This window comes from Ziziphus jujuba, chromosome 3 (assembly GCF_031755915.1).
Source record: "Ziziphus jujuba cultivar Dongzao chromosome 3, ASM3175591v1".
Classification (NCBI taxonomy): Eukaryota; Viridiplantae; Streptophyta; class Magnoliopsida; order Rosales; family Rhamnaceae; genus Ziziphus; species Ziziphus jujuba.
In genome coordinates this window covers 5,082,896-5,154,984 of record NC_083381.1, presented here as the reverse complement: position 1 = coordinate 5,154,984, position 72,089 = coordinate 5,082,896, and the positions used below count along the sequence as shown (strand labels likewise).

At 31.9% G+C, this 72,089-nt stretch overlaps 3 protein-coding genes across 4 annotated transcripts; 1 reads left to right on the top strand and 2 right to left on the bottom strand.

Annotated features, from left to right (window-relative positions):
- Positions 1 to 32,239: 32,239 nt before the first annotated feature.
- Positions 32,240 to 34,637, bottom strand: LOC107421984 (probable receptor-like protein kinase At1g33260). The gene is made up of 2 exons (XM_016031357.4): positions 33,811 to 34,637; positions 32,240 to 33,246 (listed from the first exon to the last, which is right to left on the bottom strand). Exons 1-2 carry the CDS (start codon positions 34,178 to 34,180, stop codon positions 32,528 to 32,530), a joined length of 1,089 nt encoding a protein of 362 aa, XP_015886843.3. The 5' UTR covers positions 34,181 to 34,637; the 3' UTR covers positions 32,240 to 32,527.
- Positions 34,638 to 40,724: 6,087 nt separating this feature from the next.
- LOC107421986 (nuclear pore complex protein NUP160) lies at positions 40,725 to 59,612 on the bottom strand. Its single transcript, XM_025075590.3, has 27 exons — positions 59,236 to 59,612; positions 58,994 to 59,126; positions 58,602 to 58,866; positions 58,300 to 58,360; positions 57,112 to 57,269; positions 56,587 to 56,669; positions 55,314 to 55,418; positions 55,116 to 55,213; positions 54,032 to 54,152; positions 52,003 to 52,185; positions 51,686 to 51,878; positions 50,991 to 51,562; positions 49,577 to 49,739; positions 49,008 to 49,282; positions 48,711 to 48,898; positions 47,653 to 47,729; positions 47,185 to 47,528; positions 46,704 to 46,772; positions 46,304 to 46,622; positions 46,002 to 46,130; positions 45,796 to 45,904; positions 45,588 to 45,659; positions 45,332 to 45,467; positions 44,042 to 44,149; positions 43,067 to 43,207; positions 41,677 to 41,850; positions 40,725 to 41,581 (listed from the first exon to the last, which is right to left on the bottom strand). Exons 1-27 carry the CDS (start codon positions 59,442 to 59,444, stop codon positions 41,537 to 41,539), a joined length of 4,530 nt encoding a protein of 1,509 aa, XP_024931358.3. The 5' UTR covers positions 59,445 to 59,612; the 3' UTR covers positions 40,725 to 41,536.
- Positions 59,613 to 62,718: 3,106 nt separating this feature from the next.
- On the top strand, positions 62,719 to 71,256 carry LOC107421985 (sphingoid long-chain bases kinase 1). 2 transcript variants are annotated; one of them, XM_048477162.2, is made up of 10 exons: positions 62,719 to 62,934; positions 63,283 to 63,353; positions 63,457 to 64,086; positions 64,215 to 64,586; positions 65,117 to 65,210; positions 65,346 to 65,383; positions 66,575 to 66,721; positions 68,558 to 68,657; positions 69,475 to 70,412; positions 70,711 to 71,256. In XM_048477162.2, the coding sequence occupies exons 3-10, from the start codon at positions 63,580 to 63,582 to the stop codon at positions 70,861 to 70,863; spliced, it is 2,349 nt and encodes a 782-aa protein (XP_048333119.1). In that variant the 5' UTR covers positions 62,719 to 62,934; positions 63,283 to 63,353; positions 63,457 to 63,579; the 3' UTR covers positions 70,864 to 71,256. The 2 variants fall into 2 exon arrangements, with proteins under 2 accessions (XP_048333119.1, XP_060671589.1); XM_060815606.1 differs by having other exon boundaries at positions 63,283 to 64,086.
- The last annotated feature ends 833 nt before the right edge of the window (positions 71,257 to 72,089 follow it).

Here is a 72,089-nt window from a genome sequence, read left to right as displayed (position 1 = left end):
CAAATAAGATATCTACAGAAAGCTAAGGGAACGAGGAATACGTTACCGATCTCCGTTGGACTCAACTCGACCAGAGGTGGCCGGAAAGTGGATGGAAGCTTTCGGCCAAACTTCAACTTGTTGTGTCTCCCAAACGGCAAGGAATTGAGCTGAATGGACCTCAAAATTGAGCTCAGGAGGTCCAAAATAGGGGGAATAGGGTATGAAATCGAACTGGATTGGTCAGAAAATAACGAAATCGCTGGAAAAACAAAATGAGCCACCGCCGGCTTAGTCGCAGATCTGGGCGGGTTGTCGATCGGTCGGCTGCCAAACTTTGTAGCTGAGCTCGCCAACGATTGGGATTCATCAATGGCCGGTGCGTGTGGCCGTCCGGTGGCCAGAAAAGATGCAGCAGGGAGAGACAGAGATTAACAAGAAGGAGAAATGAAGAGAGAATGAGAAGAAGGAAGAAGAAGCCCGTGAGGGCATTTTCCCACATGAGGGAAAAAGAAAAAGAAAATAAAAATAAATATATATATATATAAAATAATATTAAAATAATACAGTATTAAAAAAAAAAATTTGTAAACCCATAACTTTTAAACCACATATTCGTTTCGAGCATGCCACTAGTCTATGAACTCGTATCGATGAGTACTTCACAACCGTTCATGAGTCAAAACTTAATTTTGCACGAACAAAAGGTCAACTCCGGCACCCCTTGGACAGTTCAAATTTCAACTTGTTTTGTCTATAACTTTCAAACCGTAGATCCATTTTCAATGTGCTACTAGTCTATGGATTCGGATCGATGCATAATTTGCAATGGTACCCCAGTCAATGAGAAATTCCATCCGGATCAAAAAGTCAAATTTTGACCCCTCTCGATCAACGGCGGTCAAATCCGATCAACCTTGGTCAACATGAAGAAAATTCCAAAGTTGTTCGGGACGGGGTGTTATAGCTTATAGAACAATTTATGGCACAGAACTTTTGCTCTGGTAATGATATATCTTTTATTGGTTTCATCCCTCCACCACCTCCACCAGCTACTTGTTGGCATTATTTATTATTGTTTTAGTGTAGTAGATGTTATAAATTTTCTTAGTCATGTATCTTCACATTTATTATCAATGTTGTAGTATGAATTGTTTTAGTGTAGTAGCTTTTGTTTAATCATCTTTAAATAGTATGATTGTTTTCGTAATAATTATGTTAGAAAAAACAAAAACAAAAATTACAGGGAAATAAAGTTAAATAAAAATTACAAAAATAAAGTATTTGTAATATTTTGTACAAAATTTTAAAAAAAAAATGGAAAGACCTTTTTCGACCAAAAAAAAAAAAAAAAAACTTCATTGGCAAAAATAACATTATCATCAGGATATTTTACCGCTAAAACATAAGGTTTTTACTAATAAATATCTTCTTTCATCAGTAAAAAGGTAATTACAAACCATAAATTACCTCGGTAAAATCTTGGACATTTAACGACAGAATATAATTTTACTGCTAAAGCCATAACTTTTTTCCTAGAAATTTTCTTGGCCAAATACCAACAAAAAAAATTTCTTGCAAAAGGGATGACATTTGCTCAAAAATATTATTCTGCTCGAAAAAGACCAATTATCGACAAAAGCGATACCTTGCTAAAAGCAAGACCTTTGCGGACAAAATTAAAGTTTTGACAGCAAAATACTTACTGTCGACAAAACATTTTGGCGCTAATTTATTTTTAATTGGTTAAAATAAATATAAAACTGCTTTTCCAAATGATTTGTTTTGCCGCCGAAACTTTTTATCTATAACTTTATATTTGATGGCAATAAGTTTTGGCAAGAATATTTAAATTTTGTCAGCAAAAGTATTAACCAGAAAAAATTAAAAAGTCCTCAATAAATACAATCACTGAGGAAGTATAGGTGATGAAATTGCCAATGAAATTATATCCATCAGTAAAAGATTTTTCGACGAATTTTGTCGACAATATTTTTGGCTAGTAAAAGGTAAATCACTTATGGTGAATGCAATCAACAACTCGACTACCTTTCAGCTCAAATATTTCAAACATAATAGTTCACCTCCTAAATCATGAATTTTTGTTATAAAAGTTTTTACAAATCACAATCCTAGAAAACAAAAACATAAATATCTTACTCATCAAAAACATGGAAACAAACCGATGCCTCCAAAAACAAATTACCAATTTCATTCCAAAGACTTTCCATTCTAAAATAGTTCTAATAATATTTTCTTTTACAGTTAAATGAAGCCTTTCTTAACTTAATAAAATATTAAAGTTAAATGAATTCTTGTCATTACAAGAAACATAACTTTTGGTTGCTACGTGTAACTAAAAAGTCATTTAGTCACAAAAAAAGCACCATGACTACTTTTTTTATTAATAAATGCTGTGATTAAAATCTAATATATATATATATATATATATATGTATATAATTTGTGATATTTATTTTGCATTTTCACATAGCTTTTTATAATTTTATTTTTAGAAATAAAATACATTTCTCTCTCCTTGTGCCCTAATTTCTCACACTCGAAGGAGAAACTCCAATGGTCGATCATTCTTCCATCGTCGAATTGAACCGTGACCAAAATTTAGTTGTTATCGCTGTACATTGATGTGTACCAAAATATATAGAGAAAGAAAGATAAAGATATTAAAATAAAGAAAGACAGAAGGGAAGAGAAGGTAAAGAACAAGATAGGTTGGAAGTCAATTTCATTCATCCATAACCTTTTACAACTGCTAGATCAATGTATAAATATATATCTACAAGACCGAATTCCTTCTAATTAGTAACTCCCACTTTAGAACATGGAGATAATGCAACATAGAATTTCAATAGTTTCGGAAACTGAGGAAAACACAGGTTGAACAATTGATGCTGCACCATGGCACTTACCTAACAAGCTCACATGGAAGATATTGTGAATTAATGATCTAGGGGAAACTCCAAGAGATATACAAAAGGACCAATCTTCTCGATGATCCAATATGGTCCATAAAAATGCCAAAAAAGTTTGAGTAACCGATGAAAAACTATAGAGGTCAGTTGGTATGGCTGCAATTTGGATAGACTAAGTCCCTAACATCAAAGCTAAAATATCTTGATGCTTTCAGTCTACCATAACTTTCATACGTTCTCTAACTAAAATGAGGTTGTGGCGCCAATCTTAAGAATTTTAGTGCGATCACAAAGTAATTCATAACAGCTTAAACCTTTGTAGTGCCAAGAATATAAGTAGCGAATCAATCCATTTATTTGGTTATTCTCCAGCAAGGCAATGCAAATATTTTCTAGTATTCAATTCACCAACTCCGTCTGAATCTTAACTTTAGGGTGGTGCCATGTACTTGGAATAAAGTTTTCCAAAAGTTACTAATGAAAACTTGTGGGCATTCCATCAAGTCGAAATATTTGGTTAATAAAAACTTAAGCTACCGTAGAAGCCATATAAAGATGTTTAAGGGGTATAGTGGGCGTATTTTGATAATACGTCCACTACCACCATTACCACTATATGACCATGAGAATGGGGATTGCATCAATCAAATCTATTAAGATATCAAGCAATACTTAAGTTAGAATTGGTAAAGGCTGTATGAGCCCAATAAGTTTGGTACTATTAGCTTTGCAACATTGGTAGATGTCACATTCTTTTATGTAACTTTTAACGATGGCCTTCAAGTTTGGCCAGAAAAATCTCATTTAATTCGGGCAAAAGTTCTATGATAACCAAAATACCCTCTAACTAGAGAAAAGCGAGTCTCAGTTAATATTGCAAGAATTAATATTGAATTAGGACTCAAGCATATCTTTTCCACCTATAACAAACTCCATCTTGTAAATAATAAGCCTTCTGAGTGGATGATGTTGCATCAAGTATCTTGGCATAGTAGGGGTCTATAGAAACCTCTTGTTGTAGGGTGGCCCACAAATCTTGGTGAGAAAGAGATATTGCAAGACATTGAATCTTCATCCTTCGAGATAAGGCATCTGCACCAAAATTCTCTCGTCCTTTTTTATATTGAATAGAATAAGCATATCCCAATAATTTAGGCAACCAACAGGTTTGGGCTGGTGTCATAATTCGTTACTCCAGCAAGTACTTCAAGCTTCGATAATAAATTTAGACAGCGAAGGGCTTACCAAGTAAATATGATCTCCATTTGCAAATTGCTTTAACATTGGCTAGCATCACCTTTTTGTAAATGGATGAAGCCAGTGTCGACCCGGTAAGAGCTTCACTATAATAAGTGATTGGCTTATATTCTTATATCAAGATTGCATTTATTCCTTCTCCTCATACATCACTCTCTATAATAAATTTGGAAGAAATCTGGTAGTCACAGTACTAGAGCTGAAATGATAGCTTGCTTTAGTCGGTTGAAGGTTGCTTTTGCCTCTTGGCTCCATTAGAATTCACATTTAGTTAGAAGATGTGTGAGTGGGGTTGCCATTCCTCTGAATCCGCTTATGAATTTGCAATAGTAGCTTACCAATCCAAGGAATCCTTATTCCCCTTTTGATTTATAGGAGTAGGACGGTCTTGCACTATTCATATGTAGGCCAGGTTCACACTTTCCCCCTTCTTGGAGATGAGATATCATAAGTGATCAACCTGTATAACTCCAAACTGACAGTTAGACTTTTTACAAACAAATGGTTAGCAGATAAAAGCATGAGTGCTATCCGAAATTGGTTGAGATGATCAAACCATGTTTTGTTATATATATACTATATCACCAAAGAAAACCAATATAAACTTATGAAGGTGTGGCCTAAAAATATAATTCATAAGTCCTTAAAAGGTGGCCAGAGCATTAATGTGATCAAAAAGCATCACAACAAACTCATAGTCACCTTCATGGGTTCAGAAAGCCATTTGGTGAATGTCTTCTTCCCTAGCTCATATTTGGTGGTAACCAAAATGCAAATCCAATTTAATGAAGTATTGCCCCATGAAGTTCATCTAAAAGCTCATTAATGATGGGAAAGCAGTATTTTTCTTTGATTATAATCTTGTTGAGAGCCCTAAAATCCATACAAAACTTTCAACTTCCATCTACTTTCTTATCGAGTAATGCAGGAGAATAATCAGGACCGTTGCTTGTTTAAATTACTCTCGCTTCCAAAAACTCCTTAACTTGTCGTTCTATTTCAACTTTTTGAAAAAAGAGATATTGGTAAGGCTTTACATTGACTGGTGGTTGATTGGGCAGTATCGACATGCTATGATCATAGGAGTGATAAGGTGGTTGGTCAGTAATTCCTCAAAAACTATTTGGAATTTAGTAAGGCTCATAGATCTACTGGTGGCCCATCTTCATGCAACTCCTATTCCACACGCTTAATTTGGAGAAGAAAACCCATGCTATTCACACTTTTTATTTCCTTTTCAGCTAAAACTTCTAAAGAAGTGGCAATTCGCCTTTGTAGCTTATAATCCACGCCATTTTTAATGAAAGTCATGGTAAGGTTTCTGTAATCAGTTTCAATGGGACCTAAGGTGGCTGACCAGTGCATGCCTAAAACCATTTAGCATGTTACAGCAAGAAGTACATAAAAATCAATACGTACGAGGCATCCCTGAATAATCATAATGAGTCTAGTAAACTTCCCCAAGCAAGCCATCCTCTCTTGGTTCACAACCATCACAAGGAAATTCTCAATGCAATCTACTAGAAGCCCAAGTCAAGACAACACCATTTTGGTCAATAAAGTTGAGGGTATTGCCTCCATCGATCAGGACTACCACATCTCGGTTCTATATTTTTCCCATTATCCAAAATGTTTATGGATGTATGGAACCTATCTGGCATGGTTGTTTTTTTTTTTTTTTTTTTTGTTGCAACAATTGGCTCTCATTGCCTTTTTCTAGCACCTTGTCGTCAGTACTAAATTCATCAATCATGAATAGTTAGGGTCATTGACACCTATGACTAGGAACATACTTTTTCATCACAATAGAAGCACAACCCTTTAGTACATCTTCTCTCGCCTTTTGGCTTGTGATTCATCCAAAATTCAGTTGGGAATTATTCTGGCTAGAAGTTACAACTCATCTTGCGGGAGAGGTACCCTTAAGTTCTGTTGCGATATCCATTGTGGATCTTGAATTCTAGCCAATTCCCTACTATCGTTGAGTGATGTCCATCTCTTTTGTAATTGATTTAGTTGTTCGACCAACTGTGATATCTCAATGGCATTTGTTAAGGTTGTATTGGCTTTTCAAACTTAGTTTGGTAGAGTTCAACTTAAAAGACTTGCTTCACTCTAGTGAGAGCTTTAGAAGAATCCTTATACTCTACTAGTCCAAACCGTTGCAACACCATTTGTGTGAACGCTTACCATGTAAGTAAACCCTTAAATTTGCTCACCCACCAGTGCCATTGAAAGGCTATTCATTCCAAATGAAAGGATGCCAACTACATCTGCTGCTTTGGCTCCCTTAAATTCAAAGTATTGCTCCCACTTGTAAATCCACCCATTGAGTTCTTCACCTTCAAACCTTGGAAAGGAGAGTTTAAGTTTGGTTTGTGATCCATCTTGCTGATTTGATATAGGGACTGTCTTCCCTCTGGAGGTTTGAGGATGATGCAAGGACTTCCTTTATGAGAAAGGATAAATCTCCCACTCTTCTCGTAGTTATGATTGTGGAATTCGCAAGGCTTGTAGTTTTGTTAAAACAATTTGAATGGTAACATCATACAAAACTCTGCATTAGACTTCCCTCTCGTATCCATGCCTTTGATACCAAATAATACGTACCAAAATATTTAGATAAAGAGAGGCAAAGGGAAGAGAAGGCAGAGAAAAAGATAGGTTGGATGTTAATTTCATTCATTCATAACACTGTACAACCATTGGATTGATATATATATATATATATATCTGCAAGACCGAACTCCTTCTAATTAGTAACTCCCCCTACAGAACATGGAAATAATGTAACATCGAATAACCTACATAGTAACTGACAATAACAATCCCCTCTTATAACCCTGATCATGATCCCAATGTGCCAGGGTAGCTCACGTACATGCATGGGTTGCATGGGAAGAAAAATTCCCAAGAGAGGACCCCATCATACATCCAGTCCGAAGCAGAGCATGTTGTCGCTGCATCTCTTTCTTCTTTGGCATTCACAGTGGATTGAACATGGCATTATCTTGCCGGAATGGAGTTGTCATCGTGGTCGGTCTCTCATCGCTGATTTTCTATGATCCTTGGACCTAAGAGAGCTTCCATATAACATATCCAAGCAAAGCTTCCATGGCACCTTACCTTTTATCTCTTGGCACAGATTTTTTTGTTTGGATCAAGTTTTCTTTCTATCCTTGAATTTTGTTTCAATTTTGGTAAAAATTTCCTTTCTATCATTTGTCAAGTTTTTGTTCGCTTTTGATTTTTGAATCGAGATGAAATTTTTGCTTTTTCTAATTATGCATGACTCGATTATGGTATTATTGAATATTAATTGTAAAAAGTATGCATAGTTTGAATATTACTTTGCAGACTTCTAGAGGCCAATTCATGATTTATCCCCAAAAATGTAAAATTTGGTGATGAAGAATTGAACATTTAGTAGAAAATTCTGTAAAATTAAAACGTCTTAATTCCTTATGTAAACCTGTGTGACTGAATTGAAAGCTTCTTTCTGTAATTTATTTATTTTCAGTTTAAAGCCATAATTGCCTTGTACAAAATGTAATGGATTTAATAGATTTGTTATCTTAATTGCAAGAATGGTTTGCAAAATACTAGTAGAAAGACACAGACCATTCATGTGTCTGCAAAATACTAACATTTTCTATTAAAAAAAAAAAGAAAAGAAAGGAAAAAAACACTCTCAATGTGGAAAATCTTTTATTTGTGATATTTGGGGTTTGGTGTTCTATGGCTTAACTTGTTTTTGGTCTTCAATGGTAGCATGCATAAATTCCTCAATTCTTAGTATGGTGGCACCTGTCATGTATCTAACACTTATATTTAATACTGTTGAATTGACTCTTTACTTCTTGTAATTTGCACAAGGAGATGAAAATTCTCCGATTATTATATTATTGGCTTTAAAGGTTGTAGTTAGTGTTAGAGTTTGGGCCCATGTATATGTGAATGATTTGGGCCTCAAAAGATTTTGGGCTTTTGTTTGTTTCTGTTTTGGAAAAACATTATTTTTGAATAAAATAAAAAGATTTTTGAACGTGGGAAGTTGAGAGTTTGAAGGCTTTACAACTCTTTGTTGTTTAGAGTTGGTTACTTACACGTTCTTTGATAACGTTTCTACAGTTTTTTACAAAAAATAAGAAAGAAAAAAAAAAGGATTTTTTTTTTTTGGAGTTGAACGAGAGAGAACAAAAAACAGTGGTAAAGGGAAGGTACTCAGATAGTTCGAATAGAAAAGCTTCAGAGGTGCTGAATCTGAAAGCTTTTGCAGCCGTTGTATCCTCGGAGACGTTCGCTACAAAACTCTTGCACCGGTGGGCGTAAAACATTTTAAGGACACTGTGGTATCACATAGGCCTCGGTTAACCTTTCTAGAAAGCAGATCAATTTCAAGGACCTACATGAACTATAATGTTTTAATTATTTTGTATTTAATTTTATTTATTTTGTATTAAATTGTCCACATGTATTTACATATATTCACATATTATGTTTGCAACAATCTTAAGACGTTTTATAAATTTTATATATGTAAATATAATGTGGAAATTTAAGTTGTTTATTATGTTATTGATTGCTATGTATATATTGCATTTTTATGCGTATATATATTGATTATATATTTCCATGTGTGTTTCACTGTTGAAACAAGAGAAAACAAAAAAAATTTATGGGTAATTATTAATTTTTATGGTTTTAATCAAAAATTCTTTCCAAAATCGAATTGCCCATAAATTTCTAAACCTTTTGGTCTATTTTTGGCAATTTTTTTGCCACTGGAAGAGTGAAAAAGAGAAGAAAATTTGATTCTGGGTCGTATGACCCGTTTACCAGAGAAACCGGGTCAAAACGACCAAGTTGAAGCTTGAAGAAGAAAGGAAATTAGGGTTTGGGCTGTATCTCAAAGACTGGGCCGGTTTTTTTTAATTGTTATTGGGTCAGGCCGAGTTCTAAAGCCTAGACCAGGTTAGAACAGGCTACTGTTCAACCCAGGACCCAGGCCCGATTGAGATCAAGGCCCAAGAGAACCGGCCCAATGGCAATGGGCTAGCCACGTGTCGCAAGGAAAGATCGCCATGTGTCGAAACGATGTGCAGACAAATCACGCACCAAGACGAGGCCACATGTTGGAAAAGCAATGAGCCACGTGTCGACCAACGGGTGGAACACGTGTTGACCCGATACAGGTGACACATGTCTTCTTCTCGAACGGCCACGTGTCACGCTCTGGACAGTCCATGTGTCGACCTGCTACAAGTGACACGTGTCTGTCTCTAGCAGTGACACGTGTCGGAATTAGTACCAACAGGATCGCCACATGGGATATCCACGTCAGCAGAGTGATGACATGGGGTAATGCCACATCAGCACAGTGTTAATGTGGCATGATGCCACGTCAGTAGATTGATGACGTGGTGAGTGCCGCGTCAGACGTGTGATGATGTGGCGGTTGCCGCATCAACCCTAGTTGTCACGTGGCGTTGCCACATCAGCCTATGATGCCACATGGCTGACCTGCACGTCAGCATAATGACACACGGCATGAACAGTATCGATGAATAGTACCGATGAATATTGAGTGCGAATAATATTTTTGGGTGTATTTAGAAACCCTAAAATCACTTTTTTGTGTGTTAAATTGCTTATAATTAGTTTGTTAATATAGAAAATAACAACTAATTGATTTCTATTATGTGATGCTACAGAAATGGCAAGTGGAGACAATAGGACTGTGCCCACTCAGACTTTTGGAATTCAGATGCCTCCTTCTGCTAGTCATGCAGAAAAACCTGAGAAGTTTAATGGAGCAAATTTCGAAAGGTGGCAACAGAAGATGCTATTTTACTTGACCACCCTGGGACTTGCGCGGTACTTGACTGAAGATGCACCACCCAATAATGAAGAGAGTGATAAGGAGACTCTTATGGCGGTGGATGCATGGAATAATTCCGATTACTTATGTCAGAATTATGTCCTGAATGGCCTGTCTGATGCCCTGTATGGTGTATATTGTGGCACGAAATCAGCTAAGGAGCTGTGGGAAACACTGGACCGGAAGTACAAGACCGAGAATGCGGGTTCAGGAAAGTTTATTACAGGCCAATTCTTGGACTACATGATGGTGGATGCGAAGCCAATAATGAATCAAGTATATGAGTTGCAAGTGCTAATTCAGGAAATGCTTTGTAACACCCCGTCCCAAAGTACAACGGAAATTTTCCAACTTTGACCATTGACTGTTGATTTTGATCGTTGACCGTTGACCCAAGGGGTCAAAAGTTGACTTTTTGACTCGGATGGAATTCTAGGTTGACTAAGGTACCTTTATGAAGTACACGTTGGCACGAGTTCGTAGACTAGTAGCACATCGAAAACGGAGCTACGGTTTGAAAGTTATGAGCAAAACAAGTTGAGATCCAAACTGTCCAAAAGGTGCCGGGAGTTGACTTTTTATGGTTGTAAAATTTTGCTTTAACTTTTGTATGGTTGTAAAGTGCTCGTCGATACGAGTTCATAGACTAGCAACATGCTTAAAACAGACACCTGGTTAAAAAGTTATAAACATGTGAAGTTTTCTGAATATCGTGATATTTTATTATATCTGGCTTAAGTGAACAGTGATGCCACATGCCGACATCTGAGATGTCCACGTGGATGAACAGTGTCACTCATGGTGGCTTTTATTTTGGCAAAACGGTAGGGGAGGAGAGAGAAAGAGAGAGAGGAGAGAGAGAGGGAGAGAGAAAACCACCGGCCTCCAGAGTTTCGAAATTTTTCGGCCGAATCTTGCCACACGCACCGGCCAGGCAGGAGCACCTCTCCATTCCCAGCCAACCGATCGGCGACACGCCCGGATCGGAGCATTTTCAGGCGACGGTAATTTTTCCCCTCCACCACTGGCCACCGCTGTTTGACCCATTTTCGGCCATTTTCAGGCCACACGCGCCAACCACCCCTCACCACCTCCTCATTTTCGGCCAGCCCACCAAATTTCATGGCCACCGGACCTCCGACGCGCCGGGATTGGAGTATTTTCTGGCGAGAGGCCGAAAATCTTCAAACCCAGATCTTTTTGCCGTCCGGCCTCCGTTTGCCTCACCGCCGGTCCCGTTGGAACCCTCTCCCCTCGATCTACAAAAGCCACAAAAATCTTAGCCACCAGCCACCACACGCGCCGCTGTTGGCGACCGTTGCGGGTGACCGCGACGGCTCACCAGAGAAATCCCTGTTCCGGCGAGTACCCAATCCCGTCTCAGGTCCTTCCCCATTATTCCGACCCCCTGAACCTAGATCCGGTGTCCTTTTCCTCCAATTCGTGACGGTTTAGGAGAATCGAGGATCTAAAGGCCGAAAGCTTTTCGGGGAGATTCCGGCCACCTCGGGTCCGATCTCCAGGAAGCAAGACCGTAATTATTACTTTCAATTGTTTATTATTTATTTATTTATTTAATTGTTGGTATTAATTAAATCCCTTTATTTGTTATATTATTAATATTAAAAGTTTACAGTAGCTAGGGTCACTCACTGAGATGATTAGCATCTCATATTTTTAAATTCCGTTCTCCTAGGTCCAGGTTGGGAGACGTTGATCGTCCGAGGCAAGCCCGATGTCTCGGTTCATTGCCGGAAGTCCAAGGAGCATTTCTTCCCTTTTTCCTCTTCATCTTGTATTGCTTCTTTATCTGACATTGTATTAATTCCACATTTATTTTTATAATGCTCTGTATACTATATTGGACATTTAGTGGTTATTTATGCACTGATTTACTGTTATTCATTTGGAGTGTTGCAAATTTGTGGAATTATATTGTAGTAATGTGGAAGGAATAAGGGAATGAATATAGAAGTGTGTTTTCAGTGCAGGAAATTTGTGGTAAGTCCTACCCTTAGGGGAGGTGCTTCTGGATTTTCCATTGGAAGGTTCGGTGGTATTTCCCTGGGATCAGGGCTTGTCTAGGGTTCCGGTGAGGAATTTTGGACGGGTCCTTACATGCTTGCTGAAGGGATGATAATGAATGAAGCATTACAAGTGGTTTGTATGATTGAGAAGCTACCTCCGAGTTGGAGTGACTTCAGGAATTATCTGAAGCACAAGAGAAAGGAGATGGATATGGAGGCTCTTATTAGCAAGCTTCGCATAGAAGATGACAACATGAAGTCTGATAAGAGAACTTCGAAGGCTGTGTTGAAGGCGAATGTTGTGGAGCATGGTCAGGGCTCCAAGAATAAGAAGCAAATTGGAAAAGCTTCTAAGCTGGGGCCAAAAGGAGGAATCTCCAAGAAGGCTAAATTTCAAGACAGGTGCTTCAACTGTGACAAGATGGGTCACAGAGCTACTGAATGTAGGCTGCCAAAGAGAAAGAGGAACCAGGCACAGATGATGGAGGACATCACTAAAAAGGTTAACGATATTGACCTAAGTGTTGTGATATCTGAGGTGAACTTGGTGGGATCTAATCCTAGAGAGTGGTGGATAGATACTGGTGCGACCCGCCACGTGTGTTTGAATAGGAGTATGTTCACTTCCTTCGAACCAAAGAAGAATGGGGAGAAGCTGTTTATGGGTAACTCCGCTACCTCAGAAATCCAATGTGAGGGCAAAGTAATCCTGAAGATGACCTCGGGGAAAGAGCTGACTCTGAATAATGTATTGTATGTTCCAGACATTCGCAAGAATCTGGTATCTGGATCGCTGCTGAGCAAACATGGTTTTCGCTTAGTGTTTGAGTCAGATAAGGTTATTTTGTCCAAATTTGGGATGTTTGTGGGAAAGGGCTATGTAGTCAATGGTTTATTTAAACTGAATGTAATGACTGTAAAGCCTAAATAAATGAATAAAGCTAGTAGTTCTTCTGTTCACTTGCTTGAGTCTTCCATTTTATGGCATGGTAGACTAGGACATGTTAATTTTAATTCTCCACGGAGATTAATTAACTTAAATCATATTCCCACATTTGAAATTGATTCCAATCATAAGTGTGAAACTCGTGTGGAAGCAAAATTAACGAGGTCATCATATCAAACAATTGATAGAAATAACGAACCTTTAGATTTAATACATAGTGATATATGTGATTTAAAATTCGCACCGACTAGAGGTGGTAATAAGTATTTTATCATCTTTATTGATGATAGCACAAAATATTGCTATGTATACTTGCTTAAAAGCAAGGATGAGGCTATAGAGAAATTTATTCTCTATAAAACGGAAGTTGAGAATCAACTCAAGAGGAAAGTTAAAGTGATCAGAAGTGGTCGTAGTGGAGAGTATGTAACTCCTTTCGGAGAGTATTGTACTCAACACGGCATAATACATGAAGTTACTCCACCATATTCGCCACAATCAAATGGGGTGGCTGAACGGAAAAATAGAACCTTGAAAGAAATGATGAATACAATGTTGATAAGTTCTGGAGTACCTCAGAACTTGTGGGGGGAAGCCATTTTGTCGGCAAATGACTTTTTAAATAAGGTGCCCCGGAAAGATAAGGTAAAGACACCTTATGAGGTATGGAAGGGAAGACAACCCTCCTATAAATATTTACGAGTGTGGGGATGTCTAGCTAAAGTAGTAGTACCTACACCTAAGAAGGTGAAGATAGGTCCCAAAACTGTTGATTGCATCTTCATAGGATATGCATAGAATAGTAGTGCATATCAATTTCTCGTGTATAGGTCAGAAATTTATGATATATATAAGAACATAATAATGGAATCGAGAAATGCATCATTTTTCGAACACATTTTTCCATATAAAGTGGAAGAAGGACCGAGTACGTCTAAACGAACTTATGATACTATTTATGATGATAATCATGATAGTGATCAAGAATAAGAAACTGAAGTTGAGCTTAGACGTAGCAAGAGAGTAAGAACTGAAAATTTCTACGGTTCGGATTTTCTTACTTATATGCTAGAAAGTGAATCTCAAAGCTTCCAAGAGGCCATAAATTCCCTGAAGGGAATTTACGGAAATAAGCGGTTAAAAGTGAAATTGATTCCATCCTGCAGAATCACACTTGGGAGTTGGTAGATCTTCCTCTAGATTGTAAACTTTTGGGTTACAAATGGATTTTTAAAAGGAAGATGAAAGCAGATGGAACAATAGATAAATACAAGACAAGGCTTGTAATTAAGGGATATAAGCAAAAAGAAGGCCTTGATTATTTTGACACTTATTCTCCAGTAACGAGGATAAATTCCATAAGGATGGTACTGGCAATCGTAGCATTGCGGGATCTTGCAGTACATCAAATGGATGTGAAAACAGCTTTTCTTAATGGAGATCTAGAGAAAACGATCTACATGGAGCAACCTGAGGGTTTCAGTGCTCCAGGACAAGAAAAGAAAGTCTGTAAATTGGTAAAGTCCTTATATAGACTTAAACAAGTTCCAAAGCAATGGCATCAAAAATTTGATAATGCCATGCTAAAAGATGGGTTCAAAATAAATTAATGTGACAAGTGTATCTATGTAAAAGATACAGAGAATGGATATGTCATTCTATGTTTGTATGTAGATGACATACTCATAGTAGATAGTGACGAAAATATGGTCCGAACTATAAAAGCCATATTAAATTCTAAATTTGACATGAAAGATATGGGACTTGCAGATGTGATTTTAGGTATGAAAATCACGAGAACTTCGAATGGAATCATTCTTAGTCAAACTCATTATGTAGATAAAATACTAGCTAAGTTTAGTAATGATGATACTAGTATAGCCAGAATACCCATAGATATGAGTGTACACTTATCCAAAAATAAAGGAGAAGGTGTATCTCAAGTGGAATATGCTAGGGTGATTGGAAGTCTGATGTACTTGATGAGTTGTACCAGACCAGACTTAGCCTACGCAATAAATAGACTAAGTAGATACATGAGTAATCCAAATGAAGATCATTGGAAAGGGATCGTTAGAGTACTAAGATATCTACGATACACTCGTGAATACGGAACGCATTATACAAGATATCCTGCTATATTAGAAGGATACAGTGATGCAAATTGGATATCAGATATAAAGGATTCAAAATCCACTAGTGGCTATGTGTTCACATTAGCAAGTGCAGCTGTGACATGGAAGTCCTCAAAACAAACTGTGATAGCTTGATCCACTATGGAATCCGAGTTTATTGCTTTGGATAAATGTGGTGAAGAGGCAGAATGGCTACGCCAATTTTTAGAGGACATTCCGAGGTGGCCTAAACCTGTGTCAGCAATAAGTTTACATTGTGATAGTCAATCTGCCATTGGCAGGGCACAGAATATTATGTATGATGGAAAGTCTAGACACATTCGTCGTAGACACAATTTCATTAGACAATTAATCTCAACTGGAGTTATCTCAATAGACTATGTGAAGTCAAAAGATAACATTGCGGATCCGCTACCAAAGGGTTAAATAAAGAACTAGTTGAGAAGTCATCAAAGGGAATGGGATTGAAGCCCGTGAATAAAGTCAATACGATGGAAACCCAACCTAGTTGACTGTAGATCTCAAGATCTAGGTTCAATGGGACAACTCAATTGTAAAGACTAGTATGGATCACTATAGGGGGTTAATCCTCTGCCAATTCCTATGATTAAACAGTGATAGAAAAAGGTTAAGCATAAAAGTATGCTTTTAATGATTCCTATAAGTGTGTGTTTAGTAATATATGCATAGGTATGCTGATTACATAAGAAATAGAAATCACCTATGTGAGAAAGAAGAGTGGCCACTTCAAAGGAGAATTGTTTAGGGCACAATTCTTTAGAAACTCTCGCAGAACCAGGGAGGTGTTCAGGGCCAAAATGAACGCAACAGTGAGAACTGAAGTGTACCAGGAAGGAATCATGTGTGGGCTATGTTGTCATTTACACAAAGATGAAATGGTTCAAAGATATCGCTTCTACCATAAGTCAGTAAAGAAAATGTAGTCTCACAAGGGAAGGTTCAAAGAGTAACATCTACCTATCCTATGCAGGTTCCGACTGTAGAGCTTTACCACCAGAGTCATGGTTGTTTTAGAAGTCAAATCATTCATGTGGGGGATTGTTAGAGTTTGGGCCCATGTATATGTGAATGATTTGGGCCTCAAAAGGTTTTGGGCTTTTATTTGTTTCTGTTTTGGAAAAACATTATTTTTGAATAAAATAAAAAGATTTTTGAACGTAGAAAGTTGAGAGTTTGAAGGCTTTACAACTCTTTGTTGTTTAGAGTTGGTTACTTACACGCTCTTTGATAACGTTTCTACAGTTTTTTTACAAAAAATGAGAAAAAGAAAAAGAAAAAAAAAAGGGTTTTTTTTTGGAGTTGAACGAGAGAGAACAAAAAACAATGGTAAAGGAAAGGTACTGAGATAGTTTGAAGAGAAAAGCTTCAGAGGTGCTGAATCTGAAAGCTTTTGCAGCTGTTGTATCCTGGGAGACGTTCGCTACAAAACTCCTGCACCGGTGAGCGTAAAATGTCTTAAGGACACTGTGGTATCACACAGGCCTCGGTTAACCTTTCTAGAAAGCAGATCAATTTCAAGGACCTACAGGTTCTATAATGTTTTAATTATTTTGTATTTAATTTTATTTATTTTGTATTAAATTGTCCACATATATTTACATATATTCACATATTATGTTTGCAACAGTTAGCATTATCGAAGATGTGGATGCATATATAATTTTTATGAGAGTTACTTATCTTCTTTTCTTTCCCTCTTTCTTGGCTGTTTGAAATTTGCACTAATCTTGTTGTCTTAGTGAGTTTAGACCTGCCTGTGGAATAGCTGTAGGTTTGTCTGAGCAGCCATAGCTTTATACGGACCATCGCATATGAAGCTGCTTTGTAGAATTCATAAGGCACCATCTTATCTTTTGATAGGAATTATTAGCCATTCAGCAGCAAGGACCTAGAGCTATTGGCTTTTTTTGGAGATAGAATATGGGATTTATGCATGGATCACGAACGTATTGAGATTCCTTGCTATGAAATGGTTATAACTGTAAGAAATTGAACTTATTTTGTGTGATGTGAAACTGTGAATATATATGAATAAACTGTATGTAATTTGGCATTGTAATGTTTCTTATTCATGTTGAAGGTGAATTGCTTAGTTGCCTTTAATTTTCATGTTCCTTATATGTAATTGAATGATCATCGATTGCAGAAAAATCACATATACGTGTCTGGACATCTGGCACTAATGCAGCTGTTATCAGGGTGCTCTAAGAGCAGAAAAACCAGAGATTTTTACAGTAACCTTGCCACAGTGCTTGAAAAACCAACCTCCTAAGGGTCAGGAGTTATTGTCAAAAGTAAGAATTTTTTGCTAAAAAGTGCCTTCTTTTTAAATAAATCTATGATCTTTGCCATTACACACTTGGTTATTAATTACTTAGTGCCTTGATCTCATGCTTTGGGAATTTTAGTTCATCTGAGTTGTAGACTAATCTTTTGTTCTTTATTTCCCTTTTCGTCTCTTTAGGCATATTGCTGTTTCCCTTGTGGTTCTTTTTTGTTTAGTGTTGTGGTTGCTGGAAAGTTTCTTTTTCATATATATATATATATATATATACTTGTCTCCCTTCATGTGATGGTTCCTTAATTGGCAACCCAAAAGGCCTTATTTGTTACAATTTTTTATTATCTTCTGGAAAATTTGCAGGTGAAGGACGTATAGAATAGCATCACAATGATCATCTACCTCTTTTAGAAACCAGCAGGTTTTATCATAGAACAGAGCAGACACATTCCAAATTAGTCATCCCTCTCTTAGGAATAAGATCATAGTTGCTCACTGCCATATATATATATATATATATATATATGTGTGTATTACTTTTAAATTTTCAAATAATATTAGTGTTTGTTCGTAGCTTATTGTAGTTTTTTTATTGATTGTGTGGGAATTTAGATGCTTAAAAGAAGACATATTGCATAGTTCTGCTTGTGGCCTTTATTATTTCAGAGATTTAATATTGGAGGATAAGCCGGATTGTGCCTTCTCCATCTTAGTTTTGCTGCAATTTTCCTTTGCCCGACATGCTTGCTGGCAAAGAAGCATTTTATCTGGGGCATAATAATGATTTCTCTAGCTAGAAAAGAAGTAACTTAACATAATTATGCACAGGTGACTGTGAGAGAGGCTCTGACCTACGCACTTGATGAGGAAATGTCTGCTGATCCTTTAGTATTTTTTTGGGTGTAGAGATTGGAAGATATTATAGATTTTATTTTCTAATCTAGACCTTTGCTCTTGCTTTCTTTTATGCTTTGTTTTTTGTCAATGCAGGTTGAAATTGTAATCAGGGTGCATACAGGTTTAGACTAATTGACTTGTAATTTTCCACCTCCTTCAAAGGCACATATACATTTGTCTGAGAGTTTGCTTTTATCCTCCATTGAGTATAGATATTTAAGGGACCTTTGGGGAAATATGGATGCTCCAATTACAGAGGTTATTAGTTGAAATGATTATCTTCCAGTTCTTTTGTTTACATCTGATTGTCATGTATATGATTACCTTCGAATGAATTGATTAATGTTTTGTCATTATACTAAAACTTATTGGAGAGGAAGAAAATGAGTTTATTCTTGATTATTAAATTTGGTAACAGTTGTGCATAACCTCACATATTTTTGGTTCAGGAATCTTTCCTCCAACAGTCTTCGTGGCCCAATACCAATTAAGCTCTCTCGGATTGGTTTTTTGGATAATCTGTAAGTATTGAGTGTTTAGTTTTTCACTTTCTTGTATTGCTTGCTTGTCCTCATAGATAGTAGATCAACAATACAGTAAAAAAACGGCTGCCGTTATCAAAGAGGCTCTAATGGAGGCAGAGAGCTGAAATGCTTGTTTCTTTCTTTTTAATTTATGCTTGCAATATCTATGTGAATGTTTGTGTAAGTGTGTAAATATATTATATATTTCTATATATGTATATATTAGAGAGTTAATTATTTTCATATTATGGCACACTCAAGATAATTGAATATTTACATACTTTTTAATTATTTTCATGCTTGTTTTGTAGATTGTGAAGATAGACGTTATCATTGGACATGGAGAATTTATCATTTCTTGAAAAATGTATTAATTCATATCAAGGTCATGAAGTTTTAACTAAAGGAGATTCTTTTCACAATTGCATTTACACTCTATACACTCACATAAATTTTAATTACCAAAAATATCTTCTTCTTTTTTCTTTTTTTCTTTTTTTTTTTTTTTTTTTTGTTAACTGCGCTTTCGGTGTTGCCCTGTGGATGGTTTGATCTGGTGTTTGTTGATACTGTAACCAAAGGGAAATATTCTTTATAGTTCAAAACAAAAACCAAATAATTTTTTTTTTTTTAAACTTTCCGCCATTAAAGCAAAGAGACTGTTAGCACCGCTTATGGCATCACTCAATGGGTATCGCACATTTTCGACCACCATCCCTTTGTGCTTTTTTTTTTTTTTTTTTTTAAAATCCTAATGTGTTCTTTTATTTTCTTTTATAAAACTAGGAAAAAAAATAAAAAATAAAAAGCCACCGGCAAAGGTTTTTCAATCGGCGTCCAGTTTTTCGGTGCTATCAGTAGCCCTCTTCAACTCTTCAGGCAGTGGGTGGTTTTTGAAGTACAAACTAATATATAAATCAATTAAGAGAAAAAAAGAAAAAAAACAAGATTTATTTATTTATCTTTTGTGCGAGGGGAGTTGTAGGCGGTGACTATTTGTGACGTAAGATGCATAAATGCGAAAAATACAATATAAAAAAGAAAAATAGAAAAGAAAATTTAATAATTAAGATTTTAAAAGAATTAAAAGGTATTTTAGTACATTCAATGAATATGAAACTGTATAAAATTGTTTTGGTATTACAATTAGAAATTTTCTTTACATAATTAGTTCAGTTTATTGGACCATGAAGAATTGTAATTTTTTTTTTTTTCTTTTTAAGTTGTACAAATTTATTTCTTATATACTTAGACTGTCAATTTCATTCATATATTAAGAAACTTATGTTTGATTGACTGAGGATTTTGTTCATACGGTTATATAATTTATTTATGATTTAAATTTAAAATGCAATATATAATAAAAAAAAAACAATTGAGCTAAATAAATTTTAAAGTATAATAAACTTTTGACACTAGATAATGATAAATCATATTCAGTTACACATTTAGCTACACTAATATATCTAGAGTCATGAGGACGGCTTTTGACTAAGAGCATCTCTAATGGTTTTCTATTTATTTAAAAATTATTTGTCACATCAAATAAAATAATAAGATTTTAAAAAAAATTTCTCCAATGATTCTGTGCATTAATTCTGTCAAACTGATGTAGCAAAAAAATAAAATAAAAACTGTGAATGACACTGCCTATTTCTGGAAGTTCTGTTAGACATATTAAGTCAGCATTTTATTTATTTTTATTAAAAAAAAAATTCCTACATGAGTTTTTGATTTTTTTAATTAAATATAATTTTAAAATAAAAAATTACATATTATTTTAAACAGAATCCATTAAAAAAAATTATTTAAAATATTATTTATTAAATAAAAAAAATATCATATAAATATAAATATTTTTCAAAATTAATATCATATAAACTTTAATAGAAATAATAATTGGAGATGCCCTACTAACAATGAAGCAAGTTGTGACACATATTTTTTATCATGAAGTAAGCTGTAATCGTAAGATATTTTAATGGGTTATTTTATTTTGATTTTAACTTTTAGTCAGAGAGTTCGTTCCTGACCAAAAGTATAACTGGTCTCGAACAATATTTTAGTCGTGACTAAAGCTTTTCACAGTGATAACTGTTAATATCCATGATTAAAACCTTTAGCCTTTTCACTTTTAGTCAATGTGTAGTTTCAAAGCAAATTTAAATTAGTGATTTTTTTTTTCATTTCTGTTAGGATTAGAGACATTGCTTTTGATAATTCGAACACATATTAATCCGGAATATCTGGTCGAACGGTAAAAGAATCCTGTGGGTTCATTAGGAATCGATAGTCGTTGATCTTTCCTCTTCCCGGCTGGACCATCTTGTCTTTCGCGGAATCACCAGTGACTGCTGATGCCACAGCTGTAAGTTTTGTTAAATGCTTGCAAGTGACTGGATGTTCGTGGCATGTCCGCATTGCTTGCTTCAAGTAGAGATACTTTGTCTCCAAGGATGTGAAAAGTGCAAAGATGATAAATATCTAAACCAAATAACGTAAAAAATCCATATCCTGCATTAGGATTCTTGGTCCGTTTACTCATATCCCAACCCAATGACATGTATGTGCATGATACTCAAAAAACCTTGCTAGAAAATTTATTATTAGTTAGTTTGCGCAGGTAAAAGGGAGAAGACAATCAACCACATTATTGGCAGAGCTTTTTTTTTTTTTTTTCTTTTTTCTTCTATCCAAAAATTCTATTTGAAGGATAAAAGTTTTTTTATCAAAAAATAAAAATGTTTGACAAGAATTAATAAGTTCTTGATTATCAAAAAATAAACATTTTTAAGCTTAGAAATGTTTAAATTTTAAATTCATCTAAAAAAGCTCTATTTTAAACTTCTACCATAAGTTCAATGGATCATTTAATAATATTATTTAATTAACAATTATATTCTTTCTATTTTTTAAAATACCAAATCTTATCCGAATTAAACCCTATTTCAAAAACAATTTAGGTCCTCCGTCTCAGATCATTTTTCGTTTTCTTCCACAAAAATTTCTTGCATAACCACTTCTAAAGAAGAGCCAAAGAATAATCAGAGTATAAAGGTACTTTTTTTCCCCCTTTTTTTTTTTTTTTTTTTTTTTGGGTTGCTGTCTATTAATTGATTTTGCTTTGTGTTAACTTTTTTTCCCCTTCTTCCATTGCGTTAATCAGCCTCAAAAAGAAAAATCACTTTTTTTTTTTAAACAGATACATTCTTCTCTATTTTTGAAATAGATTTCTCTAAAAAATTTGTTTTATAGAATTGTTATTCGCTTAAATATATACATCATAATTTCTCAATTTATTGGGTTTGAAGCCATAGAAATAATAAGTTGTACTGTGGCTTATCATATATATATATATATATATTTTGGGTAATACTACAGCTTATCACATCCCACCAAATATTGAATTATTAGATTGATTTGACACTAGTTTATCACTTTTTTATAGTATGAGCATACACTATGAAGTGAATAATTTGGAAGAGTGATTTTGTTTTTAACTTATCCATATAGAATAGAAAAACATATATTTATGAAGTTCTATAAATTGTTTAATCGATCTTATGGATTAAACAATGGAAAAAATATATAATTCAATAGAAATAGTAGTTATCTTTTTAATAATTTTAGACCATGGACTTGGTAATAAAATGGTTTAGGAGAGATTTTCACATTCAGGTGAAACTATATCTAACTGGTTTGAAGTTGTGCTAGATGTTGTTTCACGTATGGTAGTTGATTCATAAGACCTAGTGATCTAAATTTAGAACAATTCCAAAAAAATTAAGGATCATAAAAAATACTGACCATATTTTAAAGATTATATTGAAGCAATTAATGGGACCTATATACCAGTTGTGGTTTCTAAAGCAAAGCAAATACCATATGTTGAAAGAAAAGACACCCTTACTCAAAATTTGATGGTCGTGTGTGATTTTAGCATGTGCTTTACATTTGCATGGGCTGAATGGAAGGGCACTGCTCGTAATATACGTATATTCTTGGAGGCTCTAGTCAAAGAAATGTTACATTTTCCTCATCCATCAAGAGGTCTGTGAATTAAAAAATTGTTATTTATAATATGATTTATGTTTTCATATTTAATTTATTTACTTATTTTTATGTTTTGAAAAAATTATTTAATTTGACTATTTTTCTTTGATGTAGATAAATGTCATATAGTAGATACAGGAAATCCTCATATGAAAGGTTATTTAGAACCATATAAAGGTAAGCAATATCATCTTTCTGATTGTAGACATGCTAGTCTTCCAAGGGGAAAGAAAGAAGTATTCAATCATGCACATTCATCGTTAAGATGCACAATTAAAAGAAATTTTGTTGTTTGGAAAAATAGATGGAGAATATTACGTCAAATGCTAAGTTTTCCTTTTGAAAAGCAAGTAAAAATTGTGATTGCTTCAATAGTTGGACATAACTTCATAAGGATTCATGCTAACAAAAATCAAAAACTTAGCCTTTATGATAATGACGAGGAACAACTGTCTATAGGAGAAGAAATGAATGGAGATGAAGAAGTTGTTGAAGCAAATAAATATGATATTCTATATGAACATGAGATAAATGATGAACCTGATCATATAACAAATTTTTTTATGTTTCGATAAATATAATATATATATATATATATATATTAGTTTGTATAACTTAAAAGAATCTATGAAAGACTAATATGTTATGCATTGATTTTGTTTTTGTTACTGCACTCTTTATATATGAAAGTGTTAAAATATGTTATATGATGACGAGTTAAAATATATTTTTCAAAACCATATAAAATAAAATCTAATCAATAAATTTAAAATAATACAAATCATAAACAAATTTTTTTACCAAATTAATTTTATTACTATTAATTTTTATGGATTTTCTAATGTATGTTGTTTACAAAAAAAAAAAAATTATGAGATTATTATAATAAAAAATAATGTTGTAAACTTTTAAATCAAAAGCACTTTTAAGTTTTACGAAACACTTAACATTTGCAACACCTTTTTAATTGACAATCAAACAATCAACATCTTCTTCAAAAAAGCTCTTTTGAAAAAATTTTACTGACAAAAGCTCCACTTCAAAAGCTTGATTCAAAACAGTTCTACCAAACGAACGCTAGCCCAAAAGATGTCTAACCATGGAAAATTGTTTTTATAATATCCTAAAGCACTTCAACGTTCCACTATATATATCTCTTTGTATATAAACTTATATTTCATAACACCAGTTAGAAACTCTTCACAAGCTAAATCCTATGTTTCCCAAATATAGCATGGTAATAGTAAAAAATTAGCATATTTAATAATGCTATAGACATCAAAAAGTTTATCAAATAATTTATCAAGTGATGTGGTAAATGATATCGCACTACCAAATCACATGGCAAATAATTCATCAAATATTATGTTATCTTATTGGATTGGATAGTTAGTGCACTTATCTTTTAAAAACTTCACTCATCCATATTTAGATTTTATATATTTGTCAACAATAAGATAATAATATGTGATATTTGCCACATTATTTAATAAACTATTTAGTGAACTTTTGATATCTGTGCCATTCGATTTTTTGTAAAATATATATATATATATATATATTAATAGTGTGTTTTATCTATAGATTATATGCTTTAAATAATTATGTATTACCCATTTATTTTCGTTTTACTATTTTAAGTTAATAATAATTATCATATTGTTTTATTCGTAGAGTTGGACATCGGTTAGAATACCCTGGTCTATTTATATGTATGTCTAGAGTAGGAATTGAATTTTTATCCTTAAGATATAAGTTATGTAAGTTTTCTCTTCTCCTCCTAGCAGCCCTCAAGGATTTATTAGGGTTTTATTTTTGAGACCTCTCTTTAATAGTTTAGATTAATTAAGTTTTTCCCTTGTTATTGGAGGTTCTCGTCGATTTTTAGGTGTTTTGGAGCATAGAGAAGAACATCTAGAAGTTTTGAAGGATTGGCAAGCTTTTTATTTTTATATTTATCAGTTTATTTGATGTTTTATAAGATTAATTTGGGTTATGGAATGAGTGTCTTAGAGTTAGATTAATGTTTAGATTATGGAATACTAGACTAAAATTTTTATGAGAATATATATAATGTGATTGTTCGGATTTATTTTAAATATTTAAAAATTTTAGTTGACTCCAAAATTTTTGTAATGATGCTAGACATCTTCATGTGTCTGTACAAAATTAATTGAGTCAATTTAGATCTATTTTTAATTTATTTTGCAATTTAGATCTATTAAACAAAAGGGGAGTGGAATTTCACCCACATCTGGTTGAAGGCAAGACTTGGAGGTGTTGTTGGGAGTTTTGAAGCAAATCTCACATTGCTTAAAAGGCTATTTCATAAGTGGTATATAATGAAAGGCCTTCGAAATTCAAATTGATGAGCTTAACACCATAGGCTCCCTTGGGAGTCTAAAACTATATATATATATATATAACTAATATTAAATCCATAAGATGTTTTAAAAGTGTAACCGTAATAGATGATTTTGATAATTATTTATAAAAGTTAATTAATTATAATTAAATCAAATACGAAAATATCATGTAAACAACATTCCACTAATTTTTTTATTTTTTTTTTTTTGTCAACAAGACTTTCTTTGAACCATCTTTTACAGGATAAGTACCACTTATTTTGATCAACCACAAGTGCAATAATAGTAGCAAGAACTAAACAACTACCAACCTAGGCTAAGAAAAAAATTATACATATAAGATCAAAACAATAATAGTAGAAATAATAATAAAAAATCTGAAATGGTTTTATTAAACAAAAAAGCACAAAACACAAATGCTAAATATATGTACACCAAAGCACATTATGTTTAAATAATATCCATATTGCTTATGGAAAATACCATAGTATTCTTTAAAGCAAGAATATGACTATTTTTTATGGAAAAGAACGTCAACGGTACCTATGATAACAATTTTTTTTTCTCTACACTTTTTTTTTTCTTTTTATTATTTTTTTTGGCTTTTTCTCTTATTTGTATGTTTTAGCCTCTTTCCACTATTTTTCCAACATCTTTTTCTCTTTGGCTTCTCCTTTTATTTATAGAGGTGGAGACTCCAAATAAAACATGATTTTTGAGTTTCAATTTTATTTTTTTAAATTCAATTTTTGATTTTTTAAATTTTAATTCTGGAAATTTTTATTTTGAAATATAAATTTCAAATATATCTTATCTCTCCATATAAAATGTTTAATTTGATTAGATAAAGAATTTGTTTTAAATGGGATAATTGTTTTCCTATAAATCAATTTGATTTAAAAGGTATAATTGTGTTCACATAAATCTCTTTCATTATTTGGTCTATTTTTCTTTTAATTTTCTTTTTTTTTTCCAATATATATATATATATATATTAGTGTAAATTTTGGACAGAAAACAGTTCACCACTGATTTGTGCTTAGCAAAATACTTTATTAAACTATCCTACTTTAATATATTAATAAGATTGTTAAAGATTTATTTGGGCTAGTTAAGAACAAATAATATTATTTTAATTTAATTTTATATAATATTTTATGTATTTTATTTTAGATAAATAAATATTCACTTTTATTAAATAAATAAATATTTAAATATTTATTTAAAAATTTTGAAAAATGCATACTGTTACTTTACAGTGTCCTTCAAAAAAGATATATTTTCCTGAAAAAGATGCGTTTTCTTGAAAAATTCATGGAGAGTTATAACTCCATGAAAAGATGTTTCATTTTCCTTAAACAAATAATTTGATTTTGATTTGAACTACTTGTTTTCTTTGTTACTATCATGTAGAATTTGGATTTCAACAAATAGTTTAATCTTGGAAGGCAGACTCTCATCGAACTTCGAGCACAAAGGGAAGAAATTATGTCTTTTAAGACATTGCAATATGGAAGACTACATATAAACCATTGATTTCAAGTCAATTCTTTATTTACTTGCTTTACAAGTTATTTTGCATTTTTCATCTATTCTTGTTTTTTTCTGTATGTCTGTCTTCTTCAATTTTGTTACTTGTATTACTAATTTTGGTGTCATTTCAGTGGTTTACCATTAAACCAAGCTTATGAAAACTTTACTAATTTTGTTGTAGTTTCAGTGGGCTTACTATTCAATCGACTCTACGTACAAAAAATTGTATATACAAATATGTAGATATACAATAATAATCTAATGAACTACATAGCTTACTTTATTATTGACTATCTAAAAGTAAGGTTTTAAATATCAAAATTTTTACTGAAATTTTTATTTTAAAAAAAAAAAAATTTAGGTCCCAAATGAAAACGGATATAATTTCTATAATATCTATCGAAATTTTTTAATTTACCAAAATTTACATGAAAGTTTCAGTCAAAATATTCACATCAAATATTTAATAATTTGGTTAAAATATTCAGAATATCTATTGAAATTTCAGAAATTTCATTGTAAATTTTTGAAATTTCTATAGAAATTTTAGAAATATCTATGAAATATTTTTTAAAAAAATTATTTTTTAAAAAAATTCAAAAAAATTCATAAATATTATTAGTGTTTAGTAAATTTTTTTACTAAATTAACTTTAATGATATTTTTTTATTTTTTTATTTTCTTTTAAATATTTGATGATTCAAATAAAATGAGTAATTGAATTGAATAACCTTAATAAATTCTATTCATTAATAAAGTATATATGTACTTGCCATATATTTTATATAAGATGGATTAATTAAAATCCCATGATTGCAAATTAATAATTGAGTATATAAAAATAGAAAGTAACAACATAAAATAATAATATGAAAGTACAATATTGCATAGAATTGGTATTGATAGAATATATTATATTAAATATCAGACACAACCACATTTAATATAAGATTTTTATGGTTGACATATTAATAATTATATGAAAATTATCAAGAAGATACATTTTTTAATAATTACTTTTTACATTTCATATCTTAAAATGAAAATGAAAAAAAAAATCAATAATTTTTAACCAGTTAAAAGTTCTATGAGTATTGAAATAATATTTATTAAATATAATGTAATTTTAATAATTGTTTAATCTTAATTAATAAAAATTTTTATCAAATATATACATTTTTTGCATATTTTTTAATAATAGTTTATTTATAATTATTACAACTTACTATAAATTAAATTAATTAAGAGAAATATAATATTTATTTAATATTTTTGCAATTTTTTTAATAAATTTAATAATTGATTGATTAAATAAGCTAATCATAAAATTTCAACAAAAATTTCCTTTTTTTTGAATAAATTTCAATCAATTTTTATCATTTTTATGAGTTTTTATCAATATTTTCATAGAAATTTTTATATTTTGAACCTTCAATATTTCTACCGATATCGAAATTTTGAACCTTGTCTAAAAATAATACCAGCATATAATATATGGCAATATTAATTTACAGTTTTTATTTTTATTTTTATATTTTAATACTAAAACTTATAAGGAAAAGTGAACTTTTAATGACAATTTATTAAACTGTCTTGTAGTATGTAAATAACATTGAACTTTCTAATTGCAATACCATTTAACTCTATACAGTTCTATTATTGATTTACAATTTTATCCTCATTTAAAATTACTATTAAGGACATTTGTTAACTAAACCTATTTAAATAATTTCTTTTTACAGTCTCATTCTTATCCTTAAATAATACATTACATATATCCATCTAACTTATACTCCATTAAAAATTAAAATTGCAGATACAACACTTATTCACAAATTATGGAAGCTCAAAAATATGAAACATTAAAATGTATTTAGTTTTTTCTTTATTTTTTTAATTTTATGATGATTACTTTAGTTTGGATTTTTTTTTTCTATCGCTACCAACGATTAGGTTAGAACAACACTCTTATATTTGATTTGGTATATTAAAATTCATCTTTTATTTGAAAGTTTAAAACTGAACATTTTTTAATTGTTCAGAAGCGTCTATCCAAATATTATTAATATGTTTAGCTTTTATATATCGAGCATTGTATGTATACATAGATATTAAATATCATACATTATATACAGATATTTAATGTGTTCAGAAACTTACAACCGAACATTTTCAGTTGTACAAAAGTTTACAACTGAACAATATCAAAGTTTAACAAAAGTTTATAGTCAAACCATCTAAAGATATACCTTACAAAAAAATTACAAAATTGATGGGTTAAACAAATTCAAATATTTCAAATACGTTCATAAGTTCATAATCGAACATCTTGAATATGTATAGAAATTTAGGACCAAACATTGCAAAATAATAAATTACAACTTTCAAGATGTTCAAAAATATAACTCAACAATTTTAAAGAAGTTCAAAAGTACAAGACTGAGAATTTTAAAGACGTTTAAAAGTTTACAACCAAATATTGTATGAGAAAAAAAAAAGTTCAGAAAATAGTACAGAATTAAACTACTTTAAAACGTTCAGTCGTATAAAACTGAACATTTCCAAAGTTGTTCAGAAATATACTACCAAGCACCCAATCAACATTACCCTTCATTGTTCGCTGGTTTTTTGTTTTCAGATAAATAACCTTTTCTATCATCAAAAAAGTGAGAAAAAGAAATCAAGCCTAATTCATAACGAGAAAAAAGAAAAGAAGAGTATTTTAGTGAGAGATTGTCTATAGTTATTTTAAAAATTATATTAAAAAATTTTATTTATAAGAGATATGTAATTTTAGAATGGAATGAATTAAGAATATTTTAGGAATAAATAATATTGTATTAAGTAATTTTATATTTTTTGTATATTTATGTGGTAATGTATAAAGAATGGAACTGTAAAAAATTATTTTAGAATTGTAAAAAGAACCACTCTTTATTATTATACTATATTAATATCATGCATTGTAAGTTGAACTGGCAGCCAATTAGATCATTATTATATATATATATATACACACATATACATACATATATAATTTATTATGTATACTTAAATATACTCTACTGTGTACTATTATAAAAAAAAATTATCGGGAAAAAAAAAGATTATCATCTAATTATCATTCATGATCAAAAATGAATAATGATAATATAATAAAATTCCAGTATTTTTTGTTAATTAATTTGCCCTCACCGCTACAAAATCCTAGCTCCGTCCTGATATCTTGATGTGAAATTGAGCTTTGTTCATATCTTATCCTTTTTCTTCATTTCAAATTCAATCAATACTCTTTGGCTTTTACGTACAAGTTTTATCCAATTCATTTAAGATGATGCATTATTGGAAAATAATTCTTTTTCTTCATTTTAGTCAATACGCTTTGGCCTTTACGTACAAGTTTTATCAAATCTAATTGATTTAAGATAATGCACGAGTGAAAAATAATTAATCATGTTAAGCATCATTCATATTTTATTTCCAATTTCTAACTAGTGTAGACTTATTGATTGTGTAATTTGATCTCTCACATACACTTTGAAAGTAATATATATGTATATATTGAAAGGGAAAAGTTTAAAACATGTATTAAACATATTGTTGTATTATAGAAATGAAAAAATGCATATTTTTGAAAAATAAATAATTTTAATTAATTTTTCTCTTGACAACAACATAAAAAAAAAAAGTATATAAAAAAGATTTTTTTGTCTTTGTAAATTTTTTATTGACAAAATGGTTTCACATTATCTATTGGATGAACAATCCATGGTCTAACAACAACCAAAAAAAAAAAAAAAAAATCCACCTTTGCCATTGAAAGTTAAATAAAAATAAAAATAAAAAAGAGGCAAGATGAATTATTATAGTTGAAGTACTCCTAACATTTGTTGGACTAGAATCTAGTCAAGTCACTAGCTATAGTCCTGATTGTCTTGAAATGTAATATTTGAATCATCAATGGACTTCAGCATCCTTATCCTTTGTTTGCTTTTTCCTTCTCTTTTCCATCTGAATCATTGTTAATTGAATTTCCTCTCATTCATAACATATTGTTAAAAGATATCTTTGCGTTATTTTGCCAATTATTTGCATCTCCTATTGCAAGGGCATATGAGTTTAAAACTAAAACCGCATGAAGAAAATAATTAAAACCGTGCAAAATAAATAAAATAAATATAAATATTGTATTAAATTTATGAAAAACAAATAATTTAAAATGTAAATAATGCATTAAACATCAAATGACTTTTACGAATGAAACATTAAGTCGGGAATCCACTTATGAATATGATCCCACCACTTAAAAAGTGATTCTTCTTCCAAAAGAAAGAACATCACTGATAAATATGAAGAATACAAAATAACAATAATAATAATAATAATAAATAAATAAATGCTTTTATTATCTAATTTAATATATGCTCATTAAAATAAGGCATTTTCTAAAATGTTAAAGAAAATGTGACCTAATTAAGATAATAAAGACAATATTATAGGACTAAACTGGATTATATTGAACTATTTTAAATTCAAACCAATAAAATTGGAGTATTTTAAATTTAGCTCAATATATTAGCCAGGGTATTTGTTTTTACATTTCTATTTTATCTCTACACAATCTCATTCAAAACGAAATATCAAAAATACCCTTATTTTATTTTATTTTTTTCAAACCCTATCAGTTCTTGTAATGTCGTCGCTTCTCCATTTCAACTGGCCACACCACGAGTTTGAAGAAGTTTGAAGACACCAAAACCAATAGAGACAATGGTAGAGTAATTTTCAATTGAAATTCAGCGTAATCATCACCAAACACCTTTACCTTCCCCAACGAAAAAAACCCTCGCCACCGTGTTGCTCTCTACCAAATCCATTCTCCTTCTCATTTCCATACTCTACCGTGTTGATCTTAATAATTAATATGCAAACTTGGGTTAAAGAAGGATTTGGTAGTCCACCGTCTTCAAAGCCTAATAATGAAGAATTCTTGTTTTTGTATGGGTCAAATTCTTTATTTTTCTTTTCTTTTAAAGTTTGAGGGTCAATATTATATGCAAGTAGATTAACAACTATAATTTATCAAAACTAACTCAGCAATACCAAGACTTTTTCTTCTAGCTCAATGGACATTGATGATTTTACAGAATAAAATAGTGAATTATGGAAACAACGATAAAATAATGTTTCTAATGATTTAGATATTTTTGATATTTCAAAATAATGGAATTGTATATATATTTTTTGATAATGCTACTAGAATTACATAAATCGGTCTTGGGTTTAGAAAATTATATTGGCATAATACAATTAGATTGGCATCCTCCACGTGGTTATATTAAAACAAATATATTAAAAATAAAATAATACAAATAGTTATAGCTGAAAAGCCCACAAAAGACAAGACAACAAAATGGGCGTCTCTGCTCATCTAGCTGTTTAAACTTTTTTTTTTTTTTTTTAATTGACATGTATATTACCCCATTGTTTTCCACAAATAAGATGAAACTCAAAAAAACAAAAAAACAAAAAATGTGTCGGCAAGTGACAGACAGACAGGCGGAGTGGCAAATTACCACTCTCTCCTCCAACCGAACCTAAATAATACATATTAAAAAACAATTCAGTAAAAAAAAAAAATAAGAAAAATGAAATAGAGGGATTTACAAATTACAATCATCAATTTATGTGAAGCTTAGCATTTATGGTGGGGTAGTGATGAGAAAAGGAATGAGATGGAAGAGATTTTGGAGTTGATGGTATTCAAGATCTGATTAGCACCAGGTCTAAGAGCAGCCGTCTCATTAAGGCACATGGCCGAGATTGAAAGCATGGTTTTCGCTTCTTCCACGTCAAAGTCTCCAGCCAAGCGTGGGTCCACCATTTCGGCCACCTTCCGATGTTCAAAATCGCGGACATCAATCAACGTGGGCCCCACAACCGACACCAACATCTGACCGCTGGTTGAGCAGAATGCCTCTTTGCCTGTAACAAGCTCAAGCAGCAGCACTCCATAGCTGTACACGTCATTCTTCTTGGAAGCTATACCAGTTCTTATATAGTGTGGGTCTGTGTAACCCGGAGATCCCATCATCATCACCCTCCTTCTGTTGTTGTTGTTGTTGTTGATGTTGTTGTTCCCAGTAGTAACCATTGATGAAAACCCCATCTTCGCAAACCCGAAATCGCAGAGCTTGCAGTTGAGATTTTCGTCCAGTAGGATGTTTGAAGCTTTTATATCTCCGTGAACGATTTGCAGAGCGCATTTCTCGTGAAGATATTCGATTGCTTCGGCTACCTGGAAGGCTATCGCCATTCGGTTTTTCCAAGGAAGGACATAATCATCATCATCACCATGGAGCTTCTCTTGCAAGTTCCCGTTCGATACGTACTCAAATACCAAGGCTCCTTCTTCTGTCACCACCCAATTCAAAAAAGAAAATTAATCTTCAATTTCAAATATATATATGTAATATAAGTTTTCTATGATCAATATTGATGTCCAAACTACAGTAGATGTGAGCGTCCTATTACCATTTATAGAATGCAAAAGTGGCATTATATTGCTATGTCCATGGTAATTTGGTCCCTAAAAAGTGACCTCTTACTGATAATAAAATAAATCCTTTGGTCCCTGAAAATTGACCAATTATTGATAATAAAATAAATTTTTGATAATTTTTGTAAAGAATTTCCTTAATATATAAGTTATATGTTGTACATCATTAAATAGTTTATGTTATATTTTATTGTGATTTATTAGTTTATTATTGATAATATTATTTTGACATTAAAAATATTAATTGAAATTAATTTAATTGATAAACCATTCAAATTTATATATAGAAAATCATTAGATTTAGGATATCGAATTAAAAAAAATATTGTAAATGTTCGAAAAAATAATTATGGTACTGTTAGATGATAAAACAATATGGATGAAAGAATATATCAATGTGACAGTAAATAATTACGTACCTCGATCAATATCATCGGAGTAGCCGACAAGCTTGACGATATTGTGATGATGAAGGTGAAGAAGGATGTCCAATTCCTGCTTGAAAACTCGAGTGCCACTCTGGATCTTAACAGCCAAATTAGATTGAGAAATATTAATATCGGAGTCGGCGGCCGCTAAGAAGACGGTGCTGAAGCCACCGGATCCGATCACCTTATCTTTAGAGAAGTTGGAAGTGGAGCTCTCTATCTCCTTCCAACTGAATTTCCTTACAACATCCATATCCATATCTTTCTTGGAATTCTCATCATCATCATAATCATCACTAAGAATATTTTGCTTGGGTTTCTTACTTGTGAATCGGAGGCACATGAACAAGTTCTTCATCATATATGGTAATTAATTTAACTAGTACTGATGGGAAATGAATGTATATAGCCAACAGGAAATTAAGAGATGGTAGCCAACAAGCCAAAGTCAAATGAAGAAGTCCTTGGCGTCTTTTAATGGATATATAAGTAAAGACGTGTTAGGTAGGAGTGGGGAAGAGACGCAGAAGAATAGGAAAGAGGAAGACAAAGAAGGCAGAGAGAATAAAGACAGAGAACACAGCAGACAGATTAATGGCATATAGACAAAGAACACAGCAGACAGATTAATGGCACCCGTGTGGAGCTTTAGATTTGTGAGCGGAGGTTGGAGGCAAAATCTGACACCCCCCAAGATTCTAAATCTGATATGAAGTTTCCAAGCATTAGCTTCTCCACCTTTCTCATTATTTTGTAAACATGTTCTATTTTTTCCTTAACAGTGTTTTGACTACTGCTCCCTATATATGTATATATATTTTATTATTGGAGGCCGGATTTGATTAATTTATTCCTTTCAAAGCCGGTTGCTTTTCTCACCGTGAGATGATCTAATTGTGCAAGTATTCAATTCTACCAGATTTTGACCCTATCGAATTCTTTATTTTATTTATTTATATATATATATATATATATATATTTTTGGCGCCTTTGGATACAATGTGCATATGAAAATTAATTTTAGAAAGAAAAAAAAAATTATCATTATCCGTTACAATTATTAATGAAATTAATAATAATTTACCAATAATTAAATTGTATTAAAGGTTAACGTTACTGGTTTTAAAATATCAAATAGATTTTAATATACTTAATTACTTACTTAAAATATAAATTTCATTAATAATGATTATAAATGATAATATATAGCAATAATACTCTTACCATTAACTTTAAATTCTGGACTGATCAAGTGGAGGTAAAGAATTATGCTCTCCCATTTCAACATATGTCCAAAAAAATAAACCTAAAAATAAACAAATAAGGTAAAAAAGCCCTTTTATTTGCCAATGCCAAACATACTTTTATATTGAATTCATTTTCATATGGAGGTGGAGATGGGTCCTCTGATTTTTTTTTTTTTTTTTTTTTGTGGCTCAAAGATGGGTCCTTTGATTTTAAGTTATGGTAGTAATGGCAATTTTATTGAGATCCTGCGTGCCTTTCGTGGGAAGGGACACCATATGCTATGCCGAAGCCTGTGTCAGCTTCTTTACGTGTCCACTTGTGATTTGATGTGGAGAAAGGTGGGCAAGAGCCATCAATACACCAACAGCAAGCTAATATATAAAATTATTTAATAGCAATGTAATAATGAGTAATGATTCTTTTATTCATATCATCAATATTTCGCTCTTTTTATTTTTTTATTTATATAATTTAATATTTAATACAGACCGCATATGCATATCCCAAATTAATAATTAACAAAATATTTCTAAGTCAAATCTTAAGATTGCTCTCCTCACTCTCCTTTTCAAGTGTTTAACACGAGGAATAGTTCCTACGACCCACTCCCCACAAACTTTATTGTTCCTGCTCTCTGAATATGACTTCAAAACCACTACTTTCTCCCCCACATTTAAAATTAATAAATAAAATTTCACAATTATCTTTGGTTTAAGTTCAAAAGGTTACTGTTTTGTATTTCTGATTTATTAAAAAAAAAAAGAAGTAAATTTAGACCGTATTTAAAATTATATAAAAATTTAAAAAAATAACTCTTCAAGATATAAATTCCTAATTTTTTTTAAACAATAATACTAGAGTATGAAGAAATTGTTTACTAATATTTAATTGGTTTGTTGTTTGGTTTGTTGTTTGGTTCACATATCCATATTATTCGAATAGAGTAATATTAGAAGTGTCAAAAAATTTACCAAGTCCTTTTCATAAGTGTATATGAATTACTATTTTATTGGTTGGACTATTAAAATAATATAAATATAAATAAATGAATAATTAAAAGATAAATATAATTAAATATTTATCAATCAAATAATGATAATATATTTTGTAAACATTTTAGTAAAATTTTGATAAATTATTTTACACTTTTAGTATTGTTCATTTGAATATATCAACTAATAATATATTAACATATTATATTATATCTCATCATCTGATAACAAGTTTTAATAAATAATTTTGTGTTTATAGCACTATTGGTTTTTTTTTTTTTCTTTGCTTATTGTGTCATCATATTATTAATGTTAACAATAATATTAGAATGGCCAATTTATTTATTAAATCATGTGCTGAAAGATGCCATAATATTTAATTATCTTATTTTTTTCATTTAGCCATTTAAGAGTTCAGTTACCTATATTTAAGTTATACGACAGTACTAACAAATAATATATTAAGACATTTTATTTGATATATATTTTGGTCCTATAGTAGTATAAATATGTTATAAGCACCATCTAATTTACCAAAATATCTACTAATGAAATATGTGTCGTTATTTAATTAGTTTAAATTTAGTAACACTTATTTTTCAAAAGTTATTTATCTAGTTTTAAGTTATATTAATATGTTAACCAATCAAAATAATGACAAATATTCTTGAACGTGTATTTTTAATAAATATGTTGATAAAATAGATGGTGTCTCTAATATTATTCGTAACATTGTTGTAATTTAAAATCTTTCTAAATGCTATAGGTACTAAAAATATGTTTACTAAGTAAGGAGATGTTATTATTTTATTGATTTATATTTAATTAATTAATCATTTTAAAGATTCATTTATTCATATTAAAGTTGTATTAATTTTTTAACCAATAAAATAAAAACATATCATCATGATAAAGATGTTAAATTTCTTGATACCCTAGCATTATTTCTTAAAAGATATGATACAATATTTAATTGGTTTATATTTAATAACATTTATTTTTTAAAAAATTCATAACTAAATTATATTAATATAAAATTCATAACTAAATTATATTAATATATTATCTAATAAATTATTGACATATAATAGAGTGCTTTTGGACAAGAATTATTACCCGCATTGCATAGGAACGTAAAATTACTTAAAAACCTTTTTTTGTTATATTTCTTTTTTCTTTTCGAAAATTTTGACCAAGTTTTCTTTTCCTTTTTTTGGGATTTTTAAATTAAGCTCTTATCTTCATCTACATACATTTTCTTCGACATTAGTTTTTAACCCGTGATTGAAACAAATTTTATTTCAATCGTACTTACAATTTTTCTTAACTTTTCCATTGGAATACAATCTCCTCCATATAACAACTCCTCCTCGTGGCCACCATTGACAATAATATAATCGCCATGCGATAAGATAGATAGGCACAAAATTCCTCTACCACAAACGCTAGTTAAAAATAAAAACTCAATAGTCATTGGTGGAGAAAAGCCGTAATTATATCTATTGGAGAGGTTAACTACTAGTCCTTCGCTGCAAGCCATCAGCGTTATACCTAATTGTTGTTGTTTTACTGCGATGGGCTATGAAGAAGAAGCCTAACCCCTAAAGAAAACTAGGCAACCAATCATATAAAAAATAAAAAAATAAAAAAGGTCAAAAGGAGTTTAGGTAATTACATATAAAAATGCAGTGGGGATGGCAAATTTGGTTTTGTATAAGCGCCACCAAGATATATATCTTGGTAATGATTCCATTAAAATATTGGTATTTTAAAAATAAGAATAATAATCAAATTTATGATAAATATTTTTTTATTATTATTATTATTCAAGTATTGATTCCGATATATAGAATCAAACATATTTGAATTATTTAATTTGTTCATTTCATTCTTTAACTATTTCCATTCTAACATTGGTTCCATTCCCATTCTCTTCCAACTACCAAATATTACTTTAATTTTATTTTTGGAATAAACCAAATATACGTACCTTTATTAGTGATCCATTTATAATAGAAAAAATATGGGGAAAAAAAAAAGAAAAAAGAAAAAAGAAAGAAAGAGATGAATGTCCCGCTCATAAGGGGGAATTAGTGGTGAAATGGCAAGCACCATAATTTTTTTTTTTTTTTTGTTTTTTTAACAGCAAGAGCCATAATTAAGCGAAATATAATTTCATGTCATTATAATAAGGTAGCTCGCTTTAAAAATTGTTAAGCACTCTTTATCCTGAAAGAAGAGTTTGGTGTGGAAAGCAGAGATGGCTATTAAATGGTTTCCATAGTTCAGTTTTAAAATGAGAATTATATTCTTTAAAAGACACAAAAAATAATAATAATAATAATAATAAAATAAAAACAATACTATGGATACCAAAAAGTCTATCAAAATATTTACATGTATTAATATGACATTATTGATTAAAAATTAATATAATTTAAATAATATGGATAAGAAAACCTTTAAAGATTATATGTAACTTTATAAATATATTGGTAGATTGTTTAATATCTTTAGCATTATTAAAAAATAATAATAAAAAGGTTCCACCCACACCTATGACTGAGATGATAAAAATGTTCCACTTCCATCTATGATTGAGAGGTTATGGATTTGAGATAGCTAGGTGAGAAAATGATTAATCATTCATAAAAATAATAATAAAAAGTCTAATTTCTATTTGTAGAGTATATAAACAAAAAAAAAAAAAAATGTGTAATAACACCTATGTTGTTATTGCTTTACATAATTGCAGTTACATGTCTAGTTTGATATCCTCTAATTTTTAAATTTCCACTTTTGGACTCAGTTTCAAAACTCCATTTTGAACCATAATTTTTTTGCTTGCTGCAATTTTGACCATTTTGATTTAGAGGAAGACTAAAGGCCGATCATATTATCGGTATTAAAATGCATATATCTCAAATTAGAAAGTACTAAAGTACCAAATATTGAATAAACTAGAAAATATATATACACACATCTAGTAACTGTATAGCACTTTTAGGTTTTAAATTTTGCATTTTAACATTTTCTATTTTAAAGAGAATTGGATTTTCATTCTCACATCATAAGTCACATAAGAGTCACATAAGACACAGCTATCAAAACTCCTTTAAGCCAAAAGTCAAATCAGACCAAATTGCATCAAATTAAAAAATTAAACATCAAAATAATGAGTTTTAAAATTATTTGCCAAAAATGCAAAACTATTTAACAAAATGGTATGAAAAATGCAATCAACCTTGCAATATAACAATTCTACAAAAAAAGTAAAATAAATATATCACACTTTCAGTATATATAGCCAACTAAAATTGTATTGTATTTAAATCTTTTTCTATGGTGCATATTAGGTATACATCATAATTTATGCATTTAAAATCAAGCAATATATTATTTGAAATTTTTGTCAGACAATATGTTGTCTAATATTTGATATGCACCATACCAAAATTGTATATTTAAATACGTTAAAAAGAGGTAGACAAATTTAAATTTCATGGATATGTTGTTTTTCTTAATGTAAATATATAGATTATCCAATGTTACATTTGTTACATATACATGGATAATTTTGCATTTACAAAATGTGTAAACTGTAGACTAACTATTAGGTTGATGAAGATTCAAAGGAAATAATCTAATGAGATATAAATGCAATTTCCATTAAATATAAAAAGTAGAGTTTAAAAAAGCCCAAAACACATGGCGTGTTAATGTAGTTTTATGTGTAAAAATAAAAGTCCTTTTTAGTTATGTTATATCCCACATCATAATTAATATGTAAAATAATATTATGTAGAAAAATGAAAAGGGTATCTATCTAATGTTAATTTGTAGTGCAAGCAGCTGCTATATACTACTATTTGCATAATTGTGCATCCACCAACTCCACATTTAAATTAATTAATAATTAGAAAAAGACATCTGACTTTTTGTTTAGGATTGATTTGGTAAATGAAATTGCAAGCACGATATCTTTGTCATGAATCTCTTAATTCAATTACATAATACATACATTTCCCATTCAGTTTGTTAGACCTTGTTTTTCTACTTTATTTTATTTTATTTTTATTTTTTTTGCAATCGTGGTCCGATAATGACCTGCATATATAACTCTGTTTTAAAGCACTTCCCTAACTAATATTTATACTGCGTGTCTTCCGTATATTGCTTAACAAGAGACAAGAATGTGGGCAATTAGGTACTTCCCTTCTCTATTTATAACTGCAAACTTTTTTTTTTCCGAGATCAAAAATTCTAATAGTTTTTTTATTACCATTTGCTAGTAGCTAACCTTTGTGTTTGATTTCTAAGTCCATTTTCTAGATTTTACAAGTGGGTTTCCATATGTACATTAAAAACCAAGCGACAACCTAACCTTTAATCCCAAGAAAATGTGTAAAAATGTAAAAGAAAAAACAATATGAAAAAATAAAAAATAAATAAAAAATAAAAAATAAAACCATCCAATATCTCCAAATACCAATTCAGATTTGTTCCTCCTCAGATCATTTGCCTCAAAGTTGGGACAGTTAGTAATGGGTTAACACAGAAACAAACTCCTAGGTACATCTTTTTGGTAAAACACCAGCATTCATACTTAACCGCTATAGACTTTCACGGTAAATGAAATTTTGTAGCTCCAGTTGGAAAATTGAATAACAGAATCAAAAGGACATTCCTTCCATGCAATTTAAACAAACTTTAAAGCTGTGCTACATATATTTTTAATACACATACAAGATCAGAGAAAAGCCGCCAACAAACAGCAACAATAACCTCTCAAGTTTCCACCATAAACAACCCATCTATTTTTCAGGTATCTCATAGTCATTATCCATTTTTAGCCGCCTAAGCAGCCTCAAATGGCAAACAAATAGCCCAACATCTATGAACTGATTCATATCTAGCATTCATAAACCAGCACTAATGTTCTAAGTGGTTAACTGCAACTTAACTGCAACCTTTTTTTTCTTTTTCTTTCTTTTTTTTTTTTTTTTTTTGGGTTGTTAAACATGGGAGGCTAAAGCCCCGGAATCAAAAACCTAGACAGGCACTTTACGAGGGGAAGGAGTCCCTATACAGTCAGCAAACAAAATCTCATCTCCTCAGCTGGCCATGTTAGGAACCTTTTCCAAGACACGAATACCTAATCAACAATCAAAACTGTAACTAGCAAGGAAATCAGCTTAACCTACTACATTTCCTGTATACATGAGTGATGGTAGTCTCCCACTCCTTCTGAAAAAAATCTTTACATCCCCACCACCATACCATATAACAAGGGTCATTCAGATAAATGCCATTACAGATCCAATTGATCACAATTTTCAAATCCAATCCCACATTAATCTTCCTCACTCCAAGCTTCCAGGCCAGCTTCAACCCCCACAACTCAACCAGTCAACCATATTTCCTCTACTATATCAGATAACACCACCTGCTCCAGCACGCTATTATATTTGGTCAAATTATCTAACCGCAGCAGAAATTGCATCCTCGGAGTCCACCTTTAGCTGAAAACAATAAACCAAAAAGACCAATGAATTTCATAACAACGGCATGGCAGCAGGGTTGATGGATGGAATCTGTAAATTGAAAATAAACTTACTAGCTCAAGATGTTTCAATAGAGCTCCATGTAACAGCCTTTTCAGTTTATCACATTGGTCTTCCATGCGACCCAACCTAATCAATTCCTCAAGTTGGCACCACAGGCGCTGGATTGCTGTGTATGGAAACCAAATTGCAAATGGCTTTTTCCGAATGATTATGTCTGCAGGCCTCTGTAAAACGTAATTAGAGTAAATATATTCAGCATTGAGAGTGTAGTAATCATTGAGTTTCAAAGAGTATTTGGGTACTTTGCACAACATGAGTTTCTAGTTCTAGACAAAGCAAGAAGAACATAACTTCTTCACGCTCTTCACATTCTTTAAATATATATATATATATATATAATAAAATAAAATATCAAAAAAAATAGCTCTTCATAAAAAACTAGGAAAACTATTTAAAACTCAAAGACTTCTTGTTAATCCTATTTTATCTTCAATTACTTCAACAACAAAGTAAATATCACTATTGTCCCAATAAATCTTCTTTCATTTTCATAAACTATGGTAACTTCTGTTTTTCTTCTTCTATGGCTTAAAAGCAAAAGCTAACTCATAAGGAACCAACGAAGAATACAGTAGAGAACAATAAAGCAATAATAAACTTAAATACATTCAATATCATTCAAAATCTACAGTTTAGGGTTTCAAAGAACACCATTCATAATAAAACAACCTACTAACATTAGGAACTAAATATAATAGGAAACCCCATTAAATGAGGAAGGTCAACCAAAACCCAAATATAATATTAAAAAACCGAAATAAATCAATCAAAATCCTAATAAAACAACAAAATATTAAAAAACCCTCTTATAATTATTTATTCATGTTCTATTCTTATTCTCCATCACTATCCCAAAGGGTTTCTAAGAACCATAAAGAAAAACATCATTTAGAAAGGGCAAAAGATGGAGAAACAATTATTTTTCCTTTGAAAGTAGCATTTTAAATTTCCATGTCAAAAACAAGTATTGGATCAGATATATTAGGAGCCACCAACACAAATGATGGATAATCAAAACAGTATATCAAGATCAAGATCAAGATCCTTGCCACATGAAGAAACTATTCAAAATTTTGTACAATACTCAAAAGAATGAATAGTAGAACTCATGATCAACTTCATTTGATGGTGTGAAACACACCCTCAACATATTTTTCTTTGATAGCATAACACAGAAATTCATGACTACACAATTATCCCCATCAATGTAGTAACATGTAAAATTGATCGTAATCACATTAACCTAAAACAGTAACGTAATAGAGATATAAAATAAAGAATATGCAAGCATAAATTTCCCTACATAATATTATGATAAATTTAACATTGACGTAATTTCCTTGTATTACTTTTTTTGCTTGTGAAGAAAAAAAAAATTACCATTGACGCATATGAATCAATATACTCGATCAAAAGATTTGTAGCTTCTGTATAACGACCATAATCAACATAAATGCGGAATAATAATGCTGGATTTGATTCTTGGCCAGTCATCCCCCAAATCCTTTCCCTTTGACCATCCTGTTACAACTCAAATGAAATAAAATTAAGACAGAGCATGACTTTCACACTATAAAATAATCAATAAAGTTAAGTTTTTTAGAAAAGAAAAATGATTCAAGAAACAGATCCTGTAACCAGTCGAATTGTAGAAAGCTCATGTTTTCATTTTAGCATAGATGATAACAGTGTTCATGAGGAAGGATGGCACAAATAAAATTAGATTGAAAAAACATGAGTTACATCAGAATGCAAATCTTTTACATTGAAGTTAACCAACCCTTTCCCCGTCCCTGAGGGTAAGAATAACAATAATCATTTCTGGCCGCAACAACAATGTTAAAGAAGAAGAGAAATTCCAAGGTTGCTTCAAAAGAAAAGTTAGTACATAGCCAGACATCAAAAGGGTGAACTAAATATGCACCTAGAAGACAAGACTCTTCGGGTGATGAGTCACCCATACTCTCCTTTGAAATAAATTAATGACAAAGACAAAGGTTTCCACTTTCCAGAGTAGCTTGTAGCGGAAGCAATATGGAAGTCAAGCAAACCAAATAGATATACATTACGGAGGTCTACTTAATTAGATTAATTTTTTGGAGTTATGGATGACATCATTTCTCAGATTTTTTACATTTTAAATATGGATTATCAACCTCTTTGTTCTTCCTTTGCATCATCTATAATGCTCTTTTGCATATTTCCCCTCTCTCTAGATCATCTTCTATCAAAGATTTTGATTCTCTTACTTCAATAATCATCGGGAAAAGGCATATGAGATTTCAACTAAAGGCGGCTTCATCTTATACTTCAAACTTACTAATAGTTTTAACTGTTGGTTGGCTAGAAAATTACCTTGAACATATTAACCAGCCAAAGGGGCAATTCTATTTGAGGATCTGTACGTAGAAGAGTTTCAGCAACAATTAATGGTAATCTGGCATGAAAAGCCCTATACTTTTCCTGCAAATAATGAATAGATCACAAGGGGAAAGTAAGTAGACAACTAATTTGCATGCTGTAAACAAAGATATAAGAGAGGTGAGAGATGAATAGAAAGGGGGAAAGGAGGTTAAGGAACAAAACTCAGCTTCTATTTTATCATATGAGAAAACTCAATATTTAAAAATTTTGACAAACCAAATGGAAGATAATAACTAGCAGTCTTTCAGCTTCAGCCAAAGAAGAACATAACCTCAGAAGTATTTAATTATGAAATATTTTAATACATATAATTAAAATCTCCCCCAAAAAAAAAAAATAATAATAATAATAATAATAATAAATAACTTACAGAAACAAAGGTAGAGAAGGTTCTTCTCTATCTTGGACTTGAGACTAAACCTTTAGAAACAGTCATGATGCTTTAGAAAGATATTGAATATTAGACTCTCGCCTAATCTCTTCCAATTATTTAAAACTTTCTAATTTGCGCCTCAAAGAAAAGCACTACCATTTGACTAAGGCATTCAAAACCAGAAAATCTATGAGAACACCCTTAATCCAACTTTTTGTATACAACTTGGGTAAGTAATCAGCACCTTTCAGTGGTAGGAGATTGTTAATGGAAAATGGCAAGGATGGGAAGAAGCATTTGGTTTCAATTAATTAGCTAAAACGAATATGATAATATGGCTAATATAAAAAGCAACAAACATACAACTAAGATTGAAATTTTTCATGGAAACAACTATGGAATTATTTTTTTATTCTATTTTCCTTTCCTTAAAATTATACTCCAAATATAGCAGAAATAAACACAATTTAAGGTATATTTGCATGAGAAAATCAAGCATCAATAAAGATACTTAATTCAAATGCAATAATAAACACAAGTTGATATAAATTTAAGTATATTATAATTACGAATATACGTAAAACAGTAATTATGCCAAAGCATCTCAATAAGTTGCAGACTCATGCTATGTTAAATTTAGAAAGCTTACAAGCTGTGCTTCAAACATAGATGTTTTAATCTTAATTATTTACCACAAAGGAAATTGCAGAAAAATTTATCCATAAGTTATGTAATGCACCCCAAGAAGAGAAAATATTGCAGAGAAAATATTGCAGACACGTATTAGAAAAGAAAACCTTCTGAGAGTTAAGAAGAGAGATTATTTAAAGCATGGAAAAGATACAAACAAGATAAAGCTCAAGGGTTCCCCATCGACTAATCCCCTTAGATTGTTGAGTTGTAGGACCCATATCTGGTGAACTGTGAACAGCTACTTCATCCTTTGATGAAGTCAATAAAAAACCACGGTTTCTGCAATCATCCCTAAAAAATTAAATGAATAATGTACATTTAGTATTTGCAATCATAATCCTCAAACAGGATAAGAGGTAAGAATGAATTTTAATGACACCACTTGTATAACAAAGATGAGACTTCTCTTACCCAGCCCACGAAGAATCTACTTTATTTGGACAGCATTTCAATGACATAGCAGAGAAAACTCTTTCTAATTCCCTGAAAATAAGAACAATATAAATTTGCATCCAGGCAAGAGAAAGGAAACATGACTTTCTCTATTGATATTACCAGGCAAGAGAAAGGATACATGACTTTCTCTATTGATATTGGCAATATTGCCATAGACCCATACCTTTTCAAATCTGAACCCTTGAAGAATTTTAGAAGAACAGTGAATGCCATATCATATAAATCTGTGTGGATCAGGAGATCAACCAAATCAGATGGCGCTTTGTGAATTCCTGACACATATTGGAAAATAAAAATCAAAATTTATTAGATGATAAACCAATTGCTTCAAAGATATTTAACATATTAATAAAATAAAATTAGTTTTACCAGTAAATCTCCATTTGACATGTGCCAGTGAGAGCAAATATTCAGCCGAAGTTAGCACAAACTCATTCTCAATTTGCTCAATATCAATATAGGAATGCAACTTTTGAGGCTGAAAATCATTGCCTGATGCTGCAATGAAGATACAATATCTTGCCTCAAAAATATAGTATATAGTGCAAGAACAAAAATCAGATTAGGAATTTATCCATGAAATGTGCAAGACAATCATACGGGTAATCATGCAAACAGTGAAACATGTAGACATAATGAAAACAAGAGAATCTTGGTGCTGGATTAATTACATTCTTCTTCCACTGATCTTCTAGCCCTCTTTAATGGACAATGCTCATCCTGAACAGAATGTCTTTCACGCAGAGGGTCAATCCAAGCATATGCAGGATGAACAAGATGGAGAGCATTGATAGCAGCAGAGAGCCCATTTAGTCTCTCTTGCAGATCTAGTGAACTGTGCTGGTAATCTCTCACAGCCGCTTCTGTTCGTAAACGGTCACAATATTGGTATATGTAACTTGCTGCTCTTCGCCAGTTGTGTTGATGCATTTCAAATGCATAAAGCAATTTATACAAGTTCGGCTTCATTAAAATATCTGAACGCTCAGCCTGCACATATTACCTTGCCATTAATTTTCATGAACCATACTGAGAATTCAGTGGCAAATACTCTTGGCATCTAAGACATACCTTCCAGACAAGCTCTTGCTCGACCTTGTCAATTAAACCAATGAAAGGTAGCTGCCCACCACAAAGAATCTGAAACGAAAAATGAATCACAATTAACATAAGCAAAATATTATATTAGTAATAGGACATTAATTGCATCCCTACAATAATAAAGAAATTCATCACAACAAACAAAGTACAACAATAAAGATGGCAAGAAAACCTTGTGCCATAAAGTTAGAGAACCAGTTTATGGAAGAAGCAGAAGGTCAGTATAAAACTAGTGCCATCACCTAGGCACCAGCAGTGACATGTTGCAGAAAGTTTAACTTGCCTTTAGATGTTAGCACCCAGAGGCAGAAAATAACAAATTAAATTACAGTCTTGTTTCTAATTTCACAAACCTTATTTCTCAAAATCAATTAAAATTTTCTTTTCTAGCTATCAAAGATAAAAGTTTAAAAAGAATAAGAAAAAATGAAGAAGGAATTTGATAGAATACCTTCATGGCACCGCATTCGTAAAGAACAATTATGAAACGCCTCAAGCAGATGTATTTGCTCTCCTCATCTGGATTAGAAATTATTGCACAGTATGCGTCATGAAAATGCTTAAGATCTAAAGTAAACTTGAAGACATTTGCCCAAAGTCGTCCTTTGATGGTAGTGGCTGATTCATTAAATGGATCTCTACCAGGATTCTCATCTTTTGTACTTAAAGCTTCCTCAACTTGCTCAAGCGCAGCAAGGGCAAACATACATGCACCTTCACTTATATCATATTGCTCAAATATCTGCATCACCCACTGATAGTAATGAAGCTTCCATGCAGCACCTGATACACTACCTGGTGAACGGTAAAAGGGAAAAAAGGAAGAGCAAAGAAAAAACAAAGAGAATAAGAGAAGTAACACTGGAAGCAAAGCAATAATTTGTTCCACATAAGTGCAAATCGTTCTAAACCAACTCACTGAAATCAAGAAGTGGCAAGCCTGCTTCGTGAGGCAAACTCTGCAAAGCCTGGGAAGCATCTTTTACAGATGAAGCCCTGAATAGATCAATCAAACTGATAACTCAAACCCTCAAGAGAGGAAAAAGGTGGTTATTTAAACCTTTATTAATACAATAAAACCCTCTGTTTAATTCTACCATGACTAGATTATTTTTCATATTAACACCATTGCAGGAGACTTCTCTGCAAGAAGTTGATGAGGCAAGTGCGTTTCACCTGAAATGGCAGCTTTTCACACAAGAAACGTACTAGACCTTATTTTAACACAAGAAACACCTAAACTTAACATCTCTTACAGTTCTCAAGAAAGACACTTGAAAAACCATAACATGCCACACCTAAACTTAACATCTCTTACAGTTCTTAAGCAAGGTACTTGAAAAACCATAACATGCCATATGTTTGGTCTGCGAGTTTATGATATTATGTCACATGGATATGTTATGTCATATGTCAATGTCTTTGTCATATTTGGAATTTATAATCATCATTTATGCTTAAGTTAATAAAAATATTGCACTTAGCTGAAAACACTGATGCTTGCTTTATCATCATTTCTCACAATGTGATAAAAAATTTGTAAAGGTTTCTTTTATCTATAATACATTTAAAGCCCAACTAAATGTGTTTTTATAATCTATCAGAACAGAGGACAAGTATTCAATATATGTTTCTCCAGATATACTGAAAATAGGAAACAACATTTTTTTGATGTTTTTTAATCAAATAGCCATCTATCTTTTTGCTACCCTGTTTTGGATCGACCTGTTGTCAGAACAGAATTATAGAGGCACTTACAATTAAAATTTATAACCCTGCTATCTTGCCTCATATAAAATATTTGAGCATAACATGTACAGAGAGAACACAACATGGTGGAAGTTTCACATGTTTACTTTACTCAACAAGCCATATGCCGTGTACCTCTTCAGAGTTAGCTCAATGACAGAGGTAATGTAAGCTAAAATATGATGAAGTGCAAAAAGGATACTGCAAAGTTTGTAGAATACAGCATACCTGAAGAAACAGCGAACAGCTTCACAAACTTTCCTCTCTTTCAGCATTCCATGCAATCCACGTTGTGCTTGAGCGAGAAGGCAACATCCAAGAAGATGATGAAGTATGCACCATCCACCATCAGCATCTTGAATACTTTCTGATGTCTTCTCCTTTTGTGAATGTGCCTCCACCATACCGAGTAGGTGCTTTACAGAGATTACATATAAACAAACAAACAAATAAACAAATTAGTTGACATACAATGTAGCAAATTTTTCAAAGAAAATGAAATGAATGTCAACTGTAGGTAGAAACCTCAACAGCATCATACTGCCCATGCCTTAGCAAGATCAATGCAAGCTCAGTTGAATGACTCAAGAAAGTAGAGGATTCTCCACTCTTGCCCCAAACTATCCAGCTAGCAAAGGTTCGCATTGAACTTATTATATCATGCACATGTGGAAGGCATCTTGAATAAGGTTGATTTTGATCCCCAGGCAAGACTCGAATATTTAATAATAATACAAATGCCAAAGGGAAATCACACTTTCCAAGCTTTTCATTCCATGACCGTTTACCTGAGCTGCTATCTGGTCCATGCACATCAGATAATCAATAAAACAGTGGATCAACAATATGAGTGAGATAAAATATAACTTCTCCAAACCAAAAGGGGATGCATCTTCTTCTAAGTAATATTGGGCTAGTATAAGTTTGGCAGGAATAGTGTAAAGGATATTAATGGTACAAAGAAGGCTAAAGCAAACAACGTACAGTATATAATGAGTTTTTCCATTGAACTCTAATTCAAACTCAGCACACGCATCACCAATAAGAAAACTGACTGGCAGTAGCAATTCAAAAGGAAATCAAAATCAACCTACCAATTTGCAACAGTGATAATTGGGAACTGAAATCTTCAATTACTGCTGATTCAGATGGTGTGGTGGCAAAGAAATGAACAATAAGCCACTCAGAGATGATTTCCTGAATCATTGGAACCAACTCAAGTTGTATTTTGCATACATCATCAGGTGATAAATTGATCTGCATGCAAAAGTAAAGGATATTTAATACAAAAAGTTCAATTTAAAAGCATATATCTAAACTTCAGAAAAAATATAAGGCCCGATTATGAGTATAACATGTAACATTTTTTTTCTAGACAAGCTGAGAATACTTGTATAAAGACAACTAATGGATGCCATACTACTATACTATTGAGTAATATGAAAACCAGAAGACATTGTACAAGGATTGGGAAGTGGGGTATGAAATCATTTTCCATACATCTAGAGCTAGAAGACTAAAAAGTAAAATAAAGTAAGATAGAAATTTCCTTTAAAGGACGTGAGATGCAAGATCACGCCCACATGCATTAAAATCTCAAAGCACTTAAAAAGCCTTTTAATCTACAATGATCAACCAGTCTAACATCATTATTAAGTTCAATATACAGCACCTTTAATCTAAGGGTTGAATGGACACCATAAAGGCATTACTTATGTTGGGAAGATATCTTGCATAATGATGCATACTAGTTTTTATTTTAGTTTTTATCTTTCGTTGTATTCTTGATCTTTTGAGAATTTCTCAACCTCCAACATTTACAATATCTTAAATAAGGATTCAAGAAAAAAAAAAAAAAAAAAAAAGAAAGAAACACAAATACAGAGTAAAGGGGGTAAAAAAGAAAAAACAAAAAACAAAACAAAACAAACATACACCAAAAACCAATAAAAGCAAGCAATCCTTGCTACCAACATCATCCACCTAGAATCTATAATGATGAATGCTACCCTTGCTGGCCAAAAAGAAAAACATAAGGACAAAATGAACAACAAAAAAATCTTTCAAAAGAAAAGGAAATAGCTTATATGGTCAAACCCAATAAAAGCAAATCAATTTGAGGCAAGAAGGAAATAGCTTCTAACATCTTTCACTAAACATGATCTATCATGTGAAATAGATCATCAAATCAAACCAACAATACAAAAAGGTGGTCATGTTTTTGAAGGGAAAAAGTTTAAACATACTGACAAAGAGGAAAATAAGAAAATAAAAATAAAAATTAAAAATTAAGTATCAGCTCTTTTGCAGAGGGGGGAAGGCAAGAATTATAAGGCATAACCAACAAAATAATACTGCACATGTAAAAATAAAAAAGCATGCAAAAAGATTTGAATATATTCCAATAACATTATTTTATTCACTTAAAATTTTTGTTGTACGAAAAAAAAAGCACCATAAGAATCTATCAAAGGAAAAATAAACTTCAACAAAAACAAAAACTCCTACCTGCCCGCTGTTATTTACAAGATAGCTTAGGAAAAGAAGAATGTCCAATGCAGACTCAAACATCATCTTTGCAACTTGAGCAGTAGCCTGGACTAGGATAGAGGCATTAATATCTAACAGTGGTTCAGCATCCAAATTTTGTGCAATTTTCTGAGGAACAAGAAATTTTAAATAACCCTCAATAACACTCAAAACTTTGCTCCATGTCACAGCTTTTCTACACAAGGCATGAAGAGATAACAGCATGTCAACAGAAAATTTCCTCAAATTTTTGTGATCCATCAGTTTTTTCTCCCAAGCTACATTTGTTCCAAGCTCTGATAATTTGAGTGTCGCTACTGATGAACTATAACCAGTTTCTAGAAACTTCAATATGCAAGGAAGAACTTCTTCAGATGAGATAACCGGTGTGCTAACAAGTGACTCATAAAATATAGAAGAAGCTGTTTTACCCAAATATTGGCTGATACTAGTAACACATCTGAGAAGATCAACAAGAACCTCATGTTCAAGATCATCATCAAATAAATCCAACCCAAGGCTTACAGGTTCACCAAATCCTTCAGAAGATCCTAAAAATTGTGAATAAAACAAATACTATTAAGAAACGGTTATATGAAATTATAAGAAATAACCTATCAAATATAAAAAAGATTTGGTGTACTTGACATAACTAGCAAGGATGATAGATATACCATAGATAAGCCTCTCAATATCCACCAAACTACGAAACAGAGAAAATGAATTCTTTCTGATTAAACCAACTGCACCAGCTGAGGACTCAACAAGTAAACCACATGGTGCATTGCACTTGCACCAGTGATCGAAGTAGCGAGTGCAAAAGTTTTTCCAAGAGCTATGTATTGACATCAAATTTTCAGCAACACCCTAGAAGCATTACAGTTGGTGTTGTCAATTTGCAATAAACCCCAAATAATCTAACCAAACAAAATCAAGAATACATGGGGGAGAGAGAGAGAGAGAGGCAAGCCAATAGAAAGTATAAAGAAACCTCATGTTCAATCAGTGAAAGAATTTCCTTCTTCAATCCATCCGAAGTTAAGGTTTGGAAATCAGAATCAGTCCAGTGTCTATTATAATCCAGAAAAGTTGAACGCAAAGCAATACTATGATGAACTCCAGGTTGAAGGAGCCTGCGTAAGAAAATGGAAGATACAACAGGCACAATATGATCCTGCAAAAATTTTGATTGTGCAAAACATTGTAAGCAATATCTTCAACACGTAAGATTTAAATATAAGTGGTTGGTCCTTGAATCAATTGGTCAATATTTCCCAGTCATACGATGAAAATTCAGTTGAGAGGGCACCGGTTATTCATGAACTCCAAAAAACAATATAACTTATGAAATCTTCTCTCAAGCAAACTATGAAATCAAAATTAGAGACTTAACGAGTTGAACTTATCATGGAAAATGCAAGTTTTCATTTTATCTGTTTGTATTGCCATGTTTGATCTTTTGAGGATATTTCTTCCATTATTTATGTATTGAATGTTTTTTTCATTATAAGTTATGGTTCTTACAAAACAACAATAATAATAGTTGAAATTATTAAATCTGTTCAAAATAAGATGCCATCAGAGCACAGAAAGGTATTAACTTTCTACTTGAGCCTTTGTTCAACTTTTGCAAGGTCCATTTTATACAAGTAAATAAAGGGGGAAAATAACGAAGCGGAAGCAAAGAAAATATAATAACAACAGAAAAAATTCTCTAGAGAGAAACAAGTCATCTTTCCTACATCAGAAAAACTGTATTCATGTCGAAATAGAGGATTTGCTAAACCAAAACTTATATCTTTCTATCAATGATTCTAGGTAGAGCTTAGATGTGTAGCTGAGGGCCGACAACTAGGAAGCAGAAACTGCCTCAAATGTTCCCCAAATAATAGGGAACAAAATAAATTCTTCTACAACTTGAAAATGGAGGGGTTTTATTTAACTGAAAAAGAAGAAAAGGAGATCGTTGGATTATTCATTTTTTGGCTAAATGATGTTATAATTTTGGAATAGTCCATCAAAGATATCCCAAAACAATTAACACACACTTCAGAAAAAAAAATAAAAAATAAAAAATAAAAATTTGTATTAGGAGAAGTAGTTAAAGATCTACACGATCTGAAATTACTCATGAGTAACTCAACAGTCAAAGGAAAAAAAGAATATTAAAGAAAAGAAACCAAGCAACTTTCTTTATCCATTTCTTTTTATTTTTCTGCTCTCCCTAATTAGGATAAAAAAACTACATCAACAAAGAAGATCAACTAAAGGTAAATAAAAAATAAAAAATAAAAAAGAAGTCAACTTGACCAAAAAGCGAAAAGTATCGTCTACCAACTATAGCCTTAGTCAGTCAAAAAGACAAAAACTAATTAGTATAGATTGAATGCACTGGTCTCCTTATCTACATGAACATCAACACATATTTATATTGTTGATATTGGTAGAAATCAGTAGAAAATAATGGATATGAAGTTCCAAAGATTAATTTGAATCTGAATTTGACCAATATTTTCAACAATGTATAAATGATATAAATGTTGATATCAGCAAACTGCATTAGTTAACCAACTTTCAAATTTTTACCATTCTACTTATATCTACTATAAGTTATTCCCTAACATCCTGGAAGACATCCACCAGAATATTGATCTTTTTCATCTATGAGCTTGTCCATTAAATCATAGATTGGTTCTATAGACAATGTACAAGATCGGTGAATCCTATATTGGATCCAAATAAGCCAAAATAGTGGCCTAAAAAAATCTGATTATTACTTTTTCTCTAACAAACCCCCCACAAAATGCATAGCAGAGCCACTCTCCAAATATTAGACCCTCATCTCCATGAACCAGGCATCTCCAGACTATAACAGGCATAACACACAAACCCCCAAAGCAACAAAACCACCGAAAATGGGTCTTTAGTCACCATTACCATAAACTGAAGAATGAGATGCTAAAAAATAATAAAATACGCTACTATTTAAATACAATTTAGGGTAGTCAGGAAAAGTGTACCTTTGCAGAAGAAAATATCGAATGAGCTATCAAAAGAAGTTCATCTGAAGAATTTTCAGGACTTTGAAATAGCTGATCAGCAACAAACTCTTCTTGCAAGGCATAATAGCACGTGTCTTCCCTAACAAAAGTTTTTAGAAAAGGAAATAAGAGTGTCAACAATCATACATGACAAAAGTCTCATGGTGAAACTTTTAGCGAAAGATTGCAAAATTAGTCAAGTAAAGTAGAAAAATTTATGTTTCAAAGTATGCACATAAAACGACAGCTGGATCAAGAAGAGTAAGATGAAGTGGGAATCTAATGGACCACAAGCAATTTACGAGTAAACATAGGAATTTGACATTCGGAAGCATGTTGATTGCCAATGATGCAGTAGACGTAGAAGCAAAAATTGACATTTAGAAGGATATATCCTCAATGCTATCAGAAAATTTCAATACATAAACATGAGAGGAAAAAACTAATTGTCCTTAAAATCAGTGACATTACCAGATTTCTTCAACATTCCATGATTATAAGTATATTGGCCAGAAAATATACAAAAATGTGGATATTCAAGGAAAAGTCAAGAAAATGAGAGTCAGAAGTGTGGATTTTATGGTATACCAAATTCAGAGCTCCTTTACATACATCTATTTTGAAGAAGTTGGGGGATATTACAAAAACGAAGGATGTGTTTTTTTTTTTTTTTTTTTGGGTATAGTTTAGTTGACCGTTTTCGAGGATTTCTCATCCTCTATAAGTCTGTTTAATATTTGCACATATCAGACTAAACATAAAAAGACCAACCAAAAAAAATAAAAAAATAAAAAAATAAAAAACAAACACAAAAATTATCACCTATTAAAGACTTACTAGACACAAATCATTGCAGGCATCACAACAAATGAACGGTACAATATGCTCAACAGCTCTCCTTCTCTTAAAATACTCTGAGTAAATTTATCTTTAGAAAGAAAAATAAGTGTAGCGCACCATAGTATATGAGAAGAACGCAAGACTGCCTAGAAGGGGGAGGTGCAATTTGTCACTATGGTTAGAACATGGATAATCAAAAAGTAACAGGCATGAAGCAACTTACATATCAACTTCTGTACCATACAAAGTCCGAAGCACCAATCCATTATCTTTCAATATCCATATCTTATCCGATGTAAGTTTAACATCAATGCATCCCACCTTGGTCAAGCCAAAAAGTAGCCCATTTGGTGCAATGAATAAAGCTTCAAACAAACGGAACTCATAAAAAAAGCAATTGAAGGACATATAAATTGTTTACCTCACCCAAAGGAATAGATTGAATACAAGGATCTAACAGTAAAGCAATCCTGTCCCGCATACTATACTGAAGGCTACACAAATATATTGTCTCTGAGCTAATTTCCTTCATAATTGGAACAAGACATTAATCAATCTTGCAGCAAATAGTGAGAGCATAAATCAGGCTGGTGTCGCTAATTAGTTGTGACATACAAAAAAAACTTCAGCTCATGTTTTGATAATTTAAAAATACCCTACCAACATATTTTCTTCCTTTATTGAAAAGTTATAGACAACCAAATAAACAGCACATAAAATAATATTAAAAAGAACCACTCCCACCCAACAGCCACAAACAATGCACAAATGAACACATAAAGAAATAAAGTATCAAATAGAGAGAAGGAAAAAAAGAAAAAAGAAGGAAGTAGAATTAAGGGACATATAAATCCAATTAATGCTAAAAATTGTAGATTTCTCCCATCCTGTGATGGAATTCAAGACCTTTTCCCACTAAATCTAACCATGCACAAATTATCATTTCATTATTCATTTAGGTGGGATTTTTCATTCACATTGTTTTCGCTCAACAAGGCTTTATCATACTATTGGAATCTCAGATTTAGAGTATCCAACTTTGTAATTCACATTAATAGAATGAACAACCATCCTATATTTTACGAACCACAAGCAAAGGGAAAGGCCCCAAACTCAACTGGAAAGTGAAATATTTTTAAAAAGGTGGAAGCAAAACCCTTTCCGGATTATGGTACATTATGTAAAAGCGCATTCTTTTCTCTAAATTCTCTTTTACTAGCTTGATTCCCTTGTTGATTTTGTTTACTCCAGCTTTCCAAATTTCATTCAAAGAATAATTTCAAACAAGACTTGTTTTCATTGTTATAAGGGTGAAAACTTAATGTCAACTCCAAGCTTATTAGTATTGGATCATCCCCAATATAAAGTTGATAAACTAATAAAATAACACGATGAAAATGTCTAAACTAGATAACTTTGTTCAGCATTTACTTTCAAAAGCATACAATTTCAGATTCTTATAATTCTATATACCTCACTACATATTCCTTTTAAAAATATCTTCACACTTCTTCCTTCTAATACATATCAATTTAAATTTTATAAGAACTGTACATAATGGGTAATAAGTGTATGCACATAAAAGATCCTATCACGTATGAAAATATAAGAGAATAAACAGTGAAGTAAACATCTCACGACAACTTTCCTTTTTAAAAAGATTTAGGCTCAACACCAATTTAGGAAATGCATACCAAAGTATGTCTACACAAAACAGCCAAAGGAATTATGCTCGAATCACGTGCAGCTCCCACCCATAACCTTACTAATGCAGCTCCTGAAAGTACAAAACATAAGAAAATATCAAACAACATTGCAAGAGCACTAATGTATTATACAGTAAAAGGTGATATTACAAATATATAAGGGCTATTTTTAATTGCCTTCCTCCAACCTAGCTTTAAGCACTAGCTATATGCCCCCAAGGCTGGAGGTGTGTTGTAGGCATAAATGCATCTCAATCCCATTCAAAGTTTCGATTTAGTCCTCAAGTGTTTTGGCATTCTATTTATTACACAATATATGGAAGTTGAATTGCTTAGGGTGCTAACAGTTTCATGTTACAGGACTTGTTGGCATACTTTCTTTTTTTTAAATTATTATTTCTTATGTTTATGGTCAGTGCTACTGATTCATACAAGGCAACAGAAATAAACATGCATATAGGATTACATAAAAATAAAAATAAAGACAAATTAGGGGCTAAATGCGAGAATTGCCTGCCACTGTTGGAACATTCATGGTATGACTAAAGACTTTGCTATAGCATGAAAGATCCCATACTCGTAGGATCCCATCGGAATGAAGCACAAATAGAAGTCTTTTTCCTTGAATCTCGGATATCACCATATCCTGTACAGCTCCTACCACCCTACCTCTGCATTACATGTTTTACAAACATTTAAAGCAAACCATTAGTAAGAATTTTATAATTGCAAAAGTTGGAAGAAGAGAGAGAGTGTTCAAGACTAGAAAAACAACCAACTGTAAAGTATAACCTCATTTTTCATTTTCTTTTCATACCACTAACACCACAAAATGATGAATTTTGAGAACTCGCATTTTTAGCTTTCAAAAAGTGTAAGATGACATCTTGACCTTAACTATGTCACGCTAATTGTTTCAAGGCATCAATTGCTCCCCACCCCCCCAGGTTCTAAGATAAATATCCCCCTTCACTAAAACAAGCAAGAAAGCAGGCAAACCAACCACATCAACCAAAATGCTAGCTGTAGCAGGAAGCTTACCACTAAACAACATAATAAACCTAAATCCCTTTTAACTTGAGGAACCATAAACACTAGAAAACCTAGTAAACAACCACTCCAACCAATTTAACTCTTATCATGCTAAAAGGAATAAATTTGTCCGAATTATAACTAGCTAATAATCAATTAAGATAACATGTCACAGTCCTAAATCTACATACATAAAACATTTTTTTTAACATGAAACTGGCAGAAAAAAGATGCAAAGTAAACTAAAAGTTATGTTTACATAAATATGAGCACAAAAATCTTTAACGATTACACAGGTAGCTAATATTATGATTTATATATATATATATGCATATATGTGTTTTATATATATATATATATAATGCTTCTGGTTTAGTAATGATAACACACATGAAAATTGATAAAAGTGACAGATAACATTCTTTTGAAGCCACAGAAAAAAGAATATTCTGGCCCAACTCTAGTTATGTGAGTTAACCATGGAAAAAGGAAACTGAATGAGAAGCATTGTTGGATGCAAACACCAAGAAAATAATGTTTATCACAATTTTACGCAGCTACTAGAAAAATATTACTGTAAAAACTCATTAGCAATGAGTCATGACAATGCAAAAAACAGTAAAAACTCTTTCTTTAAGTATTCTGGTAGTAAACAACAATTTATAGTACCTTGACATGAAACCCCACAAGCGACCAATTCCTGAATCATCCCGTAGCTCATGCACAAAAGCTAAGAAAAGACAAGACAAGAACATCAGGGATAGATATGATGCGAAAGAGTACCATGCTAATAACAACTGCATAAATCCCCCCCCCCCCCCAAAAAAAAAAAAAAAAAAAAAAAAACAATTGAACCATGAGAACACAAGCTGAAATCCTACATTCCTGGGCTCAAAGCATGGACAGATATAAAAAATCCAATGAATACAGAATTCTCTAAATTAACAGCAAGCAAGACGAATTCATAATACCAGGAGCAGTAGGATCAAGTGTGCCGAGCTGAAAGCAACCGACAGACCCATCATTCCGGCCAACTACAAAACATCCCGAGGCCGTAACTGCGGCACTAGTAATGGGGCCATAAGCACGCATATCAAACGCTATAAGCAAGTCATCCGTAGGGAAAACAGAGGAAGGTGAGTATGAGGAAATGCTTCTTATCCTCAAAAGGTAAGCCACCCCAGACTCAGTTAGTGCATAAAGCAAGTAAGGGTGGTTCTTACAGTTCATATCAACCTGCTCAAATGTAAAAGTCTAATAAATTTTATTTCTTCCTCAAAAAAATAATAATAATAATAATAATAAATCATAAAAAAAAAAAAACCGAGACAAAGAGACGAGACAGAGTTAACGACTGAGAAACCTCATTTTTGCAGAGGAAAGCGAAAGGAGAGAGAGCATCTGAGAAAGTGATTCGCAAACCAGTTCTCGGAAACTCTTTAGAAGCACTGAGCTCGACTAACTCTAAGGCATTAGGATGAGATTTATGGATTCTCCTGCCGTAATATGAAAATCAAAATCAAAATGACAATGAAAATGAAAATTATTATTTGCAAAAAACCAAAAACCTAAATTGAGATTGAGAGAGAGAGAGAGATATAGAACCAAATAAGATAAGTAGGAGGGTCGCCAATGGCGGAGCAAGAAGCAAAATCATGGATGAGAGGGCTACGAGTAGCAGTATCAGTATCAATATCAGTATCAGTGTCCCTAGCAGAAGCAGAACAACGAGGAAGGGAGAGTTCTATCCATCTGACGGAATCGCTGCCGATGATTGGAACTTCCATACCCGCCATTGTCCATCTGCTTCCCATCTTCTTCTTCTTCTTCTTGGTTTTCTTATCAGAGACAACCCCAAAACCCTAACTACACTCCCAAAGGGTTTAACGACTCCACTCCCCCATTGCTCTTCAAACTTCCAGTAAAGCCACCACAAAAATAAATTCGAAAATAATAAAGCATTAAATTACCTAAACCCCCCTTTTTAGTTTCAAATTTCTTTTTTATATACACTCGTTTGTAAATTTGTATTTCAATTTTCTTTCACACAATCTTCTTCCCCCGCTGTCTTAAAAAAACAAAAAAATCTTCTTCCGCCAATAAAACGTGGTCAACAAAATTTTACTTTTTCTATTTTGTGTAATTTACTTCTAAAGTCTAAACTAATTTACACAAATAAATATATTTTAAAAATAAATAAATTTAACTATTTATATTTTTTAATATTTATATTAAAAAATAGGGATAATGGAATTAATGCACTTTAAATTATCATTTTACATTTTTAATTTTTTTTTAACATTTTGCAACATAAATTTTACTTTTCTTTGCATTATTGCACCATCTTCCTTTATTGATATTAACATCTTAATAAATTTGTCATATGGATATAAAATGCAATTCTATATAGTTTAAGTTAGAAAGTGCAAAAATTGTCAAATAACATTGATTAAAAATATAGAACAAAAACGTACTAAATAGTATTTTTATATTTAAAAAAAAATATTTAAAAAAACTATCGGAGATGTATTCAATTTAAAGTTTGATAGATTTAAAATGAGTTATAGGCTTTAAACGAATTTAATGGATGGTTATGGAATTCTATAAACTCTATAAAGAATTTATAAAAATCCAACAAAATCTTTAAGATAACTGTTGAATTTCATATTAATAATTTTACTTTTAAAATCTATTAAAATTTATTATTTTTTTAAAATTAATGACTTTTTGAATACCTATGAATTTTAAAAACGTCCTATAAAATCTTAATTGAATATATCTAGATTTTAATGAATTTTTATAAAATCTATTAAAATCTGAATTTAATATCATTAAACTTATATATCTTCTTTAAGATTTAAATCGAATACCTCTAAATTTTTAAAAACTTTTAAAAAATAACTAGATAAAGATTAATAACGAAATTTGGGCATGCATTATAAAATATTTTATTTGGAAAAGTAAAAAACTTATAAAAAAAAATAACATATTAAATAATCTTGAAAATATTTTATTTGGAAAAGTAAAAATCTTATAAAAAAAATACATATTAAATAATCGTATGAGTATATTGTTCCTAAATAACAAATATAAATATAAAAAATAAAATGTAATTAATAAAAATATTATATTTTTTATAATAATTTATTAATTTTGTTAGATTTTATAAATATTTTATGCTTTTCTATGTGTCTTTATTTTATTTATATTTAGAATCTTTAAAATATATAACAAATTATTATTTAAACTTTATAAAAATAAAATAGATATTATTTCAATTTTTTAATTTGAAAATTTTACATTTTGAATTCTAAACCTTATAAAATTGCACATTATAATTTTATTTTATTCCATATGCCTACCATGATAAATCTGTTACATAATTAACAAAAAAATATAGAAGAGTGCAACGATGCAAAAATAAAATGAATTTTAAGGTGTAGAATATCACAAAAAAATGTTTAAAATATAAAATGTCAAAGCATATATATTTTAAGGTGCATTGATATCAATATTATTTTTTAAAAAAATTGTCATAGTGAGAAAGTAAATCATATTTAGGCATATTCTAATGGTTTTTATAATCACACCAACACGTACAATTGAGTGTCCAAAAGTAAATAGTAAAACTTATTTGACAATTAGATTTTAGAATTTGAGTTGGACAAAGATATTATGTAAAATAATATTAATACAAGAAGAGTATGTTCAATTATAAAAAATAAAAATAAAAACTATATATATATATACGAAAAAAAATTTAAGAGGGTGTATTCAATTCATAATTTGATGAATTTAAAATGAGTTATAGAATTTAAATGATTTGAAGGATTGTTATGAAATTCTATAGATTTTATAAAAAAATTTAAAATAATCCAACAAAATATTTAAATTTACGATTGGATTTTATACTTTACAATTTCACTATTAAAATACTTTCAAATTCATTAAAATCCATAATTTTTTAAAATTTTTTAAAATAAATGATTTTTTAAATATCACTAGATTTTAAAAGAATTTTATAAATCCTAATTGAATACACCTAGATTTTAATTAACTTTTATAAAATTTATTAAAATCTAAATTAAATATAAATTTGTATAGATTTATTTAAAATCTAAATAGAATATTTATAAATTTTTAAACATTTTAAAAATTTTTTAAATTATAAATTGAATATATCCCTTAAAAGTAAGAAAGTAGTTTGTATAATTTACAAATATAAAAAATAAATGCCTATTTGATAAAGTTTTTTTTGATCGAAAGTTTATTTGAAAATCACAATTTTTTTCGTTAAAAAACAAAAATATATGACAAAAATTAATAAGTACTCATTAAAAAAAAATAATAATCTTTTAAACTATTTTAAAAAAATTCAAATTTTATATTGTTTTAAAATTTTTATTTTATTTTATTTTATATGTAAACTGTATTTAATACAATTTTTTTAACCCATATGGTAAATAATTTGATAGATGGCATCCACGTGGTGTATATAGAACTCTATCTGCCTTAAAACAAAACCATGCGCTCTAAAAGTGCTGCCCAAAAAATGAATGTAGACAGGCTGACAAACTTTCAGTCAAACTTTGAATGAATTTTTTCCTTAAAAAAGAAAAACACACTTAAATGAATTTTGTTTTCTTCAAAAATAATAATAATATATTATTTCCATAACAATCGTTGTTATTTTACATATTCTGTTTTTCTGTTCAAATAAATATGCAAGAAAAAGTCTGGGAGAACAAAATTCCATCATTAAAAAAATTGAGAACAATTTCTGTTTTAAAGAAACAGAAAGCTGTTTTTTTTTTTTTTTTTCCCAACATCCACTGAGTGGATTAGGTAAAAATGGTTTTTATTTATGTGAATTTTTTTTTTAATACTTTTCTTTCGGCTCTAATTGGTTTTCTTTATTTTCCTTTTTGGTTGTGGTCCAATTTGTTGCCATATTATTCTAATCTGTGTGTAACGCTGGCCGTTTTTTAATTATTATACAAGAAAAATAATAAAATATTTCATAAAAAAAATATATTAAAAAAAAGTAGTTGGCGCACCTTCAAATTAAATAAAAAAAAAACAATTTTATTTTATTTTGAAAAAGAAAGAAAGAAAAAAGATAATAGAGGACAGGCAAAGGAAAGGAGAGAGAAATGGGATTGGAGGGGGTCCCTTAAGGCTTTTAGGTTTCAGTGTGCGACTTTGTAATTTCTTCTCTTTGAAATCATTAAATCCCACATCTCCATCTTCATCTCCGTCTCTATCTCCGTTCACTCCTACGATCTGCTCTCTTCAGCTCAGCTGGTAAGTCTTCTCACATGGCATCGTTTTCTTCTGCTTCTTTGCTGTTCTTTGCCCTTTTGACTGCCTGTCGATCTTATAGATTGTAGCCTAAATCATTCTCTCTCTCTCTTTCTATATATATATATATATATATATATGTACATATGTGTGTGTCATTACATCTTCATAATGTGGTGTTCGTCGTCCGGTGAATTGGGTTTGTTGCGGAACTGTATTTTGGTTTTTGTTAAAGATGCAATTTTTGATTTGGAACTGTAAGCTTATAATTTGGAAAAAAAAAAAAAAAGAAAGAAAAAAAAAATGAAACCAACAGATGGAATTTGAATGTGTTTTTTTTTTTTTTGGCAGGCTGGTTGATCTAATCTGCTTTGTATTATACACTTCAATTTCGGACTGGAATTCGAATTCAAATTGGATCGGTATTCATCATCATCATCATCATCATCATAATCATCAACTTTGTTGTCTGTTGCTCCTTCTCTTGTTTTGTATGTGTAAGCATATATTATTTCGTTTTCATAGGCTGTGGTGGTTCTTGCGCATTTTGCTTCCTATTTATATCTGTAATTCCCAATTTTTAATTGATAAATAAAAAAAAGGGGAAAATTGGGGGGAATAAAAAAGAAAAAGTAAACATAGAGAGTTATGCAGAAGAGTGGGAGTGTTTCCAGGAATAGTAACACTCCTCTCAAAGTGAGCGTGCCTCAGCAGTCTCTTCGGCGCCTGGGATTGTGTTCTCAGATTGCCACGGCAACTGGGGGCCAGCATGCTTCCCCAGTTGTCTTTCCTGAGAAACAGAAGCGCAGTAAAGTCAAGTCTTCGAGGCGGGGAAATGATGCCACTCCAATAACCCCTACCTCTGATGACCCTGGCAAACTGAAGAGCTTTGAGCATAGGATTGACATTGGGGATGGATTACTGGGTGCTGTTGGTGGAGACGAAAAGTCTGATTTGTTGGGTTATGGGGTCTACTCAGGAAAGTTAGTTTTGGATAAGAAAAAAACGGTTAGTAATGATTCGGCTTCAAATGATTCGCAACAACAAACCTCATCCTCTAATGATAATTGGAACCAAGAAGCTGTCGATGCTAAGCTTACCAGCAAGGCTTTGATATGGGGTTCGCATATGCTGAGTCTTGAGGATGTTATCTCGGTAAGCTCTCCTACCATGCTCATAGGGAAGATGATAGCTACATTTTTGGACTTTTAGAAATGACAAGTGTCTCTTATGTTTAGAATTGTGGAGGAATTCATAATTTTGGTCCCTGATAATTTCTACAGGTTACATACAATGTTGGTCTCAGACATTTTACAGTACATTCTTTCCCTTGGAAGAAGGGGTCTTGTGGCTTTTCTTGCTTTATGAAACCTAAAAGAGCTCGCAAGGACTATCGTTTCTTAGCTTCTAGCACTGAAGAGGCAGTTCATTGGGTTGGTGGGTTTGCAGATCAACAGTGTTATGTGAATTGTTTGCCCCACCCATTGGTTTCTTCAAAGAAGCAGGCATCTTCAGAGTTACTTCCCATTGATACTCCTCCCGAATTAATTTTTAAATGTAAGAGCCCACCAAGAATGCTCGTCATATTGAATCCACGTTCTGGACATGGCCGTTCGAGTAAGGTTTTCCATGGTGTTGTTGAACCTATTCTTAAGGTATGAAGCACTGCTGGTTTTTTTCTGTTATTGTTGTTGTCTTTGATATTTATCCAACATGTTCATGTAGTCAAATGCCTAACTGAGGGGGCAAAAAAAAAAAGGTCGTTAAGTTCTTTCTTATTTTAGAAGCTGGAATGCCTGTTCGAATTTTAAAAACTTAAACACTAACTTCTTACCTGAGTGGCAAAAATCTGCTGTCACTTTAGACTATAGTATCATTTCAAACATTTGAACTAATATGTTTATGTTTTTATTTTTAAAAAATAATTCCATTGGTACAACAAGAACATTTCTTGCACATTAAAAGGCATGCAATGTGGAGTGGAGCATTAAATTGTACCCCCCCAACCCCAAAAAAAAAAAAATCTATGCCAAGGGAAATGTAAGAGACCCATAGGATTATACATGCTGGTTGTTTCCTTTTACTATTGTAAATGTACAGAGTATGTTGAAGAAGGCTACAAATGCATGGAACATATTTGCTTCTCGTCGTTTTATATTCATATTTAAGGTGTAAACTGTGACAGCTTGCAGGTTTCAAATTGGAGGTAGTCAAAACAACATCTGCAGGCCATGCTAAAAAGCTTGCATCAAGTGTTGACATCAGCACTTGTCCTGATGGTACTGCTACTATAATGCATAACGCATTGTTTGATTATATGGATGATTATTGCTTTTTCTCATGTATTTTTATTTCTTTTGTCATCTTACAGCTTTTATTCATTTCTACTTTTCTATATTTTCTTCTATGTTCAGGAATTATATGTGTTGGGGGTGATGGCATTATTAACGAGGTTAGCCATTTGCTGCCATAGAGAATTTTTAATTTCTGTTTCTTGTTATTAGGCATTCTACAAGTTTCTGATTATTCTTTGTGGTATATTCTAATTTATTCCACAGAGCTTTTAGTCTTTTAACTTTTTTTTTTAAGCAAATCATGTCATTGGTTTGGATATGTCCTAGAAGTTTGGACTTTTTATGTCATGTTTTTGTTGATATTCTAATTTTTACCTAACATTACACAATCAACATTGTGATTCTTTGGATTGCTATCCTCATTGGGATGGGATGCATGATGTGATCTTGCTGTCAATAAAGTAAAGTTTTCTATTCAAGATTGTTGATAAGAAGTCTTGTAGAATTCTCTAAGGTTCTTCTAAACCACTCGTTATTGATGTCCTATTGACTGTTTTAGTGGCATCTTCAAACTCTTCTAAACTACTCGTTATTGATGTCCTATTGACTGTTTTAGTGGCATCTTCAAACTTAGTGTGGGATATTGACATTTATAATTTTATATGCCTGAGATAGGAAGGAATCCCTTATCCCTGTTCTTCTAATTTATGTGGTGGATGTGCTTTCTAGAAATGTCCACAAGGGGTGTTAGAAGTCTTTGTCCAAGGAGTGTTTTATATATGGGATTTGTTTTACTGCTTCAATTATCTAATATTGTGCTATATCACCCCATATAATTGGTTATTGGTCAGTTTAAAAACAGCCATTCATTTCGATGTCCAGTGTGGATGTTTTATAGATGAAATTGTGTTAATGGATTGGATAGAAACAGGGATTCACTTGAAACTAAATTAAGGACTGGGAAACAACAGGGACTCACCTGGTGGCTGTTTTGCAGATGAAATGGTGTTGATGGATTATGGAAACATGGATTCACATGAAACTAAATTAAGTAGGATGGAAGTCATGGAGTGCTCTTAAAATGATTAAAGTATGCTTTTTAGAGGATAAAAGCACTTTTTATGGTGGTTGGCAACCAAATACGAATGCACTTTTTGTATTAGTTGTTTTGTAAGAGTTCTTTTTTTTATGAAAATATCCATGATCATGTGCTATAAAATCTGACATAAAGATGCTTAATATTTTATTCTAAATTTGTATATTATCCTTTCTGCTCTAATGCTGTGATTCATATTAGAGATTTCATCCATGCCTTTCATTTCAAGTCTGATGAACTTGGTTACCTACAGGTTCTGAATGGTTTACTTAGTAGAGACAATCAAAAAGAAGGAATTTCCATACCAATTGGAATTATTCCTGCTGGTTCTGATAACTCTTTAGTTTGGACTGTTCTTGGAGTTAGAGATCCGGTTTCTGCTGCAATGGCTATTGTGAAGGTAACTTACTAACGTAAAACATCCTTATTTTATTTTCATATTGTACGTATATAATTATGAGGTTCAAATGTTGTTTTTCCATTTGTCAAACCAGTTGTAGGCTAACTTTACTTTTTAGATTGTGTGAATGATTGATTAGTCCAGGCTATGATTGTTGACTGAAAATTATCCATACATTATGTGACATTTCATCAAGGTTGACTTTGGCATTGTTAACATCATACAGAATCTCACAGTGTGGATTCCACAAGGACAATGTGATATATCATTCCATATATATATATATATATATATATGTATATATATGTGTGTGTGTGTGAATTAGATATAATCCTGTTGCCAGGGTAGACTCTCTACCCTAGCCCTTTACCACGTTAACTAAAATTTGTAAGATGTCTTGCTCAGAGAGCATCCGAGGTGGCAATCAAATGTTGCTCTTGCTCAAACGAACAATACAGTTCTTAAGAGCTATGAGTTTGATGTTATAATCACTTGCTTAATTAATATGTGTGTATGGTATTTTCATGGTGTGTTGTTGGAGGATTTTCTGTCAGATAGGATTAATACAAATCTCTTTTCTTATGAGATAGTCTTATTTGTTTTGGTGCTTTAGTTTAGCTAAAACTTTATTTAAGGGAGTAGTATATGTTCATATCTGTTCTTTCATTTTCCTAATAGATTTCATTTTCTATCTCCAGTGCAATATTTGGTTTATAGGAATGTAGTTTGGAACTTGATTGACCTTTCCATATGATGTCCATTATATTATTTGGTTGGCCTGTGATGATAAATTTGGATGGGCTTGATCAAGTAGAGATTGTTTTTTCTGTACCTGATGCAAATAGGAAAAATTTGCCCTAGGGAAATATTTGATTTATAGAATTGAAACCTGGAGTGTTTGGGCCTTCTTACAGAATAATGTCCATTCAGTTGTTGGTTGGCCAATGACAAATAAGTCCAGAGGATAGGGCATCCTTCATATAGGTAGAGAACGCCCATTCCATTCCTGATGCAAATAAGGAATATGATCCTGCTTAAAGCAATCAATAGGAACTGAGCTTACTTTTACATTGTTGGTGAGGCTTCTTGTGAAATTTATAATGCAAAAGAAGTAAGCTGTAAAATCTTGTACAAATTCTCTGTTGCCTATGTAATATGGCATTGTTGTATACTTGTTATGGTCTTGGCCCATATAATATGGCATGGTTGTTTTCTTGTTATGGTCTTGGTTTAGATTGCTCTCTTAGTTTTTGTGGACGCAACTAGTGACTTTTATTCTTTCCTCAACTAACATATGTTAGACAGCCATTTTTTTATACTTTACCATGAATGAAGTCGCCAAACATGTTGATTTTACAGGTTTCAGGTGTACTTTACTGTCTCCTCTTTTTAAATGGATATTCATCCATTTTCTCCCCTCAAACCAAACCTCTATAAGATCCATGAGATCAGCTTTGGGTGGTTCTTGTGTCTCTGTATACTAATAAAGGTATACAATTAATAAGATTGTGTGCTCATCTGTAAGCAGCTCCAATTGACAGTTGTCAGTTTCAACTATTATCTTCTGTTAGCCTTTGTCATCTTGTGCGTTTCTATGCCTATCAGATCCCGAGTTGCCCTTGATTTTTCGCACCAATTAATCTCCTGCTAAGACAGTGGTTGTTTAACTCCATCTTCTTGTTATCCCTATGAGACCTGTCTTCATTAGATATAATTCCTTCAGTGTACAACTGTTGTTGACGATTGCTTGATTGTATATTTCTGTGAAAGTTCATTTCAATTACATACTAATTGGCATGCACTGAGTTGTACATAATGTCATTTTGTTGGTTTCAGGGGGGTCTTACCGCTACTGATGTTTTTGCTGTTGAGTGGATTCAGACTGGTGTTCTTCACTTTGGGATGACAGTCTCATATTATGGTTTTGTTAGTGACGGTAATTCCTCATACTTGAGCTAATTCTATTGAGATTATGATTAGTATTTTGTTAAAAATTAATCTCATCTGCTTTTTTGGTGAATAATTAATCTCATCTGCTTAAGTTCTTAAATAGCAATCAAGGTTTTTAATGCTTGCCTCAAATCCCACTGGTAGTACAAAACTTTGGCTGCTGTTGGATTTTGTTCTTGTTTTTATTTGTTCTTTGAGTAGCTTCTAAATCTATAATGTGAATAGCTTATTAAGTTGTAAGATTGTTTACTTTCATCTGTTGCCCTTAACTTGATGACCATATGTTGTCTTAGAATATGTTAGAAAGTTGATAAGATTGCTCACTGTCATTTCTTGTCATTAATTTGATTAGTGTCCCTTGTCCTTAATTTGCAATTTATGATCTTGTGTTCTGCCTTTTTAGCAACCCATGTAAATGGTCTTTCTAAGTCCTTGCTCTAAATCCTTACAATAATGACCATCTACCATGTGCTTTGCAATTATTTCTTATTAAATTGGTTTCCAGATATGCATGACATTTAGTTTCTTTTATGTCTCTCGATAGGCTTGAGTCTTTGGTAATGCTTTGTCTTGTGGAGTGCATGAAATTTATTGAATTTTCTTGATTTCCTTGTGATCCATCAGTATGGGTTATTGACATTCTGGGTATAGGAAGTGTACTTTCAATTTTTATTATTCAGGGGAGACTGTTAATGCGATGATATATTTATATGGTAAATTTTGTCATCTTAGAATGTTTCTCTTTCCCATTTGTTGCATCAGTAAATGCTTATATGCATCATTTGTATTTCTATTTGTTACAGTGTTGGAGCTTTCCGATAAATATCAAAAGCGTTTTGGTCCTCTGCGTTATTTTGTTGCTGGTTTTCTCAAATTTCTGTGCTTGCCTAAGTACAGCTACGAAGTGGAGTACCTTCCAGCATCAAAAGAGGATCAAGAAGGAAAACTATCTGTTGAGCGGGAAGTAGTTGACATGTCGGACCTATACACAGACATTATGAAGAGATCAAATGCAGATGGCATTCCTAGAGCCTCTAGTCTTTCTAGTATCGACTCCATAATGACTCCCAGTCGAATGTCTGGAGATTTGGATACAACCTGTAGTAACACTCATGCAAGTGCTGAACCATCAGACTATGTGCGTGGCCTGGATCCAAAATCTAAACGATTATCATCTGGAAGAAGCAGTATAACTGCTGAACCAGAAGTTATTCATCCGCAGTTACCTCTCTCAACAACTCCAAACTGGCCTAGAACCAGATCAAAGTCGAGGACTGATAAAGGATGGTCTGGATTGACAGCCACTCATGACAACTCTAGATGTTCTTGGGGCAACAATATGAATGATAAAGAGGACATATCGTCAACACTGTCTGATCCAGGTCCAATTTGGGATGCGGAACCAAAATGGGACTCTGAACCTACTTGGGATGTGGAAAATCCTATTGAATTGCCAGGGCCATCAGATGATGCAGAGACGGGAACTAAAAAAGAAGTCCCTGTGCCTAGGTATGAAGATAAGTGGCTTGTAAAAAAGGGACAGTTCCTTGGTATCATAGTTTGCAACCATGCATGCAGAACTGTTCAAAGTTCTCAAGTCGTGGCGCCAAAAGCTGAGCACGATGATAGCTCTTTGGATTTGCTCTTAGTTCATGGGAGTGGACGACTAAGACTGATGAGATTTTTTGTGCTGCTGCAGATGGGTAGACACCTTTCACTTCCATACGTTGAGTATGTCAAGGTATGGGTATTAACTGTAGCAAGCTCTCCCACGTGAGTTCTAGATTTTAAATCTGAATGATTGCAATTGACTTGATGATATTACATTATCGTGCGGTTTGAGTGCATTAGACATGGCAATCTGAGCAGGTAGCAAGCAATGAAGTGGCCACAAGTGTGACCGTGTGTTCTGTTCGCAGATTTATCCAATAAGCCGAGTAAAAGTTGTATTTAAGCTGCATGTCTTTGGTGGCAGCATATAATTTTGATGAGTAGACGAATTTGAACTTGGGAACATCTAACCTGAGGTTATGTTGCAGGTGAAATCAGTGAAGATTAAAGCAACAGGAAAGCATACCCATAATGGTTGTGGCATTGATGGTGAGCTTTTTCGACTCAATGGGCAAGTCATATCTTCATTGCTTCCAGAACAATGCAGACTTATTGGTCGTTCCGCCATCCATGATGTATGACAGTCATGAATCTTCTTCTTTTCGAGTCCTTTGTTGGGTGGTAGGGACAAGTATAATACTTATTTCCCATATTGCGGAATATAGAGAGCTTCCATATTCTCTGCTTCACGTCCTTTCTACCTCACTCAGTTGCATCTTCAAACAGGTGAGGTCCTTGTAAATTTTTTCTTCTTCGGTTGTGTATCTGTCGCTTCTTTCTTGTTCATTGGTTTTGATCTTCCTAGTAACTTTTGCTTGGATTATGTATCCTATATATAAATATACATATGATACATTGTGAGCTGCTTGTGTAATTGCATTTTGAGTACGCCTGTTATATAATCTTGGGATTGTGCTCCGAAGTATCTATTTGTTTGTAAAGCATTTGGTTATTGATCAACAGTTATTTCTTCATATGTGTTGTCTTCTTTTTCCTTATTTTTGAGATTCAAACTCAAATAATTATTCGAAGAAGCAATGGTTTTTACCACTGGACTATCCTATAGGAACCCATATAAGTTGTTGTAGAGGCTGTTTTTAATGCTTTTGGAATTGTGAGATTCAGTCTGCTCTATTATGGTGAATGATTTTATTTTGGCCCCACCGGTATCATGCGCTTTTGATTATTTTGTCTTAGGAGATAAAAATGTGACAGAATAAAAGATCTGTGACTTTGTGGCTGATGTGGATGCTGAATTTTAAGTTTTTATTAAAATATGCACAGGTGCATCATGTCATCTTGTATCTCTTCCAATTAGCACTGCTTTGTATCCGTTAAAAAGAACGCGAATTTTTATATAAATATTGTATTTCATGAGTGGCTCGTAACACCTTTACCAGCTATATTTTTTTCTTGAAGGAGTTATTTTGTTTAGAATATTGACGTGTCATAGCGTGGATTTGATTCTAATGGGTGATGCGGCAAAATGCAACATGTAATTGGATAGCTATTTGACATGGTCAATAAACCGGCCAATTATATTACACCATGTCACGAGTGAAAATCCAAGTTATGACATAAATTGTTTCTTCTTTTTTATATGTATTTGTACTCTAATAACCTGTAGAATGCAAGCACACGTGCGAAACGAGACAAACACTTGACTTGGCAGCATTGTTTCTTTATCCCAATATTATCCATTAAGGTTGCAAGAGAGGAGGGACTCCACTCATCTCTCATTCGTAATCCACTTCGCTTCATCCAACTCTCTTTTTCTTTACATTTCATTTTCTTCCGTATTCTACTT

What these genes read in the sequence shown, in the direction of transcription:
- LOC107421985 (XM_048477162.2), top strand. Translation starts at nt 63,580, where the DNA reads ATGCAGAAGAGTGGGAGTGTTTCCAGGAATAGTAACACTCCTCTCAAA. An exon ending in TTATGGTTTTGTTAGTGACG is followed by an intron (nt 68,658 to 69,474) that starts GTAATTCCTCAT and finishes TATTTGTTACAG; the next exon opens with TGTTGGAGCTTTCCGATAAA. An exon ending in CATACGTTGAGTATGTCAAG is followed by an intron (nt 70,413 to 70,710) that starts GTATGGGTATTA and finishes GTTATGTTGCAG; the next exon opens with GTGAAATCAGTGAAGATTAA.
- LOC107421984 (XM_016031357.4), bottom strand. Translation starts at nt 34,180, where the DNA reads ATGATGAAGAACTTGTTCATGTGCCTCCGATTCACAAGTAAGAAACCC. An exon ending in CTCCGATGATATTGATCGAG is followed by an intron (nt 33,247 to 33,810) that starts GTACGTAATTAT and finishes GGGTGGTGACAG; the next exon opens with AAGAAGGAGCCTTGGTATTT.
- LOC107421986 (XM_025075590.3), bottom strand. Translation starts at nt 59,444, where the DNA reads ATGGGAAGCAGATGGACAATGGCGGGTATGGAAGTTCCAATCATCGGC. An exon ending in TTTTGTGTAGACATACTTTG is followed by an intron (nt 55,419 to 56,586) that starts GTATGCATTTCC and finishes CCAATTATGAAG; the next exon opens with GAAATTAGCTCAGAGACAAT. An exon ending in AAGATCAGTGGAAGAAGAAT is followed by an intron (nt 46,131 to 46,303) that starts GTAATTAATCCA and finishes TCTTCATTGCAG; the next exon opens with CATCAGGCAATGATTTTCAG.